At 46.4% G+C, this 72,089-nt stretch overlaps 1 protein-coding gene across 1 annotated transcript; it reads right to left on the bottom strand.

The window, feature by feature from the left end:
• Positions 1 to 37,597: 37,597 nt before the first annotated feature.
• On the bottom strand, positions 37,598 to 66,776 carry LOC125943510 (uncharacterized). The gene is made up of 6 exons (XM_049662859.1): positions 66,709 to 66,776; positions 65,006 to 65,213; positions 58,785 to 58,922; positions 49,282 to 49,364; positions 40,770 to 40,995; positions 37,598 to 37,708 (listed from the first exon to the last, which is right to left on the bottom strand). The coding sequence occupies exons 1-6, from the start codon at positions 66,774 to 66,776 to the stop codon at positions 37,688 to 37,690; spliced, it is 744 nt and encodes a 247-aa protein (XP_049518816.1). The 3' UTR covers positions 37,598 to 37,687.
• Positions 66,777 to 72,089: the final 5,313 nt, after the last annotated feature.

The raw sequence follows: 72,089 nt of genomic DNA, 5'->3' as shown, positions 1-72,089 counted from the left end.
ACTGTTGGACCAACGCATGTCCCTTGGAATTTGACGCTGGGTATGTGACGCGGTTCAATGACAAAAAAATAATGTTTAAATATTTATCCGGCGCTGGGTGAAATCCAATCCATATATATATATATATATATATATATATATATATATATATATATATAATCATATCATAAGAAGCCAACAAACAATGACACCAAGCACAACATAGGGGAAATTACTTGTACTTACTTAACTGAAATAAAGAAATGATAATTTGATGGAATTGAAAACGGATGAAAAAACAACTGTCCGCAGGTGTGGGCGAACCCACGTCTTCGCATTACGCGTGCGATGCTCTCACCATTGAGCTACCGCGGAGCCGTTTTCCCATCCACTTTCTGGGGTATTTATGTTTTACAACTGGAATTAACCCTGGGAGTGTTCGCCAGCGCCACCACTCGTAAACCTAGGGGCGGATGCGAAACATCCTTTCTGCCGTAGGCGTGACGAGCACGTGATCTCTTTGGGTGATGGCAACTGATCAATAAACTCCCATATGCTACCAGAAGGCATCAATGTTGCAGGATTGTTGCTGGATATATATATATATATATTGTGATAGCATATATATGGACACGCCAAGCGAATTTCTGCCGTCGCCGTCGCTGTGAGGTTCTGTATAGAGTCCAAAGGCGATGAAATCGTTGCCGCGCCACGTATGCTCTATGTGCGAGTGAAAACACGCGCTGGACGCGCGCTTTGACGGGGATCGAATGCACAGCGGAGAGCAAGCGCGACTTCTTCCGTCGCGCGAAAGGAGGGGGGGGGGGAGCGGCAGGGAAGGAGGGGAGGCGACGTTTAGCTGCGGCACCGGCGACGTTTAGCTGCAGTTTAGCTGCAGCAATGAGTATTATTGCGATAGCAATTATATGGACACTCGAAAGCAGATTTCTGCCGTCGGCGTCGTCGTCGCCGTGAGGTTCCGTATGACGTCAACAGCGATAAAATCGTCGCCGCGCTCCGGACACTGTATGTGCGAGTGAAAGGGCGCGAGGGACGCGCGCTTTCACGGGGAGCGAACGCACGTCGGAGAGCAAACGCACGTTCTGCGCCGTCCTCCCTGAAGGGTTGCATAATTAAGCGTCTCTTTCCTCCTTTACAATCACCATATATAGAGAGCAAACGCGACTTATTCCGCCACGTGAAAGGCCGTGGGGGGACGGAAGGGAGGGACGGGAGGCGACGTTTAGCTGCGGCACCAAATGCATATTTATATAAAAAATTACTCCATCTCCCGCTAAAGGGAACCATGTGTGGATGCGAAGAAGCGGGGTGGTGGTTAGCTTGAGCGGGAGATGGTTTCGCGGCAGCGGCCCAAGCGCTAATCGCGGCGCTGCACAGGAGAGAGAATGAGGCGCGCGCGCTCCGTCATTTTCATACCGCGGAACTATCGTAGCGCCCCCAGCGGAGTATGCAGCTGTCGCACCACCGGTTGTGCGCACCGCTACGGATTCCTAGAGGAGAGAAAGGCGGGAGCTTAGGAGAGAAGAGAGAGAGGGGGAGGGGACGCGCATCCGCTGTGGGGGTGTCGAACGCGGGCGCCGCTCTGTAGAGGATTCCTAGAGGAGAGACAGGGGGGGGAAGCGTAGGAGAAGAAGAGAGGGGGAGGGGACACGCATGCACTGTGGGGGTGTGGGACGCGAGCGCCGCTCCGTACAGGATTCCTAGAGAGAAAGGTTGAGATTAGGAGAAGCGAGAGAGTCAGAGGGGACGCGCATGCGCTGTGGGGGTGTGGGACGTGGGAGGGACGGACAGAGTCGCCGGCAAGAAATGCTTCGCATTTAAAACGTTGCGAGGCGAGAAGGTGAGTAAGATTTCCGAGGCTACTCGACGAGTGTCCCATTCTGATCTTGTCGAAAACTTCTGAGCCGCCCCCAGTGGCACCGGCAACAGTCACCAACGCCGCGCTCGTTCGGTGCGAACTCAGGCAAAACGCCGACGGCGTCGACCACAGTTCTGCGCATCGCTGGTGCTGCTGCCTGTCCAAGTTTATACAGCTGATAAAACTACTATCCATACTCGGTATAGCTCTCTACTAATTTGCTATCGCAATTGATCCTTCGCGTTTCGGATGAAACTACGACATTTTTTGAATATATATTCATACACACGGCACTTCGCGGAGGCGCCGCTTTTGGTGCGGCGTGTACAGATGGAAGTGGCCGACAGGGCTCTAGCTCTCCACATGCGTCATACATGGCGTGTTTCGTTGGTGGCAATAAATATGACAGGTCACCATACTGCTTCAATGCTAGCCGCATTAACGCTGACATTAATAGTGAGATGGGTACTGCCGGCATGTTTGGCTTTGACTATCATTTCTGTTTCCTTCACTGCTAGGGCATTTCAAATGCAAAACGAAACTTAATCTATTACATTCCGATGATTCCTATGATTTCTATGATTTGACCAGCCATATTTTCGGATCAATTTGTCTTCTCAAACAGTTATCATAACATTTTGTTACAACTTTTTGGATGGAGGTGCCTTGTTTCCTTAGGTTTTCTGTTGCATGCAGCCTCCCTTCGGTATGTAAATGCTACAAGGATGCACTGACGCATGCATAAGAGCTCGTTTTCGCTTAGACTAATCAGAGCACGAAGCTGGCCCATAACCTGATCCAATTATCTGGTGGGTTGTGCAAGTGTTCGTAATGATTTGTTTCTTTTCTGAAGAAAACTAGAGCAAACTTAAATAGACGTGTAAAGCGCCTGGCTTTGTGCCTAAACAAAGCCTCGTGTCAATGGAATACTTTATAAAAAATACTCCATATTCCGCTAAAGGGAACCATGTGTGGATGCGATGCAGCGGGCAGATGGTTAGCTTGAGCGGGAGATGGTTTCGCGGCAGCGTCCCGAGCGCTCATCGCGGCGCTGCACAGGAGAGAGAATGATGCGCGCTCGCACCGTCATTTTCATACCACGGAACTACCGTGGCGCCCCCAGCCGAGTATGCAGCTGTCGCACCACATGTTGTCCGCGCCGCTCCGGATTCCTAGAGGAGAGAAAGGGGGAAGCGTAGGAGAGGAGAGAGAGGGGGTGGGGACGCGCATGCGCTGTGGGGGTGTGGCACGCGGGCGCCGCTTCGTACAGGATTCCTAGAGTCGAGAAAGGGGTGGGGGCGTAGGAGAGGAGAGAGAGGGGGAGGGGAGGCTCAGGCGTTGTGGGGGTGTGGGACGCGGGACGGACGTACAGAGCCGCCGGCAAGAACTGCTTCGCATTTAAAAACATAATAGCATGCCTTTGCAAGCTTACCTTTAAAAACACATTCCACTCGTATGACAGTTATCCCCTTTTCCTTGAAAACACAGTGTAAGGATCTGTTTTTCAGGCGGTACGGAATTCCGCCCTATTGATTGTACTTTCGCCACCCTGCATGAAAGGAAACTCTCAGTAAGGCGCCCACACGCACTTCCCTTTACAAGCGTGCTTCAAATGCCAAAAGTAGAAATAATTTCAGCTCCTAACCAAGCGAATGTACGTTGCGAAACACAACCGGAGACAGACAACTGTTTGTTGTTGTGCTTCATGCCTTCGGTTTCTTTGGCTTCTCTTTCCCGTCCTCATAGGTAACAGAAAGGAATACATGTGCACTCTTGAAGGAACGTCAAGAGACATCAAGGCGGGCTGCCATAGATTGCGCTGTTCTTTTACTACTGAATTCCAGCACTCGCTTTCCCATCTAGAGCACCACGCATCACTCGAACCACTTCCTCCGGTCACTGACCGCTTGGCGATCGATGACAGTGCAGGGAGAAATGAAGATTGCCGCTAAGGTTCCGAGGATTCTTCACAATATTGTGTCTATTTCAGTCACTAGCCGGTTATCGTTATCGTAACAGTGGAGGACGTTGCCATTCTCTATGCAAGCAAACCAGGGAACTTTACTTATAAGCGGCACAGTTTAGGAAACTAGTCGCATGTTGTGAAAATAAACAAAGACCTGTTGACAGAGGTGCATGAATTTGATTTTTGTATGCCTGGACATCTTCATTTTGTTTATTCAAATAAAGCGAGTTGACCATATAGTCATTGTCATCCCGTCATCTACCTCATCCCTGCGTCATCGTCATACAGTCGTCGTGACGCATTTGTTGTCATACCCTGATTGGGATGCCGTCGCGCTCGTTTCATTGCCATTCATTGTCACTTCAACGGTCGAATCCCGCAATGCCATCTTCGTATTCATGCCATCGTCACGCTGTGGTTTCATCGTCGTCATCACTTAAGTATCGTCGTGCTGTCGTCGTCATACCACCTCTGTCGATCCATCGATGTCATTTCTTGTTCGTAACTTTATTGCTGCCATGCTGTCGTCATTCACTCGTGATTATGCCACCCTTGCCATGCCATCTTTGTCATACCGTCGTCGTCATGCAGTCTTGGTCGCGCCATCGTTGTCATTCCCTCTTGTTCATCCGGTTGTCGCCAATACCATCGTCGTCGCCCCATCATCATCATACAGTCGGCGTCATCTTATTGTCGTCATGTCGTCACGAGATCATCGTCTATGCCATCGGCGTTATAGGCCTTTGTGGTTCGATCAATACCATTCCTTCCACGTCATACCATGTCCACTGCGTCGGCGTCGTACAGTAGTCGTCTTGCCCTCATGAGCATAGGCGACATTGGCAAGTAGAGTGTCATACCCACAGTGGTTGCTTAGTGGCTATGGTGTTGGGCTGCTAAGCACGAGGTCGCGGGATCGAATCCCGGCCACGGCGGCCGCATTTCGATGGGGGCGAAGTGCGAAAACCCCCGTGTACTTAGATTTAGGTGCGCGTTAAAAAAAACCCAGGTGGTGCAAATTTCCGGAGTCGCCCACTACGGCGTGCCTTATAACCAGATCGTGGTTTTGGCACGTAAAACCCCATAATTTCTGTCTACTTTAAGTGAGTGTCATAGCAAAGTGGGCATGATATCTGAGTATGATATCTGAGACAGCAACGAAAGTCTCGTAATTACCACTACACATGTTAAATAAACGTGACTTCAGAAATATTGTCTCACCACACTGCTCGATTGCTATTCGCGTCAGTGCTTACAGACTTTGTGAGATGATTTCAGCCGCAATAATGATGTGCGCTGATCTCGGACTACTCCCTCGCACCCCTTTGGCGACAGCAACTGTGCCGAGCAGTCTGTTGCTACGCAATGTGAGCCTCGCCTGGGTATCCTGGTCGATAATGGAGTGCCTTTGGCTTGCTGCGTGAGTGCCGTACAGGAAGCCATTAGCGACGTCTGGCACATTCGCTCGACGATCAGATCGTCATCACATGCCACGCTCTGCTTTATGAGACAAAGTTGCCCGCCGATATCACCTTGCAAACGCAAGTTATGTGTATTAATTATTGATCAATTGTCGTGCGGGTAATTCTTTTTTTAAATGTACGTTGTACCATTTTATGCGAAGAATTAAATCGGAGACTCTCATGAATGTCACTTAAGATCATTTTCAATTTTTTATTTCCTTTAAAAAATTTTTTCCTTGTATACATATCCGGCAAAATAATGCTAAAATCTTCAACTAGACCTAATAATGTATATAGTGTATATTTAAGAAGATGATTGTATAAGCAGTAGGTAAATAATTAAACTTAAAAACCTAATTTCTGGGTTCTGTGAGGAGTTTTAAATCATAAGCTAACTTTGGAGTGTAAACATAGATCTGTATTATCTATGTAGAAAGCGTTCATTTAAGGTGAGTCGTGTGACCATACGATCATATGCGGGTCCTGGATGCTCTTGGCACGAAGGCCACATCACCCGCAGCAAAGTCCGAAGGTCTGCCACCTTGTTATGCTAAGAGGAGGAGGAATAACGATTTGTTTTGGAGGGGCGCACTCATTGATGCAATGATTAGTCCCCAGTCGCCGCTCGCCACTCTCCATAGCTGTTTCTCCTCTGGAACTGCAAACATGCTTTGGCCAAAGAAAGTCCGCTTGACTTCTACGTCCTGCTCCTGAACAGCCTGGGATATGCAGCGCTACCCTAATCTAAGGGAAGTATAGAGGCAAGAACGTTTACCTCGCAAACGCACAAATGAGGAGCATCGATACCATGCTTCGCACCCTGATAATTCCCCCTTAAGGGATTTTCGGCCGCAGTTCTTACACCTTTAGCATGGTGGTGCTGCCCGTTAATAAGCGAAAAGATCAAGCAGTCAAGTGGAAAGAAGAACTTACAAAGTGACCAAGAAAGTAATATTGGCGGTACACATTCCTGTTGTCTTTTCGTGTTAGGGAAGCTTTTTAGTTCTATAGAACAGTGCACTAATGCACACCACGTAGTGTACGACAATGTGCACATCTCTATCTACAGTGTGCGAAATTTCCAATGTTTCGGGTCGTAGTGTGTGTGTGTGTTTTCTACCTCTCGGGATCTTCCGCAAGGCGGCTCTTCAAAACGAAGACTAAGGAACATGCGGACTCTCTTTTATACACGTCTGATGACGTCAGTCGATTTGTGCCTATTGGTTAGTAGTTCATAGTCCCATTTTCTAGTTTTGCGCAACGCACCTGCTGTTGCTAGTTCCGAAATACCTCGTGTTGAACATTTCTACGCGTTTAAATCGCTTCCTGCTATGCGCTTACGTTATAAATCACCGCAGGTAATTAAGTCAGTATGTAGCGCACAACCTTTAATCAAACACCACGCTCATGTGGTGCTTTCTCGGCGTTCATGAGGTAAGAGTGCTGATAAGTGCAAGATGCGTGCTCCGAAAGGAGTGCACTCGGAGCGAGTTATTAGCATTTAGAAACATTTAGAAACAAACACGTGATACGAGAAAAAGCCCAAGAAAACTTAGCTTTAAAGAGGGCCAAACGCAAGCAATCACCTGAAACAAAGCATCACATGATACCAATAGTATTATAAATTGAAAAAAAAAAGCACGTGAAGTCACACTTTGCCTTATGTGCGTGCGGGATCATGAAACAGGCACGCAAACGAAAAACGGGCAGTCTCAAATATGCCCTGATTGCAGCCATATGCCCCTATCATTAATTAGAGCAACAGAAAATCCTCGCGTCGGAAAAATAAAGTTGTACTGATGATAGCAGAACTTCATTAGAAATTAGTTTTTTAGGGAACTTGAGGCGGAGCTGAAGCGTGAAAAAGTCGTACTTATACCTTTTTTAACCGGTATTGGTCAACAAACTTGTGTACCGCAACCAACTGTAATAATTTCGTTTGGCATCGATACAGTGTACAGCCATAGATATCAAAAGTAAGCCCACAGAGATTGGATTTATTGTGGGCTCTTATGTCGGAGGCCAGTTACTTAATTTTGTTGAATACAAAGTTTTATACTTTGGGTAATTAACATTTGCCAGGTTCACAACGATTGCGCACGATAACAATAAAAATAATCGTGATTCGTTCAGTTACACGTCACTGAGCCATTTGTGAACAAGGACGCTTCGTGCGACTAGGCAGTACCAAATTCTGATGGTGAACGATCTTCAACAATGCGACCCGATTACTAACATGTATCAGCACTAAATTCCCCTGATTTGGTCCCAATTTTTCTTATGCCCTTGATCGCGTAAAGTAATTTGTGCAGGCTGTAATATTAGTACACGCTCTGCAACATTGTTCGTACGTTGTTATTGTAACATTGATAGATGCCCTGTAACAGTGCACAGTCTTTAGGGTTGCTACAATTTAACTAGTGCACTGCTTTCGTCATAGACCATACATAGCGTCTGCATAATTTCTGCTATAAATTTTGTTCTATCGTCAAAGTGTATGCAAAAGCCTTCAGACGATTGCTTTTTCTTTTTTGAGTTATGCAGATAAAGATAGTGTGACGAGAGGAAACTTGGTATATGTGTTGGAACTTGTTCCAGATATTTAGAAGGGGGTGAAGGGGGCATAGGTTCTGAAAGGTGAATGAAACGACAGAAATGTTTCCTTACACATCGCGAACCCAGCTTCCTAATGAATATTGTAACATACGTTTATTTCTTGAATTCAAGATGGTATCTTCAAAAAAAGTAACAAAATATAGGCTTTGTAGCATGATAACAAAATTGAAGGCATAAAGTACTCCACATCAAACTCTTCGGATGTAATGACAACACAGCATTCCAGTAACACTTTTACTTGCTCAGAAGGAGCAGAAATTTATATTATCTTGCATTATTTGGATGAATTCAGCTGTAGAATTTGTAACGAGTCTAGTAATAAAAGTAACCACTATTTATCTCAATAACTGCTAATAGAGATTGCAACATATCCATCTGTATAAAGCAGTATTTATTGAGAAAATGAAGTTTGTCCTATGTCAATATCAAGATTCCGAAAGATGAGCCTATCCACCGGTCTTGATGGTCAAATCAAGAAGGGCGCCGGTGCGATTCGTTACACTATCGGCTCATTACACGTGATAGATCACCATGACAACCGTATAACTCCCCTTAATTGCTTTGACAATTGGTTCGTTATTGGGAGTTGAGAGGGACAGCGCTAACACACACGCTTCCAAGCACGGACGCATAGTGACGTCACAGGTAGTAAATGAACTGCGTCAGCGAATCATATCGACAAGCAAGCTATATAATCCGGGATGGCTCCAATATATTTAACAGGATACGGATTCAACCATTCAAACAATGTGCTCAGCTTTATACTTCTAAACACCACTCTTACTTTTATTGGTGCGTTGTAACTTGTTATATTATGCAACGGCCAATGAGCTGCCGAGAAACATTGCATGAGCAAAGCCGGCGATAGCATCTGTGTTGTTGCTACTTGTGTTTATGCGGACGTCATTTACCATCCTCTATATCTATTTTATTTATCGTTCTGCAACATTTGCTTTCCTCCACCTCTGCACAAACATGGGGATTTTACATATTTCCACCATAAGTCATTATTAACACAAAAAGAAGAAGGAAACACGGTACTAAAACTTGGGTATTGCGTAGGTGTGTTCGTCGCAACACTGAAAAAAAAAAACGTTTTAATGCACCTATGTTATGCCTCTGTGGATACATATGCACAGGTTGTGCGCAGGAGGGCAGGAATGTGGATTCTTTAGTCTATAGCTCTCCACTTCCTCTCTTCCGTGCATCGTGAGCACCTGAATGTTCTAGTAGCCAAGGGCGAAGCGCCGACCACATCTGGAACTGTGCAGGCAACGCTGCATAATCAGGTACACGTAGGAAAAGAGAGGTGGCGTTTAGGTTGGAAGCACAAATTGAGAAGGGGGGGGGGGGGACTTGTAAGAGCATGCAGCAGCAACAATGCAAATAATGTCGTACGCCTTATTCATCAGGGAGGAAAATGTGATTGAAGGCGGAGACGCGCCTCTCCTGCTGTTCATGCATTATTCATGGGTCAGCCACTTCGCCCATTAGCGGGGAATATAGGGAGATGTCAGGTTGTTGTTTTTGTCTTTCGATTCATTCGTGCCACCTTCGGACCAGAAAGAGCACTCATCTATAGTCCGCCGCAACCTCAGCTTAGTCTTATCCCTTTTCGTGAATGTTATATTGTCCCTTGGCATAGTTCTCGGAGTACCTAAGTGGCTTTCTTTCTTCCGGCGCTGTCGGCGGCATCCCAAGTGGGCTGCTTCACGTTAGTGCACGAAAGGAGTGACGTACCCAATGGGACGGTGTCCTACAGATGCAATGAAGGTTGTCGTGGGCTGGTGGTGTGCCTGGTGTGAACTGCAAGCACCGCAGACAGCCGCAAAAAATATGCAAATAGACACCCTGTTGTTTTGTGTTATTGTACTGCAAACCAAATTGAATTTTTCTATATTTATATTCTTGAGCTAGAGTGTAGTCGGATGGTGAGAAGAAACACCTTCCACCTCCTTCTCACTCCAGTGAGACATGTAGTGAGAGCAAGTGAGATTTTACAGTAAAACTTTACCAAGTTACAATAATTTTATGCTATCATAAGCTCATTGAGCAGAGGTAGACAGTGCCTATATAAAGAAAAGTGACGAAAGCAAATACAAAGCGAGTGCCATTGGTCGTGCTGATTAGTTCTTTATACCGATTCGCAACACTGCAACTTTTCATGTAAAGATGTCTGAAACAGCTATAGGAAGGAGAGATATGAGGGTATCAAAACAACCCACAAAACGACAGGAAAAAGGCCATAACTTGTTGTGAAAGAAAATGCATTCATGGCATAGAGATACAACTGAAACTCCCAGGAGTTGGGCAAGAAGGAACAATCGGTATCCGGAGTTCATTATAGCTAAAAGCAGAGGCATTTGGTACTGCTAACCATTCAAAAAAAGAAAGCAAGCGTTTGTTGTGGTGCAAATAGATAAATGAGCGTGGTTGGGTTTTTATCTTTCTAACGGCAGAATATTTCTTGCTAAACTTTGATAAGCTATAAGCAGTATATGTCCGAATTGAAATCAGAATTTATTTGTACAAATACGGAAATATAACATGTGTATATTATACATAAGGAGGTACCAGAGTCGAAGACTGTATCGGGAGCTCCTTACAATGGACGCAATGCGCATACAATGAATTGAAATTACTTGTTGCACAAAGCAAAAACTTGTGTTGGGCATACCAGCCATGTTCACAAAACGCCTATCGAGCCTTGAGGTATGTTTCGACAAAGAACGGTGCTATACGGCCGCTTAAGACTGACAGCTCTGCGCCTTTGCGCATTGGCTCTGAAGTCGATCTTTCGGAGATGACTTAACTGTAGTATAAATAGTGCTAGTGCCTGGTCTCTGATTTTTCATCGTGTCTGCTACAGATCATTGCCCGATCTTGCAGTTTGACACCACTTTTTCAGAAAGCCATGATAACTACTTTCAAATAATGCATCTGAATATTCCATCAGCGAAGAATATGGTTGACCAGCTCACAACATTTTTGGCAAACATAAAAAAATAAATTACGGGCTTTTACGTGCCAAAACCACGATTTGATTATGTGGCACGCCGTAGTGGGGGACTCCGGAAAATTTCGACCACCTGGTGTTCTTTAACGTACATGCACCTAAATCTAAGTACACGGGTGTTTTCGCATTTCGCTCCTATCGAAATCCGGCCGCCGTGACCGTGATTCGATCCCGCGACCTCGTACTTAGCAGCCAAACACCATAGACACTAAGCAACCACGGCGGGTTTTGGCAAACATAGCTTGCTCATTCGATGTAGTGTCGCTATCGGAAACATGGTACCGCTCAGAAACTGACAAAATTTAAATTCCAGGTTATAACACTTTTGTTATAAATTAGTTGTACGCGTAAATCTTGATACGTTTAGAGATCGTATTACGGCGGTAGACTGGATTCATGTATGCGACCGTTCTACATCTGAGAAGGCATATCGCGAAGGTCATCTACTTTTCCTTCCTATTTACGGTGACTGTTTTTGAATAATCGAAAGAAAATGCATAAGCCTTGGATGACCACTCGCGTTATCACATTAGTGCGGAATAAAGATAAGCTATTCGCAAAATTTATCAGTAGCAAACGACCAGAGTTATTCGCGCGCTTGAAATCACTACGCAACCAGCTTAATAGTGAAACAAAATCTGCTAGGACTTCCTACTACAACACATTGTTTGATAGAGCCCTTACTCAGAAACCAAAAGATAAAATGAGATATCTGAACGTACTGTAAATCGTCATACACGTTCGCAAGGCATAACAAGTGTAAATATACATGGCAATGAACTCGCAGGCTCAAGCCTGGTAACTGATTTTAATTTCTTTTTCCTGGTGGGGGAAGCCGGTATAACCCAAAAATTTTCCAATTCCTCGAGGATCGTTTACCTGAATTACTTTTAGGGGCGAAGCTCCTAAAAGTAATTCTAGCGATTCCTGGCTTTTGGAAGAAAGCCAGGAATAGTAATCTGTTCCTGGATTCTAGTAATCCTAGCTATTCCTGGCTTTTGGGCTTGGCTAAGCACTACCAAGTCATCCCCAGCATTTTCCAGAATTTATTGATTATTGATGGATTATTGATTAGCTATTGATTGACTACTGATTGTCTATCGCAAGCTATTGGCTACGTATATGGGCTAGGCTAAGCACTACCAAGCCATCCCCAGCATTTTCCGCAATTTATCGACAATTGATCGATTATCGATTAGCTATTCATTGGCTATCGATGACTGACTTGCTTAAGTGGTCTCTTAAGTGGTCCCATGCTTAGCTAGACTTAACCATGCTTAGCTGCGCTATTTCACATGGCTATGTGCTATTGCGCTTGGCTCCTTTCTGCAAACCGCCAAGATCAGCCCACATTTTTTGTCCGCAACGGACGGACTAACAGCTGGTTTAAACGTCTGCGCTGTTAAAAATTAGTAACCTTTTCCCTTTCGAGGAAAAGGGAGTAAGCGAAGCTTGTCGTGTGTTTCTTCGGTGTTCCTCCGAACGAATTGCACTCACGAGTACCACGTTGTGCTCGAACCACAAACGGTCACACGCGCAGCACTGGCTCCTAAGTTCCAGTCGGGAAACTCGCGTTGAAACCTGGCCGACGCACCGGGGAAGTTGGCGCTAGCGTTGCCGAGGCGTGCAACACGTTTTTCGTGTTCCTGGAGAGCTAGACGAAGCTGGCATGTGGCCTCAGCATCGCATTCTCGCAACTCAAGGTCAGCGGCTTTTCGCTGACGTTCGGCCTCAACATCGCGCTCCCTCAATTCGGCGTCCAAGGCTCTTCGATGACGTTTCGTCTGGGCTTCGGTGGCCTTCCCGACGAGGCCTTTCCCGAGCGCGTTCATTCTTGATAGATTCCCATGAAATTTCTTCAAGTTAAATGTGTCCGTTACATAAGACATTGGATGGCTCATACCCCCGTAAACGCGACGAACGCGGGAACAGTGACACGAGCGCGTGGTAAGCTCGAGCGCATGTCGACCACCTGTGCATATAAATTTCCGCTTTTAAGGCAGAGTATCTTAATCCGACAGTGGCTGAGTCGGTTAACGTGATGATCTCGCAACCTGGAGGTTGGTGGTTAGAATCTGCAGCCCGACAAGCAATTTTTATTTTTGCGCGGCTTGAGAAGAAGAAGAACGTAAGCTTTATTATCAAATCGATAAGATTTGAGTCCGGCATAGTTTTAGTGGGTCTGGGAACCCGCTGCGGACGCGTTTCCGAGACCTTGTCTCGAAGCGGCTTCCTCGACTCGCTGGACGGCCCAGAGTTGTACTGTCAGGTTCGAGCTGAGCAGTGCGGCCTTCCAACGTGAGCGGAGGCTGGCGGTGGAAGAGACGGAGGTGTCGGCACTGCCCGAATTGTTTGTTATGTCCTGACAGTCCCATAGCATGGGATTAAGTGTGGCAACCTCGCCACAGGATGTGCATTAGTTTGTAGGGTACATGTCTGGATACATGGCGTGCATGAGTCTTGGGTTTATGTAAGAATCAGTTTGTAATTGTCTGTAGTGTACTGCTTGCGCCCTGTCTAACCTAGCGTGAGGGAATGGGTATACGCGTCTCTGTAACTGGTAGTGTGTCGTGATGTCGTGGAACCTGGTCAAACGATCCTGCCACGCCCAGACGTTTGCAGTACCCCGTGGGGGCTCTTCCTCAGATGATGCTCGGTGAGTGAGGCCTCGAGCAACGCGGTGAGCCGCTTCGCTGGGGGGGGGGGGGGGGGGGCTCAGTCCAGTGTGTGCCGGGATCCATAGCAAGTGCCTTCGGTTATCGACGTCGGCCTCTGCCTGGTGTATGGATGTCGCTTGAGTATATGATACGCCTCTTGCGATATGTGCGCGGCTTGAGAGAGATTTTTTTTGCGGTCACACATACAACGGCACCAACACCTGTGAGGCAAAAAAAGCTTCGCTTGAAAAAGCCTAATTTTATTCGACATAAAGCTTCGAAATAAACAACCTACAGGAACAGATCCCGTATTACACTTACCTCATCGCTATGAAAAACGCTCAAGAACGCACACATGGAATCCCATTAATAAATTTTACCACCCACTCCCACACACATACAATATTTCTGATTAAAAAGCAATTTTTTTACCTCCACAACCCTTTCGCCGCTCAGGTCGCGGGAGCTCTCAAGGCTAGTGTCTAACCTGTAAATGCACCACCTTCCGGCTGCTGTCAGCTATGGATGCTGCGACCGCAACGACCTTATCGTTTTCTTTAAATGCAACGCATTTCTTGGCTAACATTTGCCACTTTTACAGTATCTATCTATCTATCTATCTATCTATCTATCTATCTATCTATCTATCTATCTATCTATCTATCTGTCTATCTATGTATCTAGCCGCTTACACCTTGGTGCTCTCATGGTCGTTTCGTTAACTTGGTCTGTACTAAAGTGGCATAGTATGACAAGAGCGTCTGAAGAACCTAAATGATAAGGTCATGACATGTGTGTCATGTAGGCCATGAAACCGCCGCCTTCGTCTTGGTGCTCTCGTGGTCGTTTCGTTACGTTGGTATGTAACTGGAATGGGTTCGGAGCAAGGGTACTAAGTGACGGAAACACTAAAGGATGATGGTAGAAGTCATAATCGTGGTCATGACTCAGCAAAAATGACAATGACTCAGCGAAAAGGGATTGACACTCAAAAGCCACTGAAATGGGTTCGGACGTAAATTATAGGTTATGACATGAATGTCATGACATGCGTGTCATGTAGGTCATGAAACAGCCGCCTACGTCTTGGTGCTCTCATGGTCGTTCAGTTACTTGGTCTGCTCTCCGCACTCTGCTTCGCATAACATCGATTCCCACAAGGTGTGGGATCTGCCGGCTTTTTGTCTTTGTGTTCCTGTATTCTTCGCCATAGCGTTGAGCCACGCGCAGTGAAGGCTGCAGACAATAGCGCCTCTATCTCTCCAGAAGAATTCTCTTGATACGTTGAGCTAATTGAAACAGGGATTTACGTCCAAAGGCGCAAGAACGTGTCTTGCCATTGTGTTGGGCCGAGAGAGAGACAGAGATGTTGCATATAGAAAAGAGGCGCTATTTCTCCTTCCCTGCACAGCGCACGGCTCAGCGCCCGCAGGAGGAGAGAGAATGGAACGAATGGCATTTAGCAGCACCGTCCCGCGGGCTGTAGTATATTAGCAAGGCAGGCCCTTGGATAGCATGACTGCGCGGTTGCCTCCAGGAACTCTAGGAGAGCCCTAAACACTAGGCTGTGTGATTCTTGGGGAAGCGAAAGTCCGCAGAAGAGCCAGCTGGCAGCCTCGAGAGCCGGGTCAAGTCGGTCATTGGTAAAAATAAGTTCTGGCGTCTGATGTGCCAAAACTGCGATCTGATTATGAGGCACGCCGAAGTGTGGAACTGTGGAATACCTTGACCACCTGGGATTCTTTAACGGTATCCCAATGCACGGTACACGGGTGTTCTTGCATGTCGCCCTATCAAAATGCAGCCCCCGCTGCCAACGCTTGATCCGGTGTCATCGTCTTTAAAGGCGCAACGCCATGGCCAATGAGAAACCACGGCGCGACGAGCTCATTGGTAAGCGCTGTGCACAGTGCATAAGGAACTAGCAGAGTATGTGTTCCCCTGTATCTTATACACCACAGGCTTGGCAGGCAAGAGAAGCATAGCCGGGATCGGCGTGGCTTCAGGCAGCATGTGCCCGCATATATAGCTCCACTGACACATGCACCAAAGGTCACATGCGAGACGTTTATTTTACAAATATTTCATAACTAGTTCACGCATAGCTTCTAGTCCCGGCCATTTAATTGCGTTCTTGAGCCTTGTTCAATAGATCACTGATTAACATACACTTCCTGGCTTAAAGAAATATTTCATTCTCCATATTCTCGAGAGGTTATATTCTTTAATAGTTAACACAAACTTCAATGTCATATATTTGCACAGTTATTGGGAATACTTTACCGGCTTTTATGGCACTCAGCGGCCGCCACTTCTGTGGTTACCTAGTTTGGTTCACAAGTCGATTAGTCCTATATATATTTTAATGTTTTCTGGCTGTGCACATTGTGTAAAGCCTGCATTTTTAAATCTCGTCACATCTGCCATTGCACAAAGGTAAGCGCTGGTTTACAGTAACCTTGTGATGGCGTTCTTCCGTCCTGGTGTTTATTGATCAGATTTTTATATTTCAGTCGCACTTGCAATCACAACCAAATTACTGTAGAAGCTGTTGCTTTAGAATGCTCGTACTAATAATTTTGTTCTGAAGACTTTAATTAACCCACACACTTTAGGCTTTACTCCAGCATCACATTTCACATGCCCACCCTTCCCTCCATGTGAATGAAAACTCTGTGCAATTTATTTACGCTTATAAACACGCACCCAAAAACAAGTTATTAAGACCGGACGTTTCGGAGCCTGTCGGGTTCGCTGATTAGCGGGGAAATTTCGAGAGGTGCAGCTTCGCTTATAGAAAATTGTGATTTCTTTTGTCGGCCTTGCTGAACACTTGAACGTAAATTCTGCAGGGAGTTCCAGAAGGTTGATGTCGCTACATCAACCGAAATAAACTGCGTCATTTAAACGCTGATTGCACGGCACCAAAAGCATGCTCCATATCACCGTACAAACTCAAGTACCGCGCCAACGTTATTTATTCAAAGATACCGCGCAAAGAACGCGATTAGTACCACGCCTATATAAATATCGAGAAAACAGGTACGGAGAAATTATATGGATAGCCCGTAATTATCCCAGAAACCTTAATAGCTAGGTACATCTCAGCCTCCCCCTTTCGCCCCCCTAGACACATATCCTACATCCTGTGCAATCTTGAAGGCACTGCTACATTTCATTCTCCTAGGCCACCAGGAAAACATGCTATGTACTTCGTACCCTCTTCTTAACAGCGAAAAAAAGACGATTATAAGCAACTGTAAATTAGCCTGTAATTAGCGAACCTACTTAAACATTTGCAGGCACATAACCCAGTACATGCCTGCGATACACACTAAATTTAAACTCGGGGAAGGATTCTGTCTAGACAGAGCTTTCCATGCATATAGCGTTTTTCCATCCTTCTAGTTGCACTAAAAGCTTTAGTTTAAAAGTTGGAAGCAAGCGCATGTTCCACAAGCAGAGAGACCTTAACAATGAAAGAAAACCGTAAAAGGTGAAAAGGAACACACGCGAACTCTTTCTAATGTCACCGCTCGTGGAAATGCGCTTCGCGCTGACGAAGGGGAGGCCATAAAATGGGAGAAGAAGAAAAGGTAAAGTGCGTTCAAAGGATGGGAGTGGAAATGGAAAAGGAGGAGGAGGAGGCGCGCTCCGATCGATGAACCGGCGCCATTCCGGCGTGTCGGGTTGGACACCGCCGATTAGTTCTCATCCGTTTGAATTTTGTCATCAAGTAGAACTTAGTTTTTTTCCTGTGTTTGTTAGTAGAATGCGGAAACCATGAGGGTGGTGCTTTGTTCTTTGCTGAACATATTGTCGTACTTTTGTTCATTTGCGTATGTCCTTCAGCGCTTAATTTTCTTCCGTCTCTTGTTTCGTTTCGCTGTTCACTTGTTTACTTGCATGGTATATTTAAGTGTCTGGAAAGGTATGGCATATGGCCATTGATTTGTTTTGCTATAGTGTTTCCTTTAAGAGAGAGAGAAACAACTTTATTTAAATAAAGATCGTGCTTGGTTACTGTGGGTGGATGATGATGATGATGGGTGGGGTTTATTGGTGCAAGGGACAGATGTGGCCAAAGAGCGCCAAGGCGATGATAATGGCGTTTCAGTGGTACATGAATAGTGAATTATGAGGCGTGGATGAGGCGTGGCTGTAAAGGGGCCTAAAAATAGTCGCTGTAAAGAGCGTAAAATCTACCTGTAATAAGGTTATGACAATGATGAATGACGTTTACTGTGAAGATGAAGAATGCATTGAAAAAGAGTGATAAGATATTCAAGTGATTTCACATGTAGTAATTGACAAAAGCACTACTGCCTAAACAGAGCCCTTGAACCACAAGGGCCTGGAGACAGGTGCTATACTGAACTACTGTCACAGCCGCATCCTCTGGAGAGAGGATGCGCTACGAATTTATTGGGCTTATGACATGTAGGACAACATCGTTCAAGAATGCGAGGACTGCTTTCGTTGTAAAAAGTGGTTCTTTACCGAGAAACATGGAGGGATGGAGCGGGACAAAATAGCTGTATGCAAGAGGAAAATGTTTTCTTCTCTCTGTTTCGGCTTCCCGAAACTCCAGGAGGACATGGCGGACAGTCAGCCTCTCATCACATCCACCAATGAGGTGGAGGCTCGTTACCAGTCAACAGAAAATTGTGAGTACCATATGTGTGTCCTACTCTGAGACGACACAATAGGACATCAGTTCGTCGTGTTTTTGTTGCACAGGGCCAGAAACCTAACTGTGGTTTAATCAAGTGGAGTTTATTATTTGTTTCGGCGTCCCACAAGTGTTGCCAATGGTTTCGCAGTTTTGTTCGCAAAAAAGGCTTCAAATCTGTGGCAGGAATAGCAGCGGTAAGATTAATAGCTTGAGATGTAATTGATGTGGCCACTTTGTCTGCCAGTTCATTACCCTCAATGCCTCTATGGCCAGGAACCCAGCATATTGTCAGATGTCTACCAGATGAATAAGTATTGCACAGGTATGTGTAAAGCTCAATAAAAACAGGATTTTTGTGTATTCTTATAGACATTAGTGCCTTTACGACACTTAAGGAGTCCGTGAATATTATTGCATTCTGTTGTTTTAATTTGTTAATGTGTTTAACCGCAGACAGCACTGCATAGGCTTCTGCATAAAGATGCTTGTATAAGGGTTCAATACGTCCGATTCAGAGAAAGAGGGGCCAATTGCCGCGTAAGATACGCCAGCGTGCGACTTTGATGCGTCGGTGTAGAATTCAGTACACGAATACTTGGATTGGAGTTCACGGAAATGCATTTGAATTTCGAGGTCTGCTGCGTACTTTGTAACTTTTACAAAAGTTATATCGCACTGTATCGGCTGCCACTCCCAAGGAGGTGGCAGTTTAGCTGGAGGCATTATGCGATGTTCGAGCAGTGGGACATCCATTTCCACGCTAAGCTCCCTCACACGCAGTGAAAAAGGCTGTCTCACAGAGGGTCGATTGTGGAAAAGTGTAGTACACGTCAAATCGTTAATGGTCTTAGAACACGGATGTTCGTGATTAGAGTGTACTTTGAGGAAATATGTGAAACTGGTGTAAGATCTCTGCAGATGGAGTCACCATTCATTCGATTCTACATATAAGCTTTCAATAGGGCTTGTTCTGAAAGCGCCGGTGGCCAGGCAGTTACCTAGATGGTGAACGGGATCTAGCTTCTTTAGTGCGCTTGGCGCGGCAGAGTGATATACTACAGCCCCATAATCTAGTCGCGAACGAATCAGACTCTTATAAAGGTTCAATAGACACTTCCTGTCGCTGCCCCATGTTGTGTGAGATATGCTCTTCATTAGGTTCATGGTTTTTAGGCATTTCGCCTTGATATATTTTATCTGGGGAATGAAGGTAAGCTTAGAGTCAAGTATGATGCCTAAAAACTTGTGTTCTGTTTTCACAGGTATTTGCTGTCCACACAGTCCTACACAAGGATCTGGGATCAGGCCTCTCTTTCTTGTGGAAAGAACACAAGAACTTTTGTGGGGGTTAACTTTGAACCCGTTTTCGTCTGCCCACTTAGGCACTTTGTTCAACCCCTGTTGTACCTGTCTCTCGCACACGGCCAGGTTACAGGACTTGAAGCCCATTTGTATATCGTCCACGTAGACAGAATAAAAAAATAGCCGGTGGTAATGAGGCACGGAGTGTGTTGATCTTCACGATAAACAGTGTGCAGCTGAGCACGCCTCCCTGGGGTACACCAGTTTCCTGTATAAATGAACGCGGCAGTGGATTACCTATTTTAACCCGGAATGTGCGGTTGTGTAGGTAGCTTTCAATAATAGTTAACATATTACCGCGGATGCCCATTGCCGACAGATCGCGTAGGATTCCGTAACGCCAGGTCGTATCGTACGCCTTTTCCATATCGAGAAACACGGATAGGAAGTATTGTTTATGTATGAAGGCATCACGAATGTTTCCTTCGATGCGCACGAGATGGTCGGTTGTAGACCGTCCTTCTCTGAAGCCGCACTGATATGAATCGAGAATTTTGTTTGACTCGAGGAAGTGTAAACGGCGACGGTTTATCATTTTTTCAAAGAGTTTGCAGATACAACATGTGAGGGCTATTGGGCGGTAACTTGTTACTAATGTGGGGTCTTTACCTTGTTTCAGAATCCGAACGACAAGGGATTCTTTCCATGTAGTAGGTAGGTACCCGGCAGCCCATATAGCATTGAAAAGTGCGAGTATCGTTATTTGAGTATCATTGTGAATGTGTTTGATCATGTCGTACATGATCCTGTCGGGTCCAGGTGCAGAGCTCCGACATGCAGTCAAGGAGGCTCTCAATTCGGCGATGTTAAAAGGTATGTTACAGGGTTCGTTCTATCTGCATTTGCGGTCAATAGCCTTGCGTTCTGCGATTTGTTTGTGCTTTAGGAATGCCTCGGAATAATTATTCGAACTAGACACGCGCTCGAAGTGTTCGCCAAGAGCGTCAGCTTGGTCTTCCAAGCTGTTCGCTTCGTCGTTCACTAGCGGCAACGGATGAATTTCTTTTCCCTTTAGCATCATTAGCCTGTCCCCTACTTTTGCCTCTTGAGTATACGAGTTGATACCTGAGAGAAACCTCTCCCAACTTGCCCTCTTAGCCTGTCTTCGCGTCCTTCTTCCCTGGGATTTAACATGTTTAAATTCTATTAGGTTTTCAGCTGTAGGACATTCACGTAGTTTGTTCCAAGCTTTATTTTGTCTCCTTCGTGCCTGTCTACAATCGTTATTTCACCAGGGGACCCGTCTTTTGAATGAAGTGCCACATGTTTGAGGGATGAACTTCTCAGCGGCGTCAATGATAAAAGCAGTAAAATATGATACAGCATGATCTATAGTAAAATTATTTATAAAATCTCGTGATAAGTACGTGGATTCCCTAAAGCATTCCCAGTCAGCTGAGGCCCGTTTCCTGCGAGGGACATGGGGAAGATAGTCATGTTCGGTTACTAAGTTTAGGGTTACTGGGAAATGATCACTTCCGAGTGGGTTTTTAATTACATGCCATTCTAAATCAGTGAAAAGTGAGGCAGAGCCAATTGACAGGTCTATTGATGAATATGAACTATGATGGATATTGTAATATGTTCGTTCCTTCTTATTGAAGAGGCACGCACCGGAGTTAACAAGGAAGTTTTCAATGAGTCGACCTCTCGCGTCGCATCGCGAGTCTCCCCAAAGGGTATGATGATCATTAAAATCACCAGTGATAATGTATGGTTCTGGGAGCTGGTCGATGAGGCTGTAAAATTCCCTTTTACTGAGGTGATGGTTGAGTGGTATGTAAATGGAGCAAATCGTTATAAGCTTGTTGAATAAAATTGCTCGCACAGATACAGCCTCGAGGGCGTGTGAAGGGCAAACTGTTGGCAAGCAACAGACTTATTTACAACTATGGCTACACCTCCGGACAAGGCAGAAGCGTTGTCACGATCTTTACGGAAAATGGCATATTGCTTGAGAAAGTTGAACTGTGTAGATTTGAAGTGTGTTTCTTGGACACACAGCACCTTCGGATTAAATTTATGTATGAGTCCTGTGATGTCGTCGAGGTTACGAAGTACTCCTCTGACGTTCCACTGTAGTATCTGTTTGGCCATGTTGGAGACGATGTTTGTGCTGTGTGTCTCGTGTAAAAACACTAACTTAACTTACAGAGCCCTTGTCGGGCCCTGTGATGCGGGCTTTTTCTTTTTTTGGGGTGGTCGAGAGATTCTCGCCGCTCCTTAGGCGCTGGCTGCGCCGTCTGGCTTGAAGATATGTCCATCGGCTCTTGCGGTACGATGGACACCCGCTCTTGAGAGTGGTTTGTTCGCGGTGAAAGCCTCGTCTCGAGGGACGAGACCTTGGAGGCCACCAGCCCGGAGGTCGATGGCCCCTTCTGGGATGGCGGAGCAGTGCTAGCTGCAGCCGCCGAGGGGGCAGATGGCTTCACCGCCGGCTCATTACACGCGGGCCGGACAGCAGCCGGAAGCCGCTGCGACGCTGCCCCCTGACGCGTCACATCAGCAAAGCTGGTTTTTGGCAGGTAGGACAGCTGCCTTCGTGCTTCTTTAAACGAAATATTTTGTTTAACTTTATTCGTGACAATTTCTTTTTTTTTTTTCCAGGATTGGCAGGACCGCGAGTGTGCGGCATGCTCTCCTTCACAGTTTACAGATTATTGCACGACTCAGATGTGTGTTCAGAAGCACTGCATTTGGCACAAGTAGTTCGACCTCCACAGCCCTGGGAGCTATGGCCAAACCTCTGGCATTTGAAACCTCGCAGGGGATTAGGGATATATGGCCTGGCTCTGATCTTTACGTAGCCTACCTCGATAGTCTCGGGCAGTACACTTGAGCCGAAGGTTAGAATGAGATGCTTGGTCAGAATGTTTTTTCCGCCACGCCTCATCTTGATTCTTCTGACATTGATGAAATTTTGGTCACTCCATCCCTCTAAAAGTTCTGTCTCACTTAGCTCCATCCAATCATCATCCGAAACAACACCACGACTGGTGTTCATAGTGCGGTGTGGGGTCACAGTGACAGGAAAGTCTCCAATTGATACGAGGGTCTGCAGTTTCTCATGTTGTTTGATATCTCGGAGTTCAAGAAGAAGGTCACCGCTAGCCAATTTCGTAGCTTTGTAGCCGGCCCCTATTGTCTCTGCCAGGCATTTTGAAACTAGAAAAGGTGAGATCGTTCTCACCGCCTTTTCGGGTTTTTCACAATGGATTACGTGGAATCGAGGGAAATTTTCAGTTTGCCGGCCAAAAAATTTGAATACGTCTTCGGTGCGCCCCCGCTTAAGGGGGCGATCGGGTAATGCGGGGAAAGAAAAAGCCATCAAAAATAATACTTTTTCGGCAGGAACGCCAGCCACCCACCATGGAGCCCAACAAGGGGACGATGTAGGACCTGTAAACACAAGTCCCACAAACATCAGCTGTACGTACCCGCTATAACCAAATACGTATAACTAAGGGTGGTTATAACACACAAGGTTAACCCTCGCGGCCAGGAATGCTGGAAGTAAATGGAAGAGAAAAGAAGACAGGGATAGATTGAGAGTGAGAGAGAAAGACGAAGATTGAAGAGAATGACAGGAAAAGGCGACTACCGATTTCCCCCGGGTGGGTCAGCCCGGGGGTGCCGTCTACGTGAAGCAGAGGCCAAAGGAGTGTGTTGCCTCTGCCGAGGGGCCATAAAGGTCCAAGCACCCGGCTTCGGCTCAACTCCCAGGATCCCCTTTTCCCCGGACACGGCTACACGCGGGAGGGTCCAACCCTCGTGTGCTCGGGTACGTGGTGGCGCAACTCACCAAACGCCTGCTTACGCAGACGCCCCTGCGGGGTGCTACTGTGGGTGGAGCACCTCTTCCAGAGCCCCACTGACTATTGCGGCGCGCCGGGCCTGGTCGAGAGTCGGCAATTGGCTTCCCAAGTCCAGTTCGGAGAGTCGCGCCTCCCAAGACCAATTGTTAAGTGTATCGTTAAGTAGCGGTGAGGCGGCGTCTGCCGTACGCTGCGTGCATTGGTAAGTGATGGTTTAGTGTCGGGTGGATGGAGTCGCTGTCCATCCTTAACATGTACATCATACACAGCAGCGGGGATAGAGGGCACCCCTGTCTCAGTCCCTTGTTGATATCACCCTCTCGTTGATTGGCTGTGACGCCACGTCACCGGATTTTCCGCTTCATGAGCCATATAATGCTTTCGCATTAAAATATGGCGTTGTGCGTTATCAGAACGGCATTGGCGGCAGTGCCTCCAGGTTCAAGGCCTCGTTGCTACTGTACGTCCGCTCCACTGTGGTCAATCACAATGGCCAATTTGTGCGCACACACGGAAGGTGTATGCATGGACTCGCGCATTGCATCCATCATGAGGGATCTTCGTGCCCATTCCGATGGTGCCCTTAAAGAAAAAACCTCGAACCCATGGGGGGCGGGGGGTGGGGTGAAAATCTTTCAATGTGCAGACGATTTCCTGGTGGTATGCCGTGCTCAGCCGGAGGAAGGCTTCTAACAAGTTGAACAAAATTTTCAGCTTGTACCATTTCTGGTTTTCAGGCCTCTCCCGGGAGTGACCTGTCGATGGCGCGATACGCTTTCTCGACTTGGAACTGCACTTCAGCAAAAGTCATATATGCTCGACCTATGTGCCACGCTCGAAGGAGCTCCTTCTGCCGTTTTCGTCAAATCACTGAAAACTCGTGACAAGGATCATCGCCAGTGGCGCCTTGATGAACGCCTTTGCCCGCTCCTGCCATCACCAGGTGGCCATCACCAAGCTACAATTATCAGGTACGGCGACTGAATGCGTGCGGCTATCTCGAATCCCGATTGATAGCCTTGACTGGTGCTCTCTTGCGGGAAGTGGTGGTGATCCCTTATGGGCACAGTGCTTCCCATCGTTTTAGGAAAGCCGCGGGTCGTGCGGGGGTGCGCGTTGTGTATTCGCCTCACAACTAAGCTCCCTGTGTAAAAAAGTGAATGCTAGAAAACCCGCCAACATGTGCTGTGTCAAGAAGCACACAACCAGCTATGTTCCGTGCAAAAGCGAGGCCATGCTATATACGGCCGACCGTATATAGGAAAATCGGGCCGTTGCCTTAACGGCCGTCAGCGCGAGCATGCCAGTAACATGAAGACAAAAAACGCTTAACCTTGCACTCGTCCGCGCAACGCTTGAAACAGCGAATCTAGGCGATCGTTGCCCAGCATTTTCTGGAAGTGCGCGTGAACTTTTCATCTTATTACTCATGATGATAATTTCTTTTCGCACATCTCGGACTTCCAGCCGTCAATGCGCGTTGCAAAGCGCAGCTTGCAACAAGGAGGATAAAAAAAATTTCTGAAGTTTAAGAAAAGCGGTATTGTATTTCGACACAAAGAACAGCGCGTCAGAGAAATAATTGAGGCAGTTAAGATTGCTCGTCCGGGATAATGTGTGTGAGTATGCCATCACTAACACTGTCTAAGGAAGAACTACGATTTTTAGATTGTTGGTGATTGGGCCCATGTTGTTATCACCTTGTGCCATTCATGCTCACTGATGTTTCTTTCTTTATCCTCTTGATTTTCCTTTCTCGCTGGCGCTTCGTATATGTACATATGCCTAGCATCGTCAGTAGAATAAACAGTTGGAAGTCGGCGCACTTTTCACTCGGTCTCTATTTGTCGTCCCTTCCTTGTTATTTTTCGCGCTGTTACACGAGTGAAGAAGAAATGTTTCAGTGCAGCACCTGTTTTCTGAACTCATAAGCAAATGGCATACTTGTTTGCAAACCGATGACCAGGTGCATTTAACATGCATATACATCATTGTGTGTAACCACTCTTATGCCTCTTAGGTTTTTTATGGCTTTTATGAAGCGTTCCAGAGCGCTTAACTGTTTGTTGTAAAATGAAATAAGTTGTCAGTCAGCACGACGTGTCGTTTTCTATAACACCTTACTTGGCGCTGTTCCCACGTAAATATCAATTACCAAATAGCCTAGCTTCTTCCAGGTTTTACTAGGTATGGCTAAGTCTTGCTAGGAAATGGTTAGTGTTGCAAGGCACTGTATTCCGAATCGGCTCGCCGCCGACGCACAGATTTTCGCTTGGCCGCGCGACGCGCTTCGAGGTGAGCGGCTTCTACTTCGGGTGTCCATATCTACTTTGGTCGTCGCATGTCAAGGCTGCATGTATCCCCCCAGAGTCAACGAGAGTTCTGCCGCGGTAGCGGCGGCAGTTGAGTCGTTCAGTCGAGGAAGCGATACAGGCCTGTTTGGGTACAAGAACCTGTTCGTCGCGCTGAACTGTTCCAATTTGCCCCTGAACAGAGTATCGCGGCAAGTCCTACATACACGCATTTCCTTCGAGAAACTTCGAAAAAGCTTTGACAAACGCTTCGCACAGTACTTGGAGTCGGAGACCAGGCTTCTCCGAGTCACGCACAGAGTTCAGTGTCGAGAGGTTCGCGTCAAACCAAAGCCGGTCACAGACGGGGCACTGAATGTCCTAACTCTACGTTGAGGAATTCCCGCTCGAAACGGTTCTACGCTCCTCCCATGTACTTACGAGCTCGGCGTCGTGATGCGTTGGCTTCTCTGTAGTCTGGGCTTTCGCGCATGTTCCGCATACCGATCCGCCTTCGTTCCCTTTCTCGATCGGCGTATTCGTGATCTTTGACTCTGCGCCGTCGCTTGGCTAAGGCTTCCTCGGCTCTCTGTGCAGTATCATCTCGACGCCGGCGATTGTATTTTGGTTTGCCCAAGCGGCGTGATTCCCGGAAAGCGGCCTCTTCGTTGGGAGTGCGGCTCTTCTTCGGTCTCTCCATGGCTGCTACTACCACCCGCACACTAACAACCCCGCCTTCACACCTGCTACACGGAACATTTATGGCAAGCGGAGCAGACCTGCGAGCAGTGTCTAGGCGCAGTCTCGCGAAGCTATCGCGCAGCTGGTATGGGGTTGCTAGGCAACGGAGTGACGTCATGGCTCGGCGAAGTTTTGCGGCTGTTAAAACGACAAGGCTGCGTGTTTCGCCTTGAAGCTATGAATACTGTCCCGCCACCTTCTATGTAGTTGTCCGCTGTAGCCTAGGAACGATGAAAACAGATCACAAAAGCCGCCACAAAATGGCGATGCCTATTGGCTCTCAAATATGGCTAGAAGGAGCCTAGTAATCAAGACGAGATTTACATGCAGGGTAAAAAAAATATCGCGTTTTTCGTGCCAAAACCACCTTCTGATTATGAGGCCCTTACATGCAGCGTAATCTATTATAAGCGTATTCAGAATACGGGAGGGCATGTGCGCTTTCGTGAAAGACATAAAATGTTGATGTTTAGCCCCGTAGTGTTCTTACAGAATAGGTGATAGCAGGAAATTTTTAAGTATTATATTGTCCTGGCTCTCATGAAGAAGACGCAGGGATTTAGGCAGATTTTCCTTGCGACCATTTGTCCAACTTCACCACAAGTTTAAACGTTAGGAAACAAGTCACAAGTCAAGGAAACATGTCATGGGATGTCCACGTCGATCTACTGCTGACCAAGCTAGCACAAACTTTTGGTGTTATTTACCATAATCGCCCCATACTGCCATTTAACATTATGACACTAATCTAGAGCAATTTCACTTATTCTCGAGTTAGATACGGCCATTTACGGTGCGCAACCACGAAACATGAAAATTTCAAAATTGCAAAAAAAAATATCCCTTAGGGCTCTTGAACACGTGCCCACGGACAACCTACTTTTCAAATATAATGTGTCACCTCTGACATATGTCTTTGAAGATATTTGTTGTAAATAATTTAATACGGAAAATACAAAGATTTAAACATTTTCAGAAGCTTTCATTTCCTTTTATGGTAAGTATTATCGGGGCTTGCAGAACGCTTTTTTAATTATCTAGTCAATATTTTTGTGGATGTTCAATAAAATGGAGGAACGGCTTTATCCGTCTCCGTTGAGTTCTTTACATTTTGGCGCAGTCGCAGAGGATTAAAACTAGTGCGCGTTGAGAAGACTCGCCGAACGGGAAGATGGACACGCCGGGTAGCTACCGTCCCAGGGACAAGAGCGACGCTGACTCGGGCAGGTCTTCTACATCGATCGAGCCGCTCATCGACGTCACCAGCAAGGCAAGCTCACGCGAGTGTCCCTTGACAGAGAGCGGTACGGCTGAATTTCGCAGTTTGATGCACCATGACGAGAACTACTGTCAGACACCGTCCAATGAGTCACCTTCTGGACAGAATACCATATCTATTATGATTGGCTTACTGCAGATGCAGTCAAAGCAGGTTGAGCAACAGTCACAGCTCTTGAATATATTGAGCCAGGCGGCATTACACAGAGCCGTTCCAAAAGGTGATGCCATTAAGCCGGACCATTTTGATGGTATCAATGGCTGCCACTACGTGGATTGGCTTTTATGAATATGCCTGCCAACAAAATCGATGGGATTCGGACGATGACAAGATAAGAAACCTCAGGCCATTTTTGTCGGGAATTGCTAAAAAGTGGTTCGACATGAGAATCTTAGACCACCTTAGTGACACTTGGAGTCAATGGAAACAGAGCTTCCTGACATCGTTTGAAATTAACCGGTTAGAACGGTGGAACAATGCCATTTTGTTTAGACACAAAGTCGGAAGCCTTCAAGAATACTTTTATGAAAAGCGAAGGCTACTCCTGCTCGCTGACGCAAACCTTCCTGAGACATCAATTGTGCCACTGATTATGCTAGGCATGAACAAAGACTGTCAGAAACAGCTGCTGGCCAGATCTCCTAAGACCGTCGAGGATCTCTTGCTCGCCCTGAATAACGTTGTTGTACACTCGCTTTCGCATGCCGACCGACATGTAACTACGCGGAAGAAAGTCGAAAATGTTGGTCAAGTGGACGCCAACAGCATAGTAACCCGAGAGCAGATGAGCGCAGAAGCGAAAGAGATATCACTTGGGAGTGAAAGGGTGGAAAGTCAACTACAGTGTAGGACAGTGCATCTGTGTCATACAACGACAGAGCTGTTGTATATTTATTGAAGACAAACATTCTTCATGCCGAAATGAAAATTAATGGCAGAGGCACGCATGTGCTAGTGGACACAGGAGCGTCTGTGAGTCTCATAAATGAGGTCCTGGCAGACAAAAGGGAAATCCGACAAGATAAAGCAGTGGAGGTGCAAAGTTACGACGGCAGCAGAAGAATTCTGCATTACTGGACAACAGTGATTGTTAAATACCAGAATCGGACAATCGAGGTTAAGGCACTTGTAATGAATGACGTGAATTTTTCTTTCATACTGTCAAGGCCGGACATGAGGCGCCTTAAGTTAAACATATCTTGGAAAGATGAATTAACTATCGACTCAACTTTAGAAGAAAACTGCTTGGCACAAGAAACGCAGGTTAGGACGGTGAGAAACGCAGACGAGATACTGACAACGTATCCTGAGCTCATCTGCGTTGGAGCGTACCCTCCTGCTACTCCTTTCCTAGAAGTTCCATTCAAGCTGCGAGACACAAATGTAGTCCGCAAGAAGCCCTATCCGCTATCTCACGAGAAGAAAGTATGGCTCAAAAATGAACTGCAACAAATGCTAGATGCTAACATCATCAGGCCCTCGACATCCCCGTTTGCATCACCTATAACAATTGTGCCTAAGGAGGACGGTACTTTCAGGTTGTGCACGGACTACCGATTGATAAACCGACAGACAGACTTGTTTCCATTTCCTATGCCACGGATCGATGACATAATTAATGAAACTGGAGGATGTGAGTGGTTTTCGCGAATCGATCTCTGCAAAGGTTATTGGCAAGTTCCTCTACAAGAAGAATACAAGAAGTTTACAGCTTTTGTTACACCTTTCGATGTGTACGAATACAACAGGCTCCCATTTGGCTGGAAGAACTCGGGCGCCTGGTTTCAAAAAATGATGAACAATGTTCTATCTGCTTGTACCTAACAATTTTGTAACGTCTACGTGGACGACATAATTGTGTACTCTAAAACAGAGGACCAGCACGCAAAGCATTTATCACAGGTTTTGGAAGCACTGAGTAAAGCCAAGTTGAAGATAAATGTCAGAAAAAGCGAGTTCTTCAAGCGGTCTGTGGTATTTCTGGGCAGAGTATTTGACGGCCACACGAAAGCAGAGTCTGTCGAGAGGATAAAGACATTGCCTCGGCCGTACGATTTGCATTCATTGCGAGTTTTTCTAGGTCTGTCTGGACACTTTCGAGCCTTCATACCACACTATGCCACCATGACGAAGTGCTTGACATCTCTCACACAGAAAGGTGCACCGTTTGTTTGGAGTGAACATTGCGAACAAACATATCAAGCACTTGTCAACATCATATCTTCAGATCCGGTCTTGATACTTCCGGACTTCGAAAAACCTTTCGAGCTCTGCACGGACGCATCACTTTATGGAACTGGGGCTGTACTCTACCAACGGGATGACTCACAGCCACCAGCGCGCCAACTCAAGGCTGTGGGTTATTACTCATACACATTTACGAAAGCGCAAGAAAACTACCCTACTACGGAAAAAGAAGCACTTGCAGTGGTAATGGCTGTAAGGTACTTCCGAACCTATCTTGAAGGTCGACAGTTCAAGCTGTTTACGGACAACAAAGCACTTACCTATCTTCTCAATCTCTCTCAACCGAAAGGCAGAATTGCAAGGTGGATTAACGAACTGCAGCAATTCACATTTGAAGTGACCCACAGACCAGGGGACAAGCTACCAGAAGCTGATGCATTATCGAGGCTGCATATTCCATCAGCAGCAAATACGGAAAAAGTGTGCGCCATCGGCATCTGGGAGGGAACAGAGGAAATTCGACCACAGGGCGAGAAGTTTTACGTGCCAGAAACATGCCGGCCAAGAATCTTGCGACTTTACCACGACAGCGCCGAATCGGGTGGGCATGACGGATTCTCAAAGACGTTCAGAAAGATAAACCAGCGCTTTACCTGGGAAATATGAAGAAGAAGTACATGAATATGTCCGAACTTGCCACCTGTGTCAAATGGCTAAAGCCAAATACAAACCTAGAGGAAACGAAATGGTCATTCCCAAGTATTCGAGCGTACCCTTCGAAGTTGTCCACCTCGACTTCGCTGAAGTCAAAAAGAAGGGGGAAGGCTTGCGGAGGACGCAGGCTTTCCTTGTCGCCATTGACGAATGTACAAGAATGGCAGCAGCTAAATGTGGAAAGGAGGATGCCAACTCTGTAATCGCCCTAATGGAACGCGTCATCTTCAAGACAACTAAAGTATTGGTCTCTGATAATGGACCTGCTTTCCGTAGCGAAAAGCTCAGAAGATGGGCCGAACAGAAAGGCATCACTCTAAAGTTTTCGACTCCGTACCATCCGGAAGGCAACGCACTCGCAGAAAGGTTAATTCGCTAACCTCAAGAAGTATTTGGATCTATACCCTACCTTCCCTGGTGGATGGAAATGTGCCTTGGAAGCTGCAGTGACTCACCACAATAACACCTACACGGAGGGGTTGGGCTGCAGTCCATACTTTTGTGCAAATGGAACAAGTCCTTGGCTTCCTGCAGATCATCAGTTAGGAATCGCCGGCCGCGTTATTCTTCTAGAGACCCCCAAGACAGCCGAACAGCAAATGAAATATAAATGTGGAATGAAGAGAAACTTCGACAACAGGCACTATCATAAGTTGCCTGTGGTTGAACCTGGAAGTTTTATACTCGTCAAGAAAGGACTGAGCGGCTCCAAGTGCCAATTTAGTGGTCCATACATGGTCACCAAAACGGCAAGCCAGCAAGGAATCCTCAAGTCAGTGTACTACGAGACTCCGGCGAAGACGATCGAAGTTAGCTCCGTTGGGAACATCATCCCGTACCATCCCAGGAGGGATGGAGTCAGAGGCCCCGGAGAATGTGGAGTGCCGTCAAGACGAAGTAGAAGTGGCGCGAGTACTGGAGGAGAAGAAGAAGAAGAAGAAGATGTTCAATAAAATGGAGGAACGGCTTTATCCGTCTCCGTTGAGTTCTTTACATTTTGTTTACTCTCTTTGGTTGTATAGTGACATATGTAAGATACGATCATGTATAATATATATTCTGTGTCATAAGAAGAAAGTGCCCACAGTTTTTTTTGTTTTGTATTGCTTTGTGTTGCAAGGTGCAGCACGTCTTGCTCACTTGTAACTTTTATTCCAGTGTAATATGCCCCTATTTATTGTACAAAGACGCCTCGTTCTCTTCCTGTGACGCTGCATTCAATGTACGAGTGAATAGAAAGGAAAGGAAGGAATGGATGGAAAGGAAGAGGAAACACTTATGGGCTCAAGTTTTTTCCTGCCTGGTTCTACGAACTGTGAGCTCTTGGGGTTTCGGCTAAGTGTCGGGCGGATTTGTTTCCCTGATTCTTGGTGCTAAGTATCGTTTTGAGAGTAATTTAATTTTTATATAGTCAGATAGTGCCCCAGATGTCGACAAATTCTCCAGGGGATGGCCCGGGGCGATCTCCGCCTTGGTCGGTCTCCCTACCACCTGATCAAATGCCTCTTGAAGCTTTCTTCCGTAGTGGGGTGAGCAGAATTCCTGTGGCGCTGGTGCCTTTGCATGGAGGAACCATCCGGCTAAACAACCCCAAGGCAGTGCAGGTGCAGCTTCAGGCTGCCACGCATCACTATTTGCACATTACCGATGCACGAGAGTTTGGCAGGGGTGAGATTGTTTGACGATCGTCAGACCAGGCGTGCGTGTATGACCTATTTAAGTGCTCATCATTTGGATCATTGCAAGTAAGTGCCTTCATCCCTCGGCATCTTGCCTGTACCAAGGGAACAGTTCGTGGTGTGGACTCGAATTTAAGTCCGGCAAAGACCCTGGAAAAGCTCTCCGCGGCTGGGGCAATTTCCGTTTACCGGTGCAACAGACTGGTGGACAATGCACGTGTACCCACAGAGTCAATAATTGCCACGTTTGCGAGTACATCTTGCCCCACTGAGATAAAGGCCTGGCCTCTGATCTTCAGAGTGGATCCGCTTGCCTCGCGCCCATTACAATGCCGCAATTGTTGGCGCGTTGGACATAGCATAGGTGGTTGTAAATGTAGCCTTCGCTGCTGTACATGCGGGGAGAGCCATTTCGCTAGTGACTGCTCGGCTCAATCGGACACGTGCTGCCTTTGCGATGGAGCCCACAAGGCTGATTATTCGAACTGCCCTGCTAGAAATCAAGAAATTCAAATCCTGGAAGTTATGGACAAAAGGCGTTGCTTACGCCGAGATGCCATCGTGGCGGTTAAGGAAAGAGCTCATGGACATGCGAGTGTGACAGCACGACACCAGTCTGTCGTTGATGGCACCCTGTCTAGAGGTATTCGCACAAGCGATTGAAAAGTCTATGGCTAAAATCATAGACCGTATTGTAGAAAGCGTCACGGAATCTTTTAATGGCCTTGTATCCTCACAACTATAGCACTTATTACCGGCTGCTACTGCTCAACCAATGCACTCTGAAATGAATGCTACTACACCTCACGCTCAGGAAGATGAGGTTATTGCGACATCTCACATAAAACAAGTTAGGCCTATTCCAGGTTCCTCAAGCAAAGACACTACTAGCTCAGTCAATTCTGATTCACAGGATACCTCAAACATGGAAATTGATGTGAGGGCTCAGAAAAGGAGGTTTTCTCCACTGGAGAATACCACTTTACGCTGAATTAGTAAATCTAAGAAAATCCTCTATGAAGTCAACTCAAAATCCAATATTTTGGAGGAGGCAGTTGCCTCTGCGGTGCTCTCTCGCCGAAAGGTAGTTGAGGGTAATACAGTGGAACTGCAGATCAACATTCGCTACTTCTACCGATTTAAACGTTCTATCTTATCAACTTTCTCCAGATATAATTCTACTGCAAGAAACTTGGTTATGTCCTGAAAAATTATTTTGTTTACGTGATTTTAGATCGTTTCGCCTAGATCGTCCGTCTAAAGGAGGGGGCTCGTTAATTATGGTATCAAGCAAGTTTTGCCACAGGGCGAATATATCATTCGAGCTGATGTCTCCAGAATGTGAAATTCTAGCGATAGAAATTACTCTCCCTGGCAGTAGGCCTTTTTCGGTGGCTAATGTATATTTTCCTTCGGGTGTTCAGGATACACGCCCACTAGACTTAGTTCTGGCAAAATGCGGTAATGAAATTGTATTGGCTGGAGACTTCAACTCGCATCACATATCCTGGGGAGTCAGATTAAACCTGTGTGGTAAGCGTCTGTGGAAGTGGGCAACAAGTAATAATTTTCTATGTCAAAATTCCGGATCAGATACATTTCTTCGCGGACAGTTTAGATCTGTGCTGGATCTCACATTTTCGGGTCTAGGTCTTTCCATATCATCATGGTAAACAGTGGATGTTGTGACAAATAGTGATCACGTTCCAATTAAGTTTGAAGTCATAGGCTCGCAGTCTACCGTAGAGGCTCGAATCCACTCATTTGTGGAATACCATAGATTTAAAAAATTTTTGCAGACCACTTTCAAATCAACACTTGAAAATCATGCATTGAACGCTGAGGATATTTGCTCAATCTTAGAGACTTCGCGCAAAAGATCAGAATTCCAGTTAAAAGCTAGCAAAAACACTACTTCTACGCGTTGGTGCAATGACGACTGCTCGCAGGATTACAAGCGACGGAAAGCTGCGCGGAAACAACTCATGCAGAAGCAGCCTCCTAGAAACTGGAATAACTATAAATTCATGGCTGGAACCTTTAAAAGAACGGTATCAAAGGCAAAAGATGATTACAATGTCGGACATTTTGAATTTCTTTCAAAGTCAAATAATAAGCGTGCACTGTTTCGGTTTTTAAGATCCCAAAAACTTATTCCGCGTCCCCTGAACTGGGAGTCAATAGTTTTAACCAAGAGTGATACAGTAGAATCTCTAGAGGTAATTGCGAGAGGTTTGGAGATCCGATTCTCGACCTGTTTTCCCTCCTCTCCTCAAAGACAGGACACATTTGAAGATTTAGAAGAGATTTCTTTGTCAGTATTGTCGGAAGCTGTTTCATGTCCACCAGCTGCAGCCCCAGGTCCTGATGGACTCAGTACTAATATGCTTAAACTTCTATTTGACATCGCTCCTAACGTTCTGTTAGATACTGTAAATCACTCAATACAATATGCGTATATCCCTCCTGCGTGGAAAATCGCGAAGGTGATTCCACTGCTTAAAGACCAAAACGAAGGTTATGTACTAGACAATATTCGGCCAATCTCTCTAACATCAAATTTTGTAAAATTAATAGAAAGGTTATTATACACCCGCATGATTGTATTTGTGACAACAAGAGAATTATTGAGCCCCTGTCAATTTGGATTTAGGCCAGGGATGTCAATCTGGTGGGCACACGTCGACCTAGAAAGCAGAGTTCAATTGGCTCGCTACCACAACCAATGTGCAGCTCTAGTTACATTAGGCATTTCAAAAGCATACGATAGTGTGGAATACCCTATTTTAATGAAAAGGATGCAGGAAATTGGATTACCTGATTACTTCGTAACGTGGACTGCTGAGTTCTTGCAGGGCAGGGAGTTTTACTGTGCGCAACGTGGAATTGCATCAAGAAAATTCAGACAAACACGCGGGGTTGCACAAGGCTCAGTGTTATCGCCGCTTTTGTTTAATGTCTTGCCAAGCTCCATTCCTTGTCGTCAGAATATATGCACGTACGTTTACGCTGATGATATAGCGTTTTTAGTGTCGGCAAATGATATTCAGTCACTGTACGAGTACTTACAGGAATAGTTATGCGTGTTGGAAGCTTGGCTGGGTAGTATCCACTTGTCTCTTAATGTAAATAAGAGCGCTGTTATTGTATTTCCGGCACAAGACCCATTTACGATATTTCTTTCGTACCGCCATTCCACTATTCCACAAGTGGAAAAAGTCAGATACCTAGGAATTATTTATGATGGAAACCTTAACTGGCGTCAACATATTGAAAATATAACTTCAAAAGCTTCCCGTGCAATGGGGATATTGAAAAGAATTAGCAATAACCAATGGGGCATGCGCAGAGAGACTTATAATCATTTACCGCAGGTCTATATCCGGCCAATACAAGAGTTCGGCTGTGTATTATTCTCTGGCTCCCCTGCTTATAAACTACGTCCACTACTTTTGCTGGAAAAGGAAGCACTTGGCTTATGTCTGGGGCTGCCAAAGTTTGTAGCTAACGCCGTGCTCTACAAGGAATCACGACTTCCTTCCCTAGAAATTAGATTTAAAATACTCACTGTTCAAACGTTCATAAGGCTCTATGAACCACCAATAAGAAGATCCCAGTCGATATTTATTAGGCAACCAGCTTTATTTTTTGGAGTCTCGTGGCCTCGATTTCACACGCCACAGCTGAATAAAACAGAATCTTTATTGAGTCCGTTAAATGTACGTTTAAATGAAATAATCACGGTAAGTAGTATCCGAAATTCATTGGTTATTACTTATGATAACATATACCCCAACCATGCGAAGCAACTTCCCTGGCATATTCTTACCGGCTTACTCCAAGATCACTTGCACTCATTGCACTCATTGGTTCCATGTCATTTGCGGAATTTGCGATTAGTATGGGTACCTGGTCACAAAGGCATATTTGTGAATGAAGCGGCAGATAGCCTGGCAAAGGCTTCTATTACAGGCCCTGTGTGTTCCCTTTTTCCAACGACGGGTTTCATAACGTCTGCCAGGTTTAGAAGATACACCCTTATGGCATCAAAATCAGATCTAGCATCATCCACCGAACTGCACCACTTACAATTCCCTTGGAGCAGGAACTTTTGCAAATCCAGAGAAAGAGAAGTGGCATTAACAAGAATGCGATGTCGAGTCCCCCGCCTAAATTTTTACATGCACCGATCAGGTCTGGCGATTTCCCCTTTGTGCCATTTCTGTAACACATTCGAAACGATCAACCATTACTTAATGGACTGCCGGCGTTTCTCCTCCTTAAGAAAAAGAACATTGCAAATTGCAATGCGACAGCTCGGCCTGCCATTGAACACTCCAGAACTGCTGTCTTTTGGAGCTTCTGTGCTTAGACACTCACACAGGAATGTATGCATCGCCATAGAGAAATTCATTGTTGAATCAAACCGGTTCCATTGTTAATCATATTATTCCATTTATCATTACCTTATTGCCTCTTGTACTAGTATGCCTACTTTTTATATATTGATTGTCCACTGAATCGTATTAGAATTTGTTCACTTTAGTATATTTACCAAAATTAGACATTTGCTAAATTTATTCACTTAGCACGTATTATATAAAATCTGCCCGACTCTTGGCCGATCCCCGTGAGTGGGTATGCGCCAAACATGATAATGTCATCATCATCATCATCAACGAGAGAATGTGGCTCTGTCAAGCTGCCATTTCTAAAAACTTTTACTGCTTGTCCCCAGTGTCATATACAATGTATATGCGCCAGCACCGAGACACTGGTGTTGTTCCTGGGCACGCTAAATAAATTGTTGATTTAATATACGATTGATTGGTTAATTGTTATTATCTAATCAACTTAATTCAATGGACAACTTTTATCAAAATAATATTTGAAAAGGCCGCCTGAGTTTCAACACCTTTTAGATGGCAACGTTGAAAGCACACGCACTTCTAATAATACGACCATTTACGGCACTTGTTCGTAGCTTTCCTGCTCCGCTTTAACAGTGTTTGCATCCTAACCAAAATTCTGCTATAACGGAGCAATGACTTAACGACTAAGTTCCGTATATATACGTGCTCAGGAAAGGGCGTACCCTTTCGATGTTTCTAACTAAATGTTGTTGAAGTTTGGGCGCCATTCTGAAATATCATTTTTCAAGATGCTGCCAATTCAGTTATACTGGTGCAGTGCGGTGAAGTTTGGCAGATATCTGCCAAGTAAATGTCAAGTTAAATGTAAGAAAAAGCAGTTAGAAACGCTGTTGCCTATCATGAGACTAACCAGAAATATGTTTATTGTGGTCCTTGCCGTAGCCAATGAAATAAATTCGGCATTCTTCGGTACGTGGAGCAACGCATGCACATTTTTACAGGTTTGAACTTGTCACCTGCAGCAGGGGAATAAAATGTAGCCAAGGTAAACATTGACAAAGTTTTTAGGTAAATAGTCATTCAAGAAGCACATAGTCCCGTCTCTCTTCAAAGCAGAAACATTGATAAAGACACAAACATAAGCATACCAAAAATACACGTTCCAGCATCTGCTGGAATGTGCATTTATTGTAAGAAGCAGTTTTCCGTTCAATTGTGCGTTCTAAGTAGCCTTGATTTTTTGTACCACGCATTCTAACGGCCTTCAATATTTTGAATGGGCTGTATATTAATTTACTCATCGAGTTCGATGTACTGGTTTTTGAATTTTTCGTTCGCTTGTGTTATCTTATTCTGAGATGGTTATGTGTTTGAATCGTGTACAGAACTATCATTGATTTATTGTGACAGCCCAATGTAATGCCCGTATGGGCCTTTGGGTACTCGAGTTAGAAATTACGCTTTATATCACCGAACAGTAAAGTCTGACACTCTGTAAAAGCCACTGTGATGTGTCAGAGACTGTGGCGGTCGGCTGTTGAACATGACTTGAACGCTCGGCCGTGGCAGCTTCACCGCAAAATTAAAGTCAACAACACAAACGACGGGGCAAGCGAGCGGCAAACTCACTCAAGAGCGGTGCCCTACAACTGCGTTTACTGGCAGTATGCGGCCCGCTTTTAAAAAATAGACTGCCAACCGGTTAAGGTACAGCGAACACGTGCAGTAAAATCTTGTAGAGCTCTTACTATTTAACCCTTTCATTGTTCCTCTTGACATGTCAGTTATCAAGGACTCTACATCTCAGACTGAGTTCTACTTGGGCCATTTTATTCACGAGTGGAAGTTCCTTGAAGATAACAGCAAATGATGAAATGAAGAGACACAAGACAAAGCAGAAATGGTTAGTAGCTCAGAAAAGGGAGATCCTGAAATGGTAAAAGTTGACAATAAAACGACGCGTAAAACCTTGGTATTTTTGGCCGAAGGGCGAATCACTCATAGCGATAGCAACCCTCAGCATTGCGCTTCAACTCGACTGAGGTGTTCTAACTATTGGCGTGACTGAGCACGCAAGGCAACTGCTGTTGGGCAAAAGGCATCTGCACAGCGCTGGCATGGTGACGAGCGCCATGAGTGGCGTTGCAGGTGTCACACCTCTATGATGCACGTGATGCACCATCGTTGCTAAAGTGTACGAGTGTTAGTCAGCACCTAGTGAAATACGAGGTAACGTTAGGTTGACGTTTACTGTCCACATGGCTCATACCAGTGCATTCACGCCACTGACAAGCAGGGATGCTAGTGTGCTTATAACAAGTGTGCTCGCAACGTCGATGCCAACAGGTTAAAGCTGAACGCTATCCTGACTCCGCCAGTGAGCCCTTTGAGTGAAGTGTTGAAGGTGCGCTCACTTTGCTTCACTGTTTTCGCAGCCAAACGCATTTCGCATCTGTGGATACCCGCCCGCTGACTCTCCCCGCTCGAACGGCGCATGCGCCTCGATAGAAAGACTGCACGATGATGGCGCGAGCGCGCCTCGAGAGTGCCTATAACGAAAAGCAAAATAAGGCTTGTCTAAAAAATGGAACCTACCTGCTTATCCCGGCTTTCGAACTTTTCTTTACAAAGATGTTGTCGGAACAACTAGTTCGGGTTAAGAACTCAGTGGAGTCGTATTTCACTTGGAACAGGATGCAAAAACTCCCAAATACTGAGCACTGGGTGCACCTAATGCTGTGAAATAACACAGACACGAGGTCATTCGTGGCTCCCATGGTCACTCAAATGGTGAGGCCCTCCTTCCTCTCTTCATTTATTTCTTTCAACCCTCCTCTGTGCAGTTTTGTCGAGGTGTCCTCAAATCGAGCGACAGTTACGGCGCTGCGCTTTTCTCTTCAACTTCCTGCCTTTAAAAGTCACATACTGCTACAACTACTCCCGCGGACACTAAATTTCCTCCGTCTTCATTAGCCTCGCAATGAAGATTTTTAATAATGTTGGCACGAAACTGTTACAGCGGCCGCTGCATTTACTGTGACTGTGAACCACTCTGCCACTAACTTTGCAATAAATATCTTCTAACGAACGATCGCTGGCTTCTCCTACTGTAGACACGTGTTGAGTACAAATAAAAGCATCGGTAACGAGTACTCATTCACTGGTGGTCGCAGCTAATGCATTCTGTTATTGGTTGAGCAAAGCTAGACGCCAAATCAGCGACCGCAATAAGAACTAAAGCCGGAAAACTGGGTTCTTGCATTGTCCATCAGTGCTTTAAGTGCCCACCACCATAGACATTGCAATGAAAAAGAAATAATAATTAATTTTTATTGGCAACGATTCATGCGCTGCTATCTACTGCCTGATAAATTGGCAGTTGGAAGATTTGATCAAGGGTTTGAAGCAATTTGGCACGTATGGTGGCCGCAATGCTCTTAGAACCTAGGCACTGGGTGTGGCAAAAAGGTAAGTTGCAAGGTGGCTGGGAACAAATTGGTGTGTTCTAGTGTATGGGTGCCAAACACGCGCGACAATATGTACAAGGGGGATGTTGCTCCAGCTCGAAGGTGACAACGCTGAACACACAGCGCCATCAGGTGTTGATGTCAGCTAAATCAGGCCAACGGAAAGCAGAATACTGCTATTCGTGCGAGCTTCGGCTCAAGCGCCTTCAGCTGGGGTGGTGGACTATCTAACACCGGGCAGATTCGTCCAACAATATCAAAGCATCACGCGGGTGTGCTAGTACTGGCAGTAAAAGTGTCACCCAAACTTGGACAACGACTTTATATTTTGTTAAGTCATTCAGAGGCGTGGAGCGCAGTATCAAGTTTTTCCCAAACATATTTACCACAATCTACTCACTTTTATTAAGACAAGATCATGAATTACGTGGCCGAGGGATCATAGATCCGGACCTTGGAAAGTAAAATCATGGAACATAACACCGATCTTAGTCTACTTTTAAAGTTAGGAAAGACTTACTGCATTTGCTTTGCTGTGTAAGTTTATGACTTCACAGTTGCAATGAAAAGCAGCAAAGTCATGTAAAATGAACGTGATAAGGGTGCTTACCAGCAAGACGTTGTGCAACGTGAACTCTCGCACACCAAACCGGGCTGGTGCCACGAAGTTGTGGTCGTGCACGTAAATCTTCTCTCCCGTATCGATTGTCAACTTTTTCGCGTAGAAGCGAACCACCCAGATGACCCGGTCGGCTTGGCCGTCCGGCAGCTTGACGGCGCACACCAATTGCGGCTTGTGGTCGGGCCACCCCTTCTGGCTTAGCAGGAATTTGGGCCTGCGCGATAGGAACACGCGCCAGGTTTCATGTGAGGTGCGCGACTTGGACAACGTCACCTGCGTTGCGGCTGAAGCAGGCGGAAACTGTTGCTGAAAAGGTTTAATTTTAAACAGATTTTCTGCACCTAATATAGTATATCTCACGAGGTTCGCTGATGTGCAATGCACTATCGGTTCTCATAGTTGGGCTGCTCCAAACGAGTTGAAGAAAGCAAGTTTTTTTTTCTTTGCGGGGTATTTGAGCCAATAATTTCTTGCCTACAGGAGCAGCATCAGGAGTTTCAAAATTTACACTCTGGGCATCAGCCTTTGAAATTATATGACACAATCTCAGCGCACTACACCGAAACATGCACGCTTCACTGCAAAAAATGAATAACAGGCTTGCCGCGTGCTCATGTCAAGCACATATTGCAGCATCCGTGAAAGCGTGAGCCGTTCGCATGCAACCACGGTCTTGTGAGCTGAGGTGAAAACTCAGCCTCAAGAAGTTTGCACGCAATCAATGGGAATAGCTTTCCGGATGTAAAGGCTCCTGCTACCCGACTGAAACAGACAGTAAGTTAAATTCGGGAGTGTAATGTCATTAGGAAAATATTTTGCACCACAGACTGAAGAAACGCAGTCCTACAGATTTCTTGCACTGCAGGTGAATTTGTAATCAGTTTAGCTGTGAAGGTTTGCTCAACATAGAACTGTGCGATCAGAAATATAAATATCTGGTTATCCCACAAGTAAAAGTAGCGTAGACTCGTGGTGGATTCTAACATGAAGTGAGGTCTGAAATACAACCCACTAAATAACACGTCAAAATTGTACTTTCAGGAAACTTTTTACGCTTTTCGCGAAGATCCCGTGGGCGCCGCCATGTTTGATCATGTGGTCATGCGTACACGTCACGCACGTCCATTGTAAATGGACGTGCGTGGCGCCCGGTGCGACTCAGAAAACCTCTGTTTCGGCGCATATCGTCGATTGTGACTGGGTCGACGACACAAAACTCTGTTCACAGCTTCAGAGGACATGTAAGCTCTTTCCGAGCTCGTTACGCTTTCTCCAAACTGCGTGAGCAGCGGATACGGTGCTTGCACTAAAAGCGGAGGTAGAAATGTATTCTAAGCTGTCCAAGCTTTCTGCTTATGAATTAGAATCCATGTGTTTCGCTCCTCATCTTTTATTTGGCAAACACCTCGAAGCAGCGACCTTTCAAGTTTATGACTCTGTAATGTTCCTCGGTGCGGTCACTATCTGATTATTTTCTGCATAATAGTTCGTGGTGCGCTTAGTTGGGATAGATTTCTTTTGGCTGCGCACAGGGCTTTGAACACACACGTTCTGTACTTGGTAATAGCTTGTAGCAAGGACGTAAAGTCGCTAGCCATTCGCTTAATGTACGGACCGTCACGAAACCTTCAGCTTCGAACATTCCTGTGCTGTTGGTGCGGTCGCCTTTACCCATGCTTCGGCGCATTCGTTGAAGTGTGCGCCCATTCACTTATTAGGGCGAAAAAACTTATTATGCCCCATCAAGTGGAAAATCCAGCTAGCATCCGGCGTTCAATTCCGATGGTAAGAAAACCCACGTGACCAAGTAATGACGTTACGTTCCCGGCGCTGGACCAGCTGCAGCTCCAGCTGCGAAATCCCAGGCCACGGCATCGGTCCGTTGCCGCGGCCCACACGCAAAAAATGGACTTTGCCCAATTGGAAAATTGAGTTGACCCTCGTTATAAACCAAACTGGCACACTCCAAACAATGACTTGGCCCACCTGAAAAAATTCAGTGGCCCAAACTCAAAACATTTACTTTGCCTAATTTGAAAATTGAATTGACCCACGTTCAAAACCGCCCTGGCCCACTCCCTAATAATGACTTTATTCACCCCCCAAATTCGATTGACCCACACCCTCAAAATTCAGTTGACCCACGTTCAAAACCAACCTAGCCCACCCCCATAATTTGGGTGGCTCACCCCCGAAATTCTTTTTGACCAATTCGAAAATTCAGTTGAACCCCGCTCATAACCGACATGGCCCATTCCCAAAATTGATTTGGGCTACCCCCAAAATGTGGGTGGCATACCTTTGACTTGGCTTTTCCCAATTCGAGCACGTGACCAACTGATCACGTCATGCGGCATAGTAACGTGACCAAACAGGAACCTGAAGTTGCAAGGTCACATGAACAAGTGAGGACGTAATGTAGAAAATGTCACGTGACATGAACGTCGAAATATTCGAACATCGATCCTACACACCCAGAATGCTATGAGTAATGCACGCAAAGAGACTTAAGTTCCTTTGTAACTCTTATTAATATGTTAGCAATAGAGTGGGTGTAAGTTTACAAATGAGTTGGTTAAGATGCGTGTAGATAACCTGGAAGAAACTTACTATGCGAGCGAGCGGCCCTACAGCCTTTGTCACTCTGGATGAACTCTATACTCACTCTTGCCAACGTTCTGGGGTTGAAGTCCTTTCTTTGTAGGTTAGCCATACAACGCTGGTTAATTTTTCTTATCCTCGGGGAAAGCAGTGAATCGCGAAGGGTCGGCAACACATGCAGTCTTTATGTAGCAGCGGTCTCTTAACTTGGTCACATAGATTCATTCTATTTCCTAATATACCAGTCACTATTTTTTCAGCCAACTACTGCACACGTCTTCCCTGCACCATTCCACATTTTGCAGTGCGGGTGGAGCACAGTTCGTTAGCGATCACCCAGTTTAATTTCCAACAGTGCATAATGCAGAAGCAAGAGAGAACATGTAATGCTTTCGTATTCGTGCGCTTTCGCTGAGGCAGCGTGATGCGCGCCGCCGAAATCGCCATCTCGTTCGTCCGAAGCAAACTGCTCCGCGAAAATGGTCAATAGAAATAACAGAAAGATCCTACAAGTATTAAATTTATTAAAAATAAACTTCTGTGAATGTTTCAAGTGTAATGAAGCAGTGGCGCCCCTGTGTATGTGCCGACTGAAGAGGAAGACGAAGGACCGTGCCGTGATCGCCAATGAACCCCGTGCTACGGACATCTACATCTACATCCCTTGGAGTGCCTTCTTATACCTGCGCTCCAGCAACGTTGTCAACCACAATAGCCATCGTCGCATTTGGTGGAGATTGCTGAGATCCTTCGCCTCGTCCTGGAGCTCCGCACTCGAACCCTGCCAACAAGATCGCCCTGCACTATACCTGATACCACCAACTCTTTGCCTGCACCACCGGCTGCCACTGTCGTCTGCACCGGCGTCCCTTGTCAACGCCACCCACCCATTTTCAGTGGGACCGCCGAACACGACGTGGAAGACTGGCTCTCATCGTACGAACGTGTAAGTGCCCATAACAAATGAGACGACCAGTCTAAGCTGACCCACGTGCTTTTCTACCTCCCCGACCTAGCCAAACTTTGGTTCCTCAACCACGAATCAGACTTTACAAGCTGGTTAGCGTTTGAGACCCTTTATGCCGAAGTGTTTGATTGCGCAGCTGCACGTAAGCTACGCGCTGAACAGCGTCTACGCCAGCACTCACAGGAGCCTCGAGAGACATTCCCCAGTTACATCAAGGATCCTCAAGCATATCCCCAAGGGCATCGAGAACGGCGCATTGCAGATGTTGCTGGCAAAAAGCTCAACTAGCGTATCCGTCCTCATTAAGGTGGCGGTCCCACTCCGGCGGCACGAGGCGCCCGTTTTCATTACTTTTGGAGCAACCGTGGCGCCCGTCTAAGGATATAAAGTTGTCGTATATAGCATAAAAAACCTGATTCTTGTAGATTCTAACTATATATAACATAAAGAAATTGATTAATGTGATTTAGAAATAAACGTTCAAGAACAAGCATGAGATACATGGTTCTTGCGAACTGTGTTTCAGTTGTGAACATATTTAGAAGAAACTACCGCATTCACTGCACTGCGGCTTGCTCTGTAGCTTTAGGACATATTTATCTATTTCCTAGAGGCAGAAAAATAATGTAGAATTTTACTTTTTGGATAAATTGCTTTTGAAGATTGCCAAATATCGCAATCTCTGTTGTAAACAGCCCAGAAACTGCACGCTCAAGGAAGCTAAATTTTGGATAAATTAGAGTTCAAGAAATTTCCATTTAGGACGCAAAACTTCATTCATGTACCTTTCTTATTTTAATTAAACCGCAGCTTCGTAGCTTTAGTACCTTCCCGCAAAAATGGGCAAGAGTATAACCAGAATTCTAAATATTGCTTAATTTCGGTCGCATTATTAGGAAAACTAATAGAGGTACATGAATTAAATTTTGGAAGTTCACAGCGACGCCAGCGGAGTTGTCCTTGGTGCGGGCTTAGCACAACGGAAAGCTGGCTATGATGAACACGTCGTCGCGTATGCGAGCCGTACTCTAAAGAAAGCAGAATTAAATTACCCAGTCACAGAAAAAGAGTGCCTAGCGATCATCTGGGCACTAAGCAAGTTTCGCCCATACCTTTACAGCCGTTCTTTCGCGCTAGTTACTGACCACCATGCCCTTTGTTCGTTTCCTTCCTTGAAAGATCCGTGGGGACGCTTCTGACGTTGGGCACTTCGTTTGCAAGACTACAAAATCCGCGTCATGTACCCCTCCGGTCGCAAGCACTACAACGCTGATGGGCTCTCCCGCTCTCCGTTGACGCCTGATTTGGCGTATTTGTCAGCTTCCTCGTCCACCCTGTCACCGTTGACCATCACTGACATGGTCACGGAGCAGCGCAAGGACCCAGCACTTGCAATGTTACTTGACTACCTTGCAGCTCCGTCTGATGCCCCTTCGACACGTCACTGCGTCGCCAAGCAACCCACTTTTCCGTGCGCGACAACATTCTATATCGCCGCAAATATATGCCTGATGGTCGGAAATGACTCCTTGCTATGCCTCGTCATATCCGCTCTGACATCTGCGCGTCTTTTTACGCTGATCCTCTAAGCGCCCATGCCGGCGTCCTCAAAACTTACACAAGGTTGCGTCAGCGCTATTATTGGTGAGGCAAGTACAACTTTGTGCAAAAGTACATTCAGTCTTGTACTACATGCCAAAAAGGCACGACACCTACAAACCGTTTCACAGGACCGTTGCAGCCGCTTCCATGCCCGGCTCGTCCTTTTGACCGCGTCGGCATTGACCTCTACGGCCCGCTTCCGTGCAGCGGGTGTGAAAATCGGTGGATTATTGTCGGCATAGATCATCTTGCTCGCTACGCTGAGACTGCAGCTCTGCCGCAGCGACCGCCCGTGAAGTTGGGTTTTTCATCCTTCGCAATTTTGTTCTTCGCCACGGTGCTCCCCGAGAACTACTGAGTGATAGGGGCCGTGTCTTCTTGTCGGATGGTGTCGAAGCCCTCCTCACGGAGTGCAGGATCATTCACCGAAAATCGACCGCATACCATCCCCAAACAAACGGTCTGACCGAGCGGGTCAATCGCACATGTATATTTCATCCGACCACTCCAACTGGAACACTGTACTCCCCTTACGTTCGCATACAACCCGGCGACGCAAGCGACTACCTGCTTTTCCCCGTTTTTCCTTGTGTATGGCCGTGGGCCTTCATGCCCTTTGGACACCTTACTGCCGTACCAACCTGGCGCTACAGAGTATACTCTGTTTTTTGAAGTCGCCAAGTATGCCGACTATTGCCGTCAGCTCGCATGTGCCCTGACTAGCGAGACTCAAGAACGTCAAAAGACACGACATGACCGTACTCATCAACCACTACACAACGTTGCTCCTGATTCGCTTGTTTCGCTTTGGATACCAGCCCACATTCCTGGCCTCTCTTCCAAACTCCTGGCACGTTATCACGGTCCGTACCGTATCATTGATGCCACTTCACCTGTCAACTACATCGTCGAGCCGCTCAGAGTGTCACCAGACCTGCGTCGTCACGGGCGAGAGACAGTTCATGTAAACCGCCTGAAACCGCATTACGACCCGCTCATCTCTGCGCCCTGAGTCGCCAGGATGGCTACGCTTCGCTCCCGGGGCATTGTAATGAAGCAGAGGCGCCCCTGTGTATGTGCCGTCTGAAGATGAAGACGAAGGACCGTGCCGTGATCGCTAGTGAACCCCGTGCAACGGACAGCCCTAGGAGTGCCTGCTTAAACCTGCGTTCCAGCAACGTTGTCAACGACAATAAACCTGGTCGCACATGCGCTAAAGACAGGTTCGTTGAAAAAACTGAGTGTCATGGAAATTCGGACGCACAAAGTGAAAATGACATACGCACTGGAAAGTTCGTCATGCCAAGTTTGCACATGAACGTCGAAATATTTGTACGTTGATTCGACACGCCCAGAATTCTGTGGTATTCAGTGCGCGTAAGGAGACTTAAGTGCCTTGGTACCTCTTATTATTACGTTGGCCATAGCGTCCGGCCGGTGCCATGGCCCACACGCAAAAAATGGACCTTGCCGAATTAAATTGCTCAAATAATTGTGAGATGCATAGACGCAGAAGAAAATCGGATTGAAGGCGGAATCGCTGATTAATATACTGTTCCGAGAAGCGCATCGTCTTCTAGATATATACAGTGAGCAAAAGAATTTTCCGCTGCTTTACGTAACAAAAATAACAGCTGTAGTTGCCATATTTATGCAAGCTCTAGATTGTTTACAATGCATTTAAAAAGTTTGATTTGTACTGAAATGCGTAAAACTTGCGTATATACTATAGACACCACCACACAACTCGCTTGTCTGATCAAAAAGTAGAAGCGGTTCCGTTCATTCTGTTACCTGGTTGAAAAACGTCTTAGTTGCGTAGGGCACATGTAGAACACGCGGTGCTATGCTCGACAGTGAAGAGCTGATATGTGTTAGAAAATTAGTCCAATGTGGTCGCTTAGTCATGTATTCGCAACAATGTGCAGCTTTGCCAGCGTAAAGAAACTAGCGAGGCCTGATTCATCAATCAATCTATCGATGAACCTGCGGAGCCACACCAGTGCTCGTGGTCTTACAGGCGCGCAGTACAACGCAAGTGGGATTGCAGGGAGTGAGCAAAACCATGCAGTGCAGCCTAATGAGGCAAAAGATGTAAGAGGTAATGAGATGCAGCCCGGGAGCGCACACGTGCGTTTGAAAAGGCTGAGAAGATTTTAACAGTGAAGCTGTTTAAGCTGGAGGGAGTCCGGTGGCGTACGCCCGAAATGTGGGCCGATCCTGAAGGATGTGCAGAAAGGGTCCACGCACAATGGCACATACCAACGTCAACTAGCGAAACTGTTTAAACTCGAGGATGGTACGTCGAGTGTACGTCGCAAAACCTCCGCCTGGCGATGACGTCACCATGCTTCGCCTAGCAACACTTCACCCCAGCTGCACCGACCGCGCCGAGCCTCGCCACATCTGCGTAAGCCGTGACGTCACCGCGTCGTGCGGAGTGGTTGCCGCAGCTGCGCAGAGGCGGAGCTAAGCCGTGACATCACTGCGCCGACCCACGGGATATATAGCTCCGCGTCTCCGCTGCAGCGACGCAAAACCCCGCCGTCTCCGCGCCGACACATCGCCGCGAAGATGGGACGGCCGCAGAAGAGCATCACTCCCGAAGAGGAGGAAGCATGGCGTGAATGTTCTGTTCTGGTTACAAAATTGCACATTAACTGTAGTTTCAGAATCCATATCTAAAAGTTCAGGCGCTCAATTCTTGGCCAATCCCCGAAGTGGGTACGAGCCATGTGCTGAGGACATCATCATCATCATCATCACCACGCAGCCGCGCATCTACTCGAGAGCGAGTGAGACGACTTCGGTCCGATCCCGAGTATTGCGCCGCCGAAGCGGCGGCGAAACATCGGCGATTCGCAGAAGATCCGGAGTTATGACCCCGCAAAACCAAGAAACAACGTTTGAGCGTCCATATACTTAAATGACCGAGTGTTCGTTGCTCCTTGGGCTGTCGATGATTCCGGGATGATATTGCGCAAAACGTGGCCGAGTCTCGAGGCATAACCGAGATGAAGCTAGGTGGGGTCGCCAGCTTCGCTGTTTGCCCAGTCTTCACACCACTAATGTGAAGCTGTCCCTATTTTTTTGCTCTAGGAAACTTGCTGGATGATGCGATCTCGAGAACTTTCTTGAATATGACATCAGTTTCTCCCTCCTTGGTCATTTCAGAGGTTCTTATGGACATTCACATTGCACCTTCTAGGCTGCTGTTTGTATATTGTGAGGAAAACGAGTCATAACCCCTAGATTCGGCGTTTATGAGCTCTATTGAACAAGTTTCTAGCTTTGCTACTACTAAAAAAGTGGTGTTTGACCATGACTTACTCAAAGCCTGCCTCCACGTTTCCAGTGATTTCAATGTAAGCACCAGGGGCGAGCTTCGGCGTTGTGGGCATTTCCAAAGTAGGCTGGAAAGACAACAACAACTTCATTTAATTAAAAGATTAGGTGTATATGTCTATTACAACAACAAAAAACATTTTCTAACACACATCAACAATTGGGCCAGCATTTCTAGGCGCATTCACATACATACACCTTTAACACAATAGAATTTAACGTAAATTCTCATCGAAATCTTTGGAAAAGCATCCGCGACTACATTCCCGCAGCTGCTGAAAGGCTCCTTACTATTCATAAATTAGAGTGTCTGTGTCAAGAACAAACACCACCAATGTGTTATGTCCTGAACGAGTTATGCACTAAACGGTCGACTTCAGCATTCTTCTGGATGTTCTCTGCATTTTCCTCAATGCGACGGAACAGATAGTTGCCGATCGCGCTGCCTTTGTAGTGTAGTGAGTGAAGTAGTGAGTGACCAATACCCTCGCTGGGGGATTGGCAACGGACAAGGTAGTTGAAAATAATACAAGGAATAAATGTAAAAGAATTCAAACTTTGAGGGTAGGTAGATAGGAATCAAGTGATCATAATTTTATAAAAATTAGGAATTAAACAAAAAGTAAAATTATCCAACTCCAACTTAATTGTGCAAAAAAATTAACTATAAGGTCTGAAACGCTCTCTTGTTTATAGGAAGCACCTTTTGTATGCATTGTATTTGTATGCATTGAAAGCTGCCTACACGCACAAGTCTTTATTTAATCGGGTGACAAGAGGCAAGGAGCACACATAAATAGAGAGGGCACTGGTTGGGCTGACCTAGCGCAGTGATAGCGGATAACGGTATGAGGATAACCCTGTGAGCGTTTGCGATGGGCTCCGCTTCCCGTTGCTTAACTTTCTATGGCTGGTCGAAAGTCGCGTTGGAGTGCAACGGGAAATTTAAAATTCTGCTACAATGGGTCCCAGCGAAGATGAGTTTGGCAGTAAGATGTCGGATACATGCCGACAGGGCTCGACAACGTTATACCGCCAAGCAAAAGTTATTTTAATACGCAAGGAAACCGAATGGGGTCGGCAGCTCGAGTAGCCAGTGCCAAAGCACTTGGAGGAGCACTCTTCTCTTCTTAGTGGAATATTTGTATTTTCTTCTGTAGCAAAGGATACGAACGCCACAGTGGGTCATGCTCTCCAGCCCTTTCTAGTGGGTCGATCGCTCCTGCGCTCTCCTCGAGAAACGCCGCTCGTGCTGAGAGCTCGGGCCCTGAACTAACGGTTGGTCCAAAAGGCTGGTGCCTAATAAACACCTTTAGAAGTAGTGGAGAGTGCTTCGGCCTAGAAAGTAAATCCTGGAACTTCGATCCCGTACCCTTCGCTCAACCATGTCAGAAGACGCATCCCAGCAAGGGCCACCTACCCCACCCCAGCAAGCGCCTGCTCAGTCTGTCATGTGCTCTGGTGTGCCTCGCCACAGGGACCCTGCCATCTTCAGCGGCGCGGACGAAACCGATGTGGAGGATTGGCTGACAACGTATGAGAGGGTCAGCCGTCACAACAAATGGGACGACCCCGCAAAGCTAAGCAATGTTATCTTCTATCTCGCGGATGTAGCCAGTCTCTGGTACAGCAACCATGAGACCGATTTTCTGACGTGGTCCTCGTTCAAGAATTCTTTGGTGGCGGTGTTTGGTCGCCCTGCGGTGCGCAAGCTGCAAGCGGAATCGCGTTTGTGCGAACGTGCACAGCAGCCGGCTGACTCATTTACTAGCTACATTGAAGATGTTCTGGACTTCTGCAAACGAGTCAACGCGAGGATGTCGGAATCCGACAAAATATGAAAATCATGAAAGGGATTGAAGACGATGCGTTGAACATGCTAATTGCAAAAAATCCTCAGTCCGTGACAGACATCATCACTCTATGCCAAAGGTACGAGGAGCTACGAAGGCAGCGCTCCTTGACACGTCGCCCTTCATCGCGTGACGAACACATTGCCACCATCTCCGACCGAACAGCACTGCTTACAGAAATGAAAGCGTTCGTTCGGGAGGAAGTTGTATGCCAGCTCTCCATGCTAACCTTCGCTCAGCCGCCGCATGTGCAACAGCCCGCAACGAATGTTATGCCCACGCTCTGTCGCGTGATCGAGCAGGAAATCGCCGAGGTGTTGCCAGACCAGCATCAAAATCTTCCTGTGGCTGCTCCACTAAGCTACGCTGATGCCGTCGTGAGGACTCAACTACTCTCTCCGAGTGTGCCTCTCCGTTATGGCGACGTCGCGGCTAGGCCCCAACCGCAGCCCGCCATGCCGTCATACCAGCATCCGCCCTGTACAACGCGACCTCTTACATGGATGGGACCTGTCCCAGCGAACCGGTGGCGTACTTCCGACAACCGGCCGATATACTTTGTGTGTGGCCGATATGCTTTGCCTGTCACGTCGCTCGTTATTGTAATCGCGCTCAGCCGCCTAGCGCCGCATCAGCCGTATCAAGCGAGTTAAAACGTCTATATTACGACCCCCATTCGGCTCTGTCGCCGAGTTTGCGCCCGACGTCAACTACACGCCGTGCACCGTCTCCATGCCGTGGCTCAGTGTCGCCGATGCGACCCCACCCCGTAACTCGGGTAGAGGAGAACTAATCGTCGCAGTCCAACAGGCGAGGGCTGCGGCACCGTCGAAACGTGAAAGTCCTCAACGCAGCCCTTCAAATGTGATCGAAGTGTTTTTTGACGGTGTTCGCGCATCTGCACTCGCGGCACAGGAGCCGCCGTATGTTATGGACGCTAAGCTTTGCCGCCTACTTCGGAAAGTCCCGACGCCCCTTTCTGGACTGTCCCTCCGCACAGCCAGTGCTCAGCATATCCTCCCCTTAGCGGCTTGCACTGCTCGTGTTGCCATTGAGGACATTCTGTACGCCATAAAATTCATCATCCTCACCTCGTGTTCTCAAGAGGTTATCCTCGCCTGTGTTTTTCTCTCGCGCTTCAATGCCGTTTATCCATTGCGCACGGGTCGAGATGAAACTCTCGCCGCTGTTAGACTTGCCGATCACCGACAATACTTCACTGTAGAGGAAGCTAATTTTCTACGACGACACCCACGTTCCTCCCTGGGCGTCAACAGTAGTGCCCATGTACTGCAGCGGAATCTCAGTCGCTGTTGCGCTGCTGTCTCCATCTGACCGCTTCCTTACTCGGACAGGCCTGCTACTACCTTTTGCGACAGTGGACATCAAGCAGGGCTACAGCACCATTTTCGTTTGCAACCCGTTCCCATACCCTGTGATGCTGCTCCGAAGGGAATGTTTAGGCAATGTAGTAGCGATTAAAGACGTGCAAGTTATGGGCGTGCCCGATGAAAGTTACTGTGCTAGCTCCAAGTGCGCCCACTTCTATTTCTGCCTGTGAGAGACCGTTCACTGATGTGTTTGGTTCTTCTATTGCCGATGACCTCACGCCGGTCAAGCGATCTCAACTTGTGTGCCTCTTAGAACAATTTCGTTCTTCTTTCGATGTCGGGCAATCTTCCCTAGGCCGGACATCAACTGTTACACACCGCATCGACACTGGCTCGCAACCGCCATTGCGGCAACGCCCGTATCGTGTATCTCCTACAGAGCATCGTGTAATCAACGAACAAGTCGACGACATGCTTTGCCGCGAGGTGATACGACCTTCCAACAGTCCATGGGCATCCCCTGTGGTCCTCGTTAGGAAGAAAGATGTTTCTGCGTGGTTCTGTGTAGACTACCGGCGCCTCAAAAATATCACACACAAGGACGTCTACCCTCTCCCTCGCATAGACGACGTCATTGAGAGTCTACAAGGCACAGAATTATTTTCATCTTTACATCTGCGCTCAGGCTATTGCAAGTACCCATGGCTGACGCCGATCGACCAAAGACAGCTTCTGTGACACCCGACAGCTTATACGAATTTAACGTAATGCCTTTTGGACTTTGTAATGCGCCCGCAACTTTTGAGCGCATGATCGATGGACACCGTTCTGCGGGGCTTGAAGTGGCACACACGCTTGTGCTATCTTAACGACGTTATTGTTCTTGCGCCGGACTTCACAACGCACCTTCAACACCTATAGTGTGTTTTGACGTGATTAACAAACGCAGGCCTACAACTAAACCTAAAGAAGTGCCGATTTGCAGCTCGGCAGCTGACAATCCTCGGTTACGTCGTATCCAAGGATGGGATACTCCCCGATCCAGCCAAGCTTCGGGCTTTCGGCAAATTCCCTAAGCCAACGTCTGTCAAAAAATTTCGCAGTTCCACAGGTTCTTACTTCAGACGCTTTATTCGCAATTTCGCCGCCATCATCTCACCCCTGATGAAACTGGTTACACGCAACGGGCCCCTCACTTCGTGGTCGTCCCAGTGCGACGAGGCCTTCACAAAGCTCCGTCATCTGCTTACGTCTCCGCCAATTTTGCGCCACTACGATCCGACAGCTTCTACTGAGGTGCATACAGATGCCAGTGGCGTTGGCCTCGGCTTTGTTCTTGCCCAATGCAAACAAGGGTTTCCTGAGTATGTCGTCGCCTATGCAAGTCGCACGCTTACGAAAGCTGAGACAAATTACACTGTGACAGGAAGCGAATGCTTACCCATCATCTGGGCTCTGACTAAGTTCTGGCCTTATTTATATGGCCGTCCATTTGACGTAGTCAAGGACCACCATGCACTACGTTGGCTATCGTCCTTGAAGGACCCTTCAGGCTGTCTTGCTCGATGGGCACTTCGCCTGCAGGACTACGATATCCGCATGCTGTACCGCAACGGACTCGAACATTCTGACGCCGATGCCCTCTCGCGCTCTCCCTTGCGTGACAATACCTGCATCTCCTTAACCGAGATGATTGTTTCTTCGCTCGACATTAAGACCATCGCTTCTGAGCAGCGCAAGGACCATTGGATTGCCTCCCTTCTAGACTTGCTTTCTGGTTCGTCGGCACACCCAAGCACTCGCACGTTGCGTCGCCAAGCACGTCACTTTGCCATTCGCGACAACCTGCTTCACCGATGCAGTTATAACCCCGACGAAAGCCAGTGGTTGTTAGTGGTACCCCGCAGTCTCCGTTCCGAAATATGCGCAGCTTTCCACGCTGATCTACAGTGTCGGCACTCCGGCGTTTTCAAGACTTACCAGCGTCTTCAACAGCGGTATTACTGGCGCGGGATGTACAGCTACGTTCACAAGTTCGTTCGCTCTTGTCCCGATTGCCAGCGCCGGAAATCTTCGCCCCGCCTCTCGCCAGCCGGTCTGCAACCTTTACCTTGCCCTACCTGCCGTTTGGACGCATCGTCATCGATTTGTATGGGCGCCTTCCCCTGACGTTGGCTAGAAATGGCTGGGCCATTGTGGCAGTCAACCACCTGACGCGATACGCCGAAACTGCCGTCCTACCGGCAGCTACAGCGCGCGATGTTGCCTCCTTCTTGCTTCGACGATTCATCCTGCGACATGGGCCACCCCAGGAACTGCTTAGTGATCGCGGACGTGTCTTCCTGTCCGAAATAGTTGAAGCCATTCTCAAGGAGTGCCACGTTGCTCATCGCATAACTGCGGCCTACCACCCCCAAACCAACGGCCTTACAAAACGCTTCGACCGTACCCTCGGGGACAAGCTTGCTATGTACGTCGCCTCCCACCATACTAATTGAGATGCCATTCCGCCCTTGGTAACTTACGCCTATAACACTGCTACTCGGAGCACCACTGGCTTTCCCCCTTTTCCTTACTCTACGGTCGGCACTCGTCCAACACCATCCACACAATTCTACCGTGCCGGCCGGATGCATCTGATTGTGCGCCCATTTCTGACACGGCAAGACATGCTGAAGAGTGCCGCGATCTCGCACGGGTCTTTACATCCAATGACCAAGAGCGCCAGAAGAGCACACGCGGTGACACCCCTTCTGCACCCTCCTTCCTTCCTAGAGCGCTTGTGTGGATCTCGGTTCCTTCCGCTACACCTGGTCTCTCATCCAAGCTAGTGCCCAAGTGTGAAGGCCCCTACCGTGTCGTCGAACGCGCATCTCCCGTCAACTACGTGATCGAACCTGTTGAACCTTCTGCGGTCATGCGCCGTCGTGGACGCGACATTGTCAACGTCGAGCGCCTCAAGACCCACTCATAGTGACCGGTTGTTAGCTCGCCCGACGGCTCCCTTTTCGCTCCCCGGGGTGATTGTAGCGAAGGATACGAACGCCATAGGGGGTCATGCTCTCCAGCCCTTTCTAGTTAGTCGATCCCTCCTGCGCTTTCCTCGAGAAACACCGCTGGTGCTGAGAGCTCGGGCCCTGAACTAACGGTCGGTCCAAAACGCTGGTGCCTAATAAAGGCCTTTACACTTCGTCCTTCGGATACTGAAAAAAATTCAGCATTTTTTACGTAAACATAGTAAGTTTTACGTGCGAGTTTTTTGTTAGGTCGCGTGTAAGGCAGGCGAAGTGGGCGCTACCCAAGAAATTGTAATTGTGAAGGGTAACGGAGGGCTTATGGGGGGTGAAAAAGGCATAAAACTGGAAATAAATAATTGTTTTTCTTTTGTTCGGCCGAATCAGATATCAGTGCGCGTACATCAGCAGGATGGGGTTTTCTCGTGGTCTTGGTGTACAAGTTACGCAGCGTGGGCAAGTTAGGGTCATTCTGAGCGAGTCTCATCCGCAAGCTGTAAAACAGAACGTTTACTGACGGCGACTTCTCACTCACATGTGAGTGTCCTTGTCAAACTACCTTCACTGCGTCCAAGTGACAAGTCTCTATAGCAGCAGTGATCCGAAAAAAATGTAAAAAGAAACGACTCATCTTATGGTCGCGTGTAATTCTGAACTCATTTTTGTTGTGATTTCAAATGTTATAAGCCCACTTGCTTATGAAAACCGGCATCCTTCTTCTGCCAACGAAACCCGTCACGCCTATAACGCACCGCCGCTTCCTCATACTTAATACTTCTAAACGTGCAGCGTTTCACTCGGGCATTAGATGTCAAAGCGTCTTGTCCTCGCTCGTGCCCGCTGAATTATTCAGCAATTTCTCTACAAACGAATAACTATATACTGTGCCTGCTTATTTACCGATGAACACTGCCATCAATTTATTTTCGCAATTTGCGTTCCCTGTAAAAGCGCTCCACAAAACTGGCATTTCCTGCGGCGAAGTGAGCTTGCTGTATCTGTCACTAAATTGGGCCATCTGACTAGGGGTATTGAGTGCAGCGCTTCGTCTGTCTGTTACCTTCGTCTTTTGTCTTGTATAGGGCTCAAGAAGATATCATGTTCAGCCAATATCACCTAGCCAAATTTTCGGTTCTGCTGAGGTAGCATTCGCTCAGTAACTACGAGGTCTCAGCACTATTTATTTATTTTATTTATTTCACTATACCATCAAGGCCCTCCTGGAGGGTACTACATAGGGGGGACATGCAACATCGTCGAAGATAACGTTACAACAATATACAAGGTAAGGACTGGTATTCAGCCCTAATGCTTCGAATGGCTGAGTAACTGCGTTTTGTATTTTACGAATTCATGTACCATTGACGCTGTATATACAGCGTGTTTCAGATAACTTGGGCTATACTTTAAAATATGCAAATACAACATAGCTGGATAGAACCTAGGTAGGGTTCTTTGCCGTCACTTGGAGATACTCAGATTATTAGCGTGACAGCGTTAAGGACCCCGGGTTTCAGAAAAGGCGGCGTCGGTGTCGGTGTCAACGTAAGCGCCAGCGTCCGCGGCGGGGAAAGTCCATGGTCGATCCAAATAGGTCGCGAATATTCGGGCGAAAAGCGGTTCAGAAAAAAGTTAAGTCGTACATTACCATTTTTCTAAGAAATTTGACTCTGATAAATTCAATTTTTGTTCGCTAACACCATGCGCCACGTAGGAGAGCCTGCGCGGTCGGGGTGGTTCGGGACGATTTTCTCCGCCACGGACACCGGTGCTTACGGCGACACCGACGCCGGATTTTCTGCGACACGGGGCCCTTAACGATATCGCGCTCAAGAATGGCGAGTTATAATTGCCCCACACAAGACACCACTGGTAATAAAATCACCTCCAGCGCCTGTCGAGTGGGTGCCGCGGTGCTACTGTTGACCTGCCAGGGGGGCCGAGCCCCTCCTTCAAAAATTAAGGGAGGGGGGGGGGAGGGAACTCTACAACCGAAGCTTGATAACGTCATCTCGCATTGTCGTGAAAGGCATTTGCTAGCGCTCCACCAAAACCAAACATGTAGAAAATCATATGTGGAGTGTAGCGATGATTCATAAAGGCGTGTAAATCCAGCTCCTGCGACGACGCTGTTTCTGGTTAACAGCCTTCGTCTTCCTCGCCTGTAAAAACACTATATGACCGGCGCGTTCTTCCTCTAAGCAACGCAAACTCAAGACGAGTTTCACTGGCATGAAGCGTTTTACTTTTCATTGTTTGATTTGCATTATTGTGGCTAAAAAAACAACTGATTAGTGGAGAAAGTGAAGCAAAAATTCTGGTGTTCTGTTTTTCGCGTCTGGAATAAGTACTGCGGGAAATTGTACTAATGAAGAAGATGCGCGCCTCCTCAAGACCGACATTCATCATCATTATTCGTTCCATTAAAAGTGACCAAATGGGTCCACAAGTGATCGGTTGCCTTGGCTCCTGTTTTTCATATTGCATAACAAGGAATACCCCCCGAAAACGCGCCTACTTCTCGCGTCTAGAAGTGTGTGAGAAGCTTCCTTGTGAGTCTACTAAGCAAAACGTTTATATTGCGTCCGTGCTGTTGTTTCTTGCTGTGCGGAGCAATATGTAATCACAAACAGTTCGGCTCTATTTTCCGAATTTTTGTTCAAGTTCGCTCGTAGGGAAATGCTTTCTGAACCGGATATCTGCATCAATCAGTTAACATCTTCATTGGCGTCTGGCAGCACCGGTGGTGCCCTCTTCTGAGTGAAACGAAGGTATTAATGCCAATTCGTTTGCTTCTGTGGTGCGAAATGGTGGAGCGTTTTCTGTTTTTTACTTGCTGTGGAATGTCAAAGTGATCAAAGTGGGTGAATATGACTCGAAGAGGAGAGATTTGCACTCACTGCATCGCCGATTTGCACCAACGAGTACATTGAAAAATACGTATGTATCACCAAGGCGAATTTCCCATCTCAGTACAGATATTGCCGTTATGACGGCATTTTTCCCCGTGAGGCATACATTAAATGGATTAGAACGACTGACCTAAATGAGACAAGGCTATTTTATTTTGCGAATGCCGTAAATAAATGGCTGTAAACTGCTTGCGCAGATTTAGCTAGCGGAGCGAATATGAACATCACCATAAGTGAGGACCATGCGAGGCTGGTGGAACTTCAAGTGTGATGGCTGGTGGAACTCAAGGAAGTGTGATGTGAAAGCGTAGAAAAAAAATTGAGTTTTTGATTAACTTAATCGCGTCGCAATGACGGTAGAGGTACTGCGAAACTTACCGAGTCGAAAGCGGCATGGGCGTCCCTCCCCGTGCAGTGACCTTCGAGAACACACCCGTTGTCCGTCTTGACGCTCACCCGGTTCAGTTCGGTGATGTAAGTCAGCTCGCCGAATAAAAGCTCAGAATCGACGTCAAACTGCAGGAAGTGCGAGAAATTCTTAACAGAATCTAGAAATTTTATGAGACGTGTGCGACTTTGAAGAATCATTATTAATGCTTAACAGTACACTGTAAAACATTTCCGTCAATATACGGAGGATTTCCGTCATTATACGGAGGAATGGCAGCAAAAATACGAAAGATAGGTCACTTTCAAAAATACAGCAATAGCGTCGTTAAAATAGAGAAAGCGCTGCCTGTTTTATTTTCACGTGATAATACAGTGCTGTGCTGTACGAAACAGACAGAATTATATATCTTTGTTATGCGAACATCCGTAATTTTGCGAGGAAAAGGAACTCTATACATGCAGTCTGAGTGAGCGCTTGCACTCACAAAGTTTCATCTAACAGTATTTCATTGAATACGCAAGCGGTACGCATTATGAAGATATATATATATATATATATATATATATATATATATATATATGTACACGCATCCTGTATTCCGGTCGCAGTTGGCCGCGAATACGAGCCTTGTGACGCTGATGATATGCGCAAACATACGCGCGTGTTTGCAATGCCATTTATTTGGTGTCAGCACTTTGCAGTTTATAATACAGCATAAATGTTTAACTGAACCAAGAGTGGTGGTCATACATACCAATGTAAACATACTTGCGCCGCTCAGATGCTGGTGAATTGGCAGACACTGGTGCTCTGCGCATTCTGTACGGCATTCTTGTGCAAGAAAAGAGATTGACGCATTGTGAGCGAAGAACAGAAGTGATGGAGGGTTAGATTGCTTGACTCTCGGCATGTTCGAATTGGCAAAGTTCCGAATTTGTCGCTGTGTGGTGTACGCTTGCGTGCTCGTCATGTGCAGTCATAGCGCGACGACACATATGGGAAATGTGTTTCCCTTAATCTGCAAAACTTTGTACGCTGCGGCATCGAACAGACACCAAGACGTGTGCAAACTATGGGAAGGTGACCGAAGATGAGCGAGCTAAGAGTGTATGTGCTGTCAAAAAAATAATAAACGCCTGCAGTCCCGAGTTGGCGTAATGATTCAGCCTTTATTTGTTTTTTGACCCAACATTTCTTCCATGAGCTTGATCCATGAGTAAACGTAATGGCACAACTCATTATTTACCCGTTCAATACATGCACCAGCCAGCCCAAATTAGCACTATACTAGAACTTATTGACGCATCACATTGCACTGCATTGCAACATTAGGGTTTGCTATCCCCAATAGCAAACCGGACGCTCGCCTGGTTACCTCCCTGCCTTTCCTCTCCTTGCTTTCTCTATCTCTTTGCATAAAATGTACCACCTTGTGAGAGAGAAAGCGATCTCCTCGTTCAGAGTTCAATTAGTTGTCAAGCAATCATTTTACTGTTCTAATAGCTATTACATAAACCTGAAAACGGAACCAATTTTGTTTTCTTCTCCATGCTCAAAGAGTTCTCCGTGTTCTCTGTGCTAAAACTGCAGCGCACACACAAGCAGCGCACACACAACATCATCTGAACATAGACTTGTTTGCAAAATGACCCATTTCCTTGTTTAAGACAGGTTCAACAGGAAGACAGAAACTTGAAGTCGTCAGTAGTGGCATCAACATAAACAGCGCTCAACTTGTCTCAATCGTGGACCTGGTTATGATATTGCCCGTCCCATTTTTTTCGCAGGCTGTTCTTCATTATTGTATGGTCATACCAAGCTTAATATTGATGTCCTTATTTATTTATCATTTGGCCAATATCTTTTTTCACTATCGGCTTTCGACAAAATGTGCATTGATAATGTGTTTTCATATGTCATCGCCACGGATCTTAACCAGACACATCGTGATACAAATTTTATTTTCTATAATTCTTCATTGCTGTTTTACCAAATTTCCTATCTTAAATGCTATTTTGATTTCTGGGAATACTAGGTGTACTAGTTCTACAGATCGTTTTCTGTTTCGGTCATGCCTACTCATTCTAAGCACTGACAGCAGTGCGCCTACCCGCTGCATCACAATCACTGCTAAAAGCACCCTTCCTGCCTTTATTTTAACACTTTGGCTTCTCTTGACCTGCAATATGCATCAGCTTCTCCCCCAATGAGGGTAGGGGTGAGTGAGCTACGCACACACGAAACTGCTTCCAAGGAAAACAGTTGGCCCTGATGACACATACCTTTCTCGAAATGTTGGCTACAGCAACATCCCTTGTTCTGACAATGTTGAACCAAGTTCAGGTTTTTCTAACACTTAAGTTACCGCTTCGTGGTGTTCTGTGATTATCTTTTTCTGGCGCTTTGCTTAGGATAGAATTTCACCAATACTATTTGTTTCTCCTAACAGTAGCAATTGTATCCTTGCAAGGCATGTAGGGCCAAGAACAGCTTTCACTAGGAAAGAGTGCAACACAAGTGGTCGAAGAAAATAAAATTGCTTCTGTGATCTAAAGAACTCCACGACTGAAATTTTGCACCTATTTGTATATAAAGGGTGTTTAGCGAACACTTTCAAAAATTCTTAAAGGTTGCCTGTGGTACATAGCACAATTCTAGTTCATGAGCCGGTCTATTGGAAGAGGCGGACATTACTTGTACAAGAAACTGAAATGCCTAATCGAATAATTACCAAAAATTTACTCATTCAGTTTTTAACTAATTACCTGATGGCCCATATTGCAATTTATAAATTGTAGCCGGGGAGTTCGCAAGGAAGATCCACTTGGAACGAAATCTCGGGATGACGCCAGTTTCGAGATATTAATTCCCGAACTTTGCGGATAAATGCATTGGCGTTGCCGTTAGTTTCTTAACAAAACGTTGCTTTATGCATTGAAGCACAAAATTAACTGGAACGTCAATGCGTTTCTCCGCAAAGTTCGGGAATTAATATCTCAAAACTGGTGTCATCCTCAGAATTAATTCCAAGTGGATCCGCCTTGCGAACTCCACGGCTACAATTTCTAAATTGCAATATGGGCCATAAGGTAATAAGTTAAAAATTTAATCAGTGAATTTTTGTTGATTAGTCGAATATGCACTTCAATTTTTTGTTCGAGTAATGTCCACCTCTTCGAGTAGACCAGCTCACTAACTAGAATTGGGCAACCTTAAATAAATTTTGAAAGTGTTCGCTGAAACGCCCTGTATATCATCCAATTCATTCATATCACAAAATGCTAAGTGTTTTATTTTTTCGGGCTATACAAATGTGTTGGCCAGACAGTTTTCTCAATAGCGACCTGCTACTTCTGCTAGGAGCTGCATTCATGAGATTTGCGTTAAAGGATATGTGCTATCGGGGACAAAAGTGTCCAGGACGTGTGAGCGTCGACGAAATTGCATCTCTGCGCTATCAGCCGCTATCATCTGCGCTCTAGACCACTTTCCGATCGTAAATGTTAGCGCGGCTGATCCCGGCAGAAAGTGCACCAATAAAATTTGGTAGACGCTCACACGTTTTGAGAACTTTTGTCCGCGATAGTACACTCTCTAAACAATCAGTATGCTCCGTAATACGTAATACAGGAAACACGTGCATTTTAACGATTGGACTGTATCGTACAGATTCAGCATACAGAGTATTTTGTTTTCTGAGTACAGAAATACGTGCATTTTAACGGTTTGACCGTGTAGTACAGATTCAGCATACAGAGTCTCGTTTTCTCAATACGGAAACACTTGTGTTCTAACCGTTCGACCATGTACTCCAGGTTCAGCATACAGAGTCTTCCGTTTTCTAAATACTTAAGCGCTCGAATTGTCTATTACGGTCTATATTTTACGGTTGTCCGTTCTACGGAAATGACCATTCCTTATTTGCGGAAATGTCATCATCATCATCATCATCATCAGCCTATATTTTTATGTCCACTGCAGGACGAAGGCCTCTCCCTGTGTTTGGTCACAGGGAGAGGCCTTACCAACAGATTTGCCGTAAAACAAGGGCAATTTTTTTACACTGTATTACCACACATTTTCGCCCACGAATGCTACTGTACTAAGAGACACCATGCCCTTCGGGCACCCTTTTCTTGCGGGAACACGTGCTGTTCGCATCACATGTGCGGCTCCGCCACTGCTTATTGCGCAGAGTTATAATTAACGCTAATAAAGAAGCTTTCCGATCTGAAATGAAAAAAAAGAAACTTTCTCTCAAAACGATGTACATTCGTAAAAAACGAATAAACTGAAGCAAAGCAAGTTTCCCCTGATCACAGACGCAGTTGCGCTATAGGACGACGGGGTGGTGGCCTTTGTATAATGCTACCTTTCCTACGTTTTGGGGAAAAAGATACAAAGCAGAGTTACAGCATAGTGGTGGCATGAAGACCTTCATTGTGTCTCTGACGCCAGCCACATCAAGTGAGAAACGCTATAATGGCTTGTGAATGGCAATAGAGATAATGTCAGAGATTACTTTCACCAACGAAGAAAATGCGAATAAGAATTGTGAGGCGGACAAGTGGTAAGTCCCGCGAGGAGAGAGAGAGTGTATGAATAAACTTTATTCGGAACAAGACGGAAACGAAGCAAGCGCAAGCAGGAGGGAGAGTTCTGTCTGCCTAACAGCAACGGTGTCTTTCACGTGAGTTCCGCGGCTGGCGCATCTGGGGGTCATGCAGTGGCTCGAGGTCGTGACATCGAAATACCCTGGGGAGTCAGTTATGGTGTGAGGCAAAGGCGCTGAGATACAACTAGCGCCAAATAGCAACGTTCCTTTCTCGATCTACGGAGGGCTCCATGCAACGAAGATGAGCAGAGGGTCAATGACAGTTCGGATGATGTTGGCGATGCATCGAGAGATGCGCACCGCGTACGTCAGACAGGCAGCCAGGTCTGTGGCACGAAGAAACAAATTGCAACATCCGTAGACCGTGGTCTGGCGGTAGAGGAGGTTTCGCAGCAAAACGCGGTCTAGCGGAGACTGATTGCCCCACCGGATTGCTAGATACCTGAGAGTGGACGATTGCTCAATGTGTGCCATTCCGAACTTAATTTCATTCTCAGCAACTCAGTGTACTGGGAATCACAGGCCTTTGTTGTCTTTTGTGTGACTTGGGACTGCCGCGCTTATTTTCATCATTCTCAATGCTTTGCAACTCACGTGAAAGATATTGAAAACCGTCCCTACGATTAGATAGTTAATATTATATATATTCTATAACACGTCAGTGGGTTTCTTGGTGAGCTGTAATTACCGCAATTCTCAATATGTTGTGACTGCGCCAATTCCACCGCGTCTTTTTAATTTTCCGGTATGTTCTGTATGTTCCAGATGTAGCTACTCGGCTCATATTTTCTCTCTGTTAGAAAGTGACACTTAGTTCTCTTGCAGCAATTGCTTCCATGGTTTTCGTAGGGTTGCAGTTCAGAGAGAGAGAGAAACGTTTATTCTTGAAACAGTGTCGCGAGTGAGGCCCGGTATCACCCTGAGGTGAGAAGGTTCCTTAGTCCAGGAACCCTCTGGCTTCGGCTGCCCTCTTGGCCCTGGCGACGAGTTCTCGTTGGTCTTCCAGGTCCCCGAAGGTTGCAGTTCAATTCAAATTTCATTACTTTAGTGTCTCGTCCCTGCTTTTCTGTCCCACATTTCGTTATTTTCATGGGACTCCAGAATTTAACGCGGCTCACGTTTATGCCTTTCTTTTCCTGAAACTATTGTCTCCACCACACATTTTGCTCGTTTTATATCATTATCGTCGCATGTCTCCTTCGCACCTTGAATTGCTACAAATACAGTGTCTGCTTTCTCAGCATATGCGTGGGATCCACACAGTGATATAGATTTCCTAATCACTCTCAAGGAAGCGCGACAAATATCCTACCTTTTCGGGCTTCTTGTAGTAAAGCATAGACGCCATTGAAACTTATTGCAAACAATGGCAAAAAAGCAGCAAAGATCGAACTCGTTGGCTCTGCGTGATTCAACGTATAGCAGCACGTACAGCAACAAGCACGTAAACTAAAGAATAGACAGTTTCAGACTCTCTGTTTGCGGTTTATGTATTCGTCAAATAGTAACGCTGCTGTACTATCAACACTATACGAAAGTAGCACGCTACTGAGCTTCTGCACAAAACCATAGTTCTCGTTTCTTTACTCTCACCTTTATTAAAAGCTCTTCATTCATGGTGAAGCGAATAATGCGCATTCCTGGACGAATGCGGACCTTGGTGCATGCAGCTTCGAGAGGTACGTCCTGGTCATTGTACTTGCGCCAGACAACCGGCTCCCTACTGTCCTTTTTGTCTGGGTTTGGGTACGTGTACTGGACGTAGCGATCCGAAGTGCTAGAGTAGAGGCGCCAATCGAACCTGCGTCAGTGGTGCAGTAATGAGACATTGCGGGCGTAATAATTTGTCACGTTGATTATCAGTTCATATGAAATCGTCTTTTTTGAGCATAATGCTTGCTGATGTGAATATTACAGAATATGAGTGTGACAGCACTTAAAGTCTAAAACAGGGGATGCTCTACGCTTTTGACATTTATGTTACCGTCTCGTCATTAGGCCATCTTATACTACCACAATCACCCGAGACCAGCGGAGCTGGGGAAAGCCTATTAAAGTTGTGGCAAACCACACATTTAGTTTCCAGGCGCTCAGGATTTCTACGCGATGTCCTGCGTAGTATCGCGATGAATTCAACCGGCCACGTTCACAAGCCTTCGGATCTTCATGTGTTCGCCTTCACGGTTTCCCCCAATCTAAACTCGCGATGCACTCTTCTGTGACGCCTAGTTTCAGCTTCCCTAGCTCTCGCTTCAGTCTTTCGGGAGCAACTAGTGTCCAGTTCTTTGGTCAAAACCTGCCGAGCCGCTGCCAGAGGCATCGGCTGCAGCCACGGACACCAGGCGCGTTCGGCGCGAACGCGGGGAAACGTGATCAGCGTCGGCAGCAGCTCTACGCGTCCCACTGCCACATGCCTTCACTCCTTCTCTCCACCTCGCATCCGCTATGCTGCGCGATGCTACCTTTATACTCTGATTTCACTCTCTCTCAGCTCTCTCTCTCCCCCAGCCGGGCGAAGCTATCGTACAGTTGGTGTGAGGTAGGGACTTTTGTGTTTACACCACAAAATGTTCCGACCAACGAGAGGTAATACAGCTTCGCTGTAAAAAGATATGTATAGTATAGCAGAAACACAATATTTGCTGCTGTTGTTTACAGAGCAGGTTGGTTTACCTTCAAGAGAAATTATGCAGAAACCATCGACAATGATTAATCATGTAAGCGTAGCCCGAATGAACGAGCAACACTCTGTCCATGCCACCCATGCCACTCGGTTATACGATGGCCCGCGCCCGTTCCCTAGGTACCCTTATTCGCCTTTCCTTAATTTCTTCGTCACAGCCGTGAATAGCGAACGCGTCCACTTATTAAGGTGAGAGCCTTTTATGCCTCATAGTTCAGTTGACCTTCAGTGGGCACGGCGGACCATCCGCAAACATGTGGCTTAAACCGTTCCGCTACCTCGTGCAGGTTAGTAACTGCTATAGCACGATTAGATATGACTGTCGCAGTCTTTTGGTCTTGCCGTGCCACCTACTGTGTATTTCGATTGTCTATGACGGTGTGTACTACGTATGATTGCTGCAGTTGTGTGGCGACATCGAATTAAATCCCGGCCCCACTGAGAGTAGTGGGGCCTCTATCGAAATCCATGCTGAAGGAGTTGTCTGGTCAGAATAAGTTGGGAGCGGATGTAACTGCGCTCTGGGAGCAACAGAATAACGTGGGAAAAAGCTATGGCTAATTAGGAAGCCAGATTGATCCAATTAGAAAAACGAGCCTCGCGTGTAGAGTACCTTGAGCACACAGTAAGATCACTGGAGGCGAAGTTGACTGATCTGGAGGATCGGAGCAGGCGACCCATTCTAGTAGTCTTTGGCATTCCAGAGGATGTCTGCGAAATTGAACCTATTCTTAAATATAAAGTTATTGAAGAGGTGTTTTCTGCAACGCTTGCTGTTCCTTGCAAGTCTATCGACAGGATTCATTGCCTTGGTGACACTGGTAACGAGAGACTAGTCATCATTTACTTCCAGGTTTTCATGAAAAAATAGCTTGTTATAAAAAGTGCGTACAAGGTAGAGGGCAGTTCAATATCGGTTCAAAAAGATTACTCGCACAGCACGCTAAAGAAACAAAAACTCCTGTGCGATAGTGCTAAAAGTGAAAAAGACAGAGAAAGAAAGATCACTTAATTAATCATAAGATGCGCGTCACCAATTCAAATGGGATGACAGTCAGAAGTTGATAAAAATTGACGGTGATTAGAGTACTTAGAAAAAAGCTTAACTTGCTTCCGCTGACACATCCCTGGGGGATAAAGGACTGAGAATTTTAAACATCAATGCCCGCAGTGTAGTTAATAAATCGAAATGCCTTGCGGCAACTATCATAGGTTGCAATCCCCATGTAGTTGTGATAACGGAAACAAGGTTGCATGATGATATTGAAGATGCAGTTGTGTTTCCTCCGTCTTATTTTGCGCATCACCGTGACCGGTGTACTAGAGGGCGTGGGGTAGCTAGTTCGGTAAAAGGAACTATATCCGCTGCTTTTTTGCGTCAGGCCGATAACTCGGATTCTGTTACAATAAAGCTTACTTGTTAGGATAAATCATTTTTGCTATATGCCCTTTATCGAGCCCCGAGCTCACCCCCAGAATTCTTTCAGGAAGTTACATGGTGTCATACACAAGCGATAAAGTAGTACTTATAGGCGACTTTAACTTACAAGGTATTGATTCAGAGAACGGCTTTTTATGCGCCGTTAATAATTCACATTTAGGTTACTTACATGAAATCAGTCTGCCTCACAATCTACAAGAGGTTGCTGAAGAGCCAACGCGCACCTGTTGTACGTCAGCAGCCATACTCGCCCTCGATTTGCTAAGTCGTTCACTAGAAAACATTTTTTAAAATTTTCTTTCGGTTGAACCAGAAATTTTCGTACATAGTCTGGTATATTTTTCTTGTCCTTTGGAAGTAGTTAACATGAGAAAATCCAAAACAACAACTATTCAAAATTTCTCTCCTGCCAAAGACGAAAGTGTGCCTTGATAATTTTCATGGTAACAGTGCTACTGTGCTTTGGCATAAATTTAAAGAAATTATCGCTTACTGTTTTAGCAACTTCACTCCAACAAAACTTTAAAAAAACTTCGAAGACCTGTCTGTGGATAATGTGAGAGATCTTACGCCTTACAAGAAAAGTTAAGCGCTTAAGGCGACGACGTGACCCACCTGTTTCAATTGGCAAAATCCTAAATAAACTAAACCAAGAAGTACGGCAAGCTAAGAGCTAGTATTTTCACCGTACATTGCCAAATTCCATTCCAACGGCACCCCACTCACGAAAACCAAGTTCACGAGGGCCATGCGGTTCTCGACAAATAATATATCGCAGAGCACTTTAATCATTATTTTCCCAGTGTTCTTGTTTCAACTTTCAATGGTGGTATAAACGTTCACCGCATGCCATATAACTATAACTCTGATATTGTATCGGAAACAGGTGTAGTGTCCACGTTACTGAACCTCAAAGCTAAATCATCTCCAGGATGAGACAACATACCGAACGATTTTCTGCGCAGGTATGCTGATGTGTTAGCCCCTTTTCTTGTTTAAGTTTCGTTCCTTGTTATATTCGGCTACTCTTCCTACAGTCTGGCTAACTGTACGTGTCGTTCCCATCAAGAAAAAAGTCACAGGCCTGCGCGGCAAACGCAACACAGTCACAGCGTAAGCTGGTTGAGCGGCACAAGAGTAGCTCTAATTTCGGCACCACGCACAACAAGGTCTTCGCGGCAAAGTGTCTTCGCCTTGATTTTGACGAGAACGAACTGAACGGTCCGCCCGGTGTCGGCTTGAGCTGCGGCATGTAATGCTATCTGCACAGAAGTCTGCTGAGCCCGATGAGGCCTGGTTGTAGCCGCGCACGTAGCTCTACGATTAGCTTCTTCAGCACCGGTTCGTACCTTGCGAGGAGACGCCATAACGTGTACCGAAGAGGTACCCAGTATACGTGGCGCACACCTAACATCGGGATAGCGTTGATTGCGCGCCTCGTCTGAATCGCAACGCGTCTGAATCATATCTTGTCGCACGCGGCGGTTGCAGGCACGTTGACTAGATGGCGCCACCATACTGGCGGAGGCTCGGGTCGTCTGCGCCTGCGCGCCGGCCTATAGGGAGCGTATAAAGGGAATTTTTCTTCTACCTGTTAGCAAGCGCTTGCGCGGCTCAGTGGGCCTTTTAGATTATCCGTTCCTGACAGTCCTGGACTGCCCGAGACGGTGCTTTCAGCCAATGAGCATTACGTATGCAGTTTTCGGACAGTCCGGGACTGTCAGAGACGGATAATCGAAGAGGCCCAGTGCTAAAGTTTCCGATTCCCACGCAGCGGGCCTGGGTTCGATCCCGTCGGAGAGCGGGTACTTTTTTTCGCATTTCCGGCGATAGCGGTTACGGTAAAACGCCGGCGGCGGCAGCATCGCGACAAGAAACGGCTGTTGGAATGAGCCGATAACAGGTTACGCTGTAAAAAAGGTGACGCAACCCTACTTACCAGTTATCGTCCGATATCGTTAACTTCACCTTGCAAATTAATAGAAGATATTATAGCTAATGAAATTGCAAAATTCTTAAGCGAGAACAATGTCATTCCTCCTCACTAGCATGGTTTCCACAAAGGTTTCTCCACTGTGACACAATTAACGACAATTATTCACAACTTTGCTAGTGCTTCTGACAAAACAAGCCAAATTGACGTAATATATTTAGACTTTAAGAAAGAGTTTGACCTTGTTCCTCACAGTAAACTTATTAAAAAAAGTGCAGTCAATTGACCTTCCCGCCTATACTATTAACTGGGTGGCGGCTTGTCTGACTAATCGCCAGCAATTTGTTTCAATTGATAATTACTTCTCTCGCGAACTTTCAGTAACCTCTGGACTACCACAAGGCGGTGTGCTAGAACCTTTATTATTTCTTATATATATAAGCGGCATCGCTAACAAAATTTATCACCCTGTCCAAGTTAGACTATTTGCTGACGATTGCGTCTTGTTTATTGAGGTTACTTGCCACGAGGTTCAATTAATGCTGAATTCTGACCTTTGAAAAATTCTTTCCTGGTTCAGTTCAGGGAATTGAACAGGGGAAAGTATTTACATGTCCAAAGAAAAAAAAATCTATAAAATGTCGTTTGTCTATAACCTCTGCTCTGAACCGCTAACCAAAGTCAGCCAATATAAAAACCTTGGAATCACGATAACCAGTGACTTCAGCTGGAATAGCCACATTTCTAACGTATGTATCTCGTCTTTCAGGAAACTCTGTCTCCTCAGGCACAAACTAAAGCACGCTCCCTCTGGTACTAGATTACTGGCTTAAACTTCCCTCATTCGACCGAAGCTAGAATAAGGATGTATTGTGTGGGATTCCTATGAGAAAACTAACGTAAATCTGTCAGGTTTATATTTTCTACATATAGAATAAGTGACTCTTCTACTAGCTTAATGAATGAACGTAATATTCATACGCTACAGCTACGTAGAAAATACAAGAATGAAATTTATTTTTTAGTTGAAAAGAACTTTTTATCCCTCCACCAGCATGCTTATGTTAGACCATTTACGGCATCGACACGCTGATCCTTTAACACCTTATAACAACCTAACTAACCTCTTTATAATTTCTTCCTTCCCGCGCACTATAACAGATTGGAACAGCCTGTCATTATCGCAATTGATATGCACTGATTCTATTGAAAGCACTTATCTTTAATATTAACGGTATGGCTATGTTGACAAACCTTGTGACTGCTTAATTTTTTTTACACGTGAATTTTCTTTGAAACATTCCATATCGTCCGTATTTATTATTTTCATTATTCTGCAATGTTCGCTCGTTTATAAACTCAGCTGTGACCATCATCATCATCATCAGCCTATATTTTATGCCCACTGCAGGACGAAGGCCTCTCCCTGCGATCTCCAATTACCGCTGTCTTGCGCTAGCGTATTCCAACTTGCGCCTGCACATTTCCTAACTTGATCGCCCCACCTAGTTTGCTGCCGTTCATGTGTATGTACGAGCGCATATACGCGTACACATAACTTTCGTGTTTTCTGCCTCGCCTGGTCGTGCCCCCATTGGGGTCTGCATTATTGTATAAATAAAGAAACAGACAATCAAATAAATAAATAAATAATAAAGTCCTTGAGGAAAAACACGTTAAAAACACGACAAATACAAAAAGTCACAGGCGTGTGTGGCAGACGCAGCACAGTCACAGCGTAAGTGGTGGAGCGGCTCAAGAGTAGCTCCAATTTGGGCACCACGCACAACAGGGTCTTCGCGGCAGTCTGTTCGCCTCGTTTTGACGAGAACGATCTGAACTGTCCGTCCCGGTGTCGACGGCGAGCTGCGGCTTGTAATGCTCTCTGCACAGCAGTCTGCTGAGCCCGATCAAACCTTCCAACTACAACTTACATGTCAGGCGCGCCGAGTTTGCAGGCACATTAACTAGATGGCCCACCATACTGGCGGAGGCTCGGCAACACGGGAGCGCGTTGATTGCGCGCCTCGTCTGAATCGCATATCGTCGTCTGCGCCTGTGGACGCTGCGTTTGCAGGCCTCCTACCTAGATGGCGCGGCCATATTGGCGGAGGATCGATAGTCTCACCCTGCGTTTGCCTTAGGGTATTTTCCGCGACCCCGATAGCAAGCGCCTGCGTGGCTGAGTGGTAGAGTATCCGGCTCCCACGCAGCGGGCGTGTGTTCGATCCGGCGAGAGTCGGGTACTTTCTTCGCGTCTCCGGCGATAGCGGTTACGCGGCCGCCGGCGGCGGCATCATCGCGACCCGAAACGGCTATTGGAATGAGCCCATAGCAGCTTACACTGTAAAGCTATCATAATCAATTGCTCATCACCCCGTAAGCAACCATAGCCCCGTTAGCAAGCAAGCTGGATGATAAAGCGAAATAAGATGGTTGATAGAGCGAATGAAGTGGATGGCTAAGCAAATAGAGAGGGATGACCAAGCGAATTAATAGATGACTCCGGCGAGTTATAGGCAGTCAAAGAAGCCCGAAGCATGACTGGGTATGGGCGGATGACAAAGCGAATTAAGGATGACAGAGCGAATTAAGAGGACTCAAAGTGAATAAAGACTAA

Source organism: Dermacentor silvarum, chromosome 2 (genome assembly GCF_013339745.2).
Source record: "Dermacentor silvarum isolate Dsil-2018 chromosome 2, BIME_Dsil_1.4, whole genome shotgun sequence".
NCBI lineage: Eukaryota > Metazoa > Arthropoda > Arachnida > Ixodida > Ixodidae > Dermacentor > Dermacentor silvarum.
The sequence above is the reverse complement of the archived record's forward strand: the minus strand, read 5'-3'. Positions and strand labels throughout refer to the sequence as shown.

What these genes read in the sequence shown, in the direction of transcription:
- LOC125943510 (XM_049662859.1), bottom strand. Translation starts at nt 66,776, where the DNA reads ATGGGTCGCCTGCTCCGATCCTCCAGATCAGTCAACTTCGCCTCCAGT. An exon ending in ATGAAGAGCTTTTAATAAAG is followed by an intron (nt 58,923 to 65,005) that starts GTGAGAGTAAAG and finishes CACTTCCTGCAG; the next exon opens with TTTGACGTCGATTCTGAGCT. An exon ending in AACGTGGAGGCAGGCTTTGA is followed by an intron (nt 40,996 to 49,281) that starts GTAAGTCATGGT and finishes CCTATCGCGCAG; the next exon opens with GCCCAAATTCCTGCTAAGCC.